Here is a 72,089-nt window from a genome sequence, read left to right as displayed (position 1 = left end):
CAGCATAGTTGCAGACTTTATTGGAGTTATACTGGTGTAAATCATGAATAAGTAGGGAAAGACTCAAAGATATTTGGAACAGAAATTTAAGATCATTTGCCTTTGCCATAAGAATAAAAAAATGCTTTAGCTGCAGCTCTGAATCCCAGTTCTTGAAACAAGAGAATGTTTTCAGTTCCTCTGATGGCAAAAGAAGAGAATGTTGACTAAACCTATTATCTTTTCTGTGTGCTTATTTTCACTTTGATGTACAATAAATAAAAAATGAACTGACAATTCTAAAATATGAAGACACCATGCCGTTGTCACTGTGTTCTTACAAATCTGATCCACTCATGCTGTTTAAGCTGCTGAAGCCTTTGAAGTTGGAAAATACTACCATGAACTTCTAGCACTGGTAATTAAGACATAGTGTGGCAAATCAAAGGAGACGTGCTACCTAGCATCTACAGTTCCTTCCTAAAAAAATGCAAGCTGGGAGTCATGATAATAAATCAATTGGTTCTGCCTTTCAGTAAGAAAAGACCTGTAACTTGTTATATTATAACTCAATCCCATCTTGTATCCAAGATCAATTCCTCTTTCTCTTCATGCTCTCTGATCTTTGAATTTCTTTTTCTTGAGACAAATTTTTCTTATAGAAAGGGAGGGGAATACTGTGGGGTTGGGGGGGGGGGGGGGGATAAAAAGAAAAAAGTCTCTCATCATTTTTCTTCTCAGTGGGGAGAACAAGAACATTTCCTTTCCCCTCTCCCCTTACTACCACATTTTTCTCCTTCAAGCTGTTGTTGTTTTGCCATAAATCTAAGCAGGTTGAGCTTCTGAGGCTGTGCTAAGAGCTGAGCTGGCAAAACATAGTATATAAAGGTTTATTAACACAACTGGGTTAAGTAATGTGTGTGAGCCTCGGGGAGCCTTATGTTCCAGATAGTAGACTCCCCTCACATTTCATAATGTATTAAAAATATAAACTATACAACATTTCCATAAAAATAAATTGATATGTGCCCTAACTGGAAAGCTTACTGCCATATTAATTTGCTTACTACAACAAACCATCTTATGATGTACGGATTTTGGCTGAGGTTAAGTCATGGGTTTCATTAAAACATTTCTTTTTTTCCCACCTCTATTATATTTTATAGTTTAGTTTTTGCTTCAAAATGGGTAGCAGGATAAGGAGTTATTAAAAATACATATATACCTAGAGGGCACTGAGCAGTTTGTTTGATTCTAAGAAGCAAAAAAGAAAACCTTCTGCATAGTGATAACATTATTCAACATTTTCAAATCTGTGGGCTTTTCCTTGGCTTTTCCTGTCTAAGTTTCCATCACTGAACTAAAGCTTTGGATTCTTTCCCAGAACTGTGAGCTTCTCCAGCTACTCTAGATCTGTGCTGGACTTGTGGGTGTCCAGCCCAGCCCACCAATTCAGACAAATTTTACAAACCTAATTGCATATGTGCAGATTAGCACGTGCTGGTCATTTCCCTCCTCTCCATCTATATGTGTTACAGTGGCAAAGCCTCAGAGAGCAGATCTAAAAGGAATTAGACAAACTTTGACCATCTACAGCCATACATGCAAAAGGCAGATCTCATATGCTTACATCCTACCCATTACCTTGGACTCCTTCTCACATTTATTAGCGCATTACTGTATAGCTTGTTAGATTTTTTCCTGCAAAAAACACTCAAGAACGAACTTCAAAGTCCTGCTGGTACTCATGGTTACTATCTGAATAGTGCTGAACGTGACTTTGCTATCATGGCTGTCCTGGTTTCGGCTGGGATAGAGTTAATTTTCCTCCTAGTAGCTGGTATAGTGCAGTGTTTTGGATTTAGTGTGAGAATAACATTGATAACACACTGATGTTTTTAGTTGTTGCTAAGTAGTGTTTATACTAAGTCAAGGGTTTTTCAGCTTCTCATGCCCAACCAGCAAGAAGGCTGGAGGGGCACAAGAAGTTGGGAGGTGACACAGCCAGGACAGCTGACCCAAACTAGCCAAAGGGATATTCCATACCGTATGACATCATGCCAGTATATAAACTGGAGGGAGTTGGCTGGGAGGGGCAGATCACTGCTCAGGAACTGACTGGGCATTGGCTGGTGAGTGGTGAGCAATTACATTGTGCATCACTTGTTTTGTATATTCTAATTCTTTTGTTATTATTATTGTCATTTTTTATTATTATCATTATCATTATTATTATTTTCTTCCTTCCGGTCCTGTTAAACTGTCTTTATCTCAACCCACAAGTTTTACTTTTTTTCGATTCTCTCCTCCATCCCACTGGGTGGGGGGAGTGAGCGAGCAGCTGCGTGGTGCTTAGTTTGCCAGCTGGGGTTAAACCACGACAACGGCTTTGACACTTACTTCCTGCATGATCCTGCATAATCCTGCATAAATTATTTATTCTCCACACCCAGGAAATCTCCTTTATTCAAATCATAAGGCACTCAGGGCAAAGCATGTTTCTCATTATACATTTGTACAGTGTCTTTTGTAATAGGACTTGACTTACAAGTGTTATAAAAATAAGTATTAAACCTCTGTCCCAAAATGCTGTGCATTTTGTCAGTCTTCCCCCACAAAATTTGGCTTGCTTTCAAGTACCATCAACTTCCTTATTTTTAAGTTTTTTTTCCACAACACCTGAATTTAAATGCTTCCAAAATGGCAAAACATCGCCGTTTTCTCTGACATCTGAACTGTGATAATAAGTACACAAGGTTATATAACTTTCAGTGTCCAAATGTTTCCTTATATTTTGTATGGGAAATGCATAGAGGAGCTACTACAGAATTCTGACACTAGAAATCCTGAGGGACAATAATTGTCATCTTCATTTTAAAACATAAACGTAATGTTAGCCACTAATGGTATTTAAAAAAAAAAAAAGAACAAGGAAACTACCTTATGATAAATGACACTACTGGCGTGTATATGTATATAACATATAGATATATGTATAAACAAACAAACCGAACAAAAAAAAAAAACCTCTCTTTTTTTTCCATAAACCTGTTCCATTTTTGGCGAGGCTTTGCTAAGACAGTAAGATACTGTAATGAAATGAAACATACAATTTAATACCATCCAGTGCATGGAAAAAGTCATAGTATTCATCCAAGCGAGTATGCTTATAATAATACAGACTTACTTTCTTGGCCTAGACATCTCTTTCTACCCAATACGTTATTCCTGCTGCTAGCAGAGGGAGACAATGCCCGGGAACTCACTTCTTAGATGTTCCTGAATGAGATACATGATCATCCTCCACAGCTTTTCTTGTGTATGGCCTTTCGGACAAATTTGGAATGATATTTCTGAACATAAACAAGACCACTTTCCCTTTGATTCAACCAGATTTAAAAAAATAAATAAATAAAATCAGATAAACTTGAAAAGACATTTTGAATTGACATTTTTAATTGACAAATTCATCCCTTATGCCTTTCAGGCAGCTTCCCAGCCCAGAATTAAAAACATTTATTTAGCAGTGACCCTTATTCAAATCAAAACAAAACTATGATTTGAGGCTAATCAAGGAAACTCACAAACCAAATGGAAGAATGGATTTAAAATGCAGCAGAGAAACTGTACTAAATGTGAATGTCCCTCATTTCTGATTAAACAACGGTACCAGCAGGCTGGTCAGTTAAGCTTTCTAAGTTACACCCTGTTTTCCTTTAAACCTTAAAATGCCTTAAAATAAACTTGTGATGAAAATGACAGAAATACTTTTCTGTAAATACAGTAAATACAAATTATTTTCAGTTAAAAATCAGAAATAAATCCAATAAGGCCTTGTGACACCCATTCAACTAAACCAGCGTTTAATAAAGAAATAAATAAAAGTTACTAGACATATGTCTTTTGGTTTGAGAATGCCTTATTTCAGGTAGATTTAATCCTGTAAAAAACCCAGACCAAAGGGATTACGTTGTTTCTGAAGGTGCATATATGCACACACACATACACATGTAATTAAGTGCATATCATTGCCATTCATTCAGCCAGTCCTGTGATTTTATGAGATTCACAGATTAAAACCTATAGCTAGTAGTGCTACAATCTCTTAAGTTTGTTTTTCTACAATAATGCCATAAACTAAGGCATATATATGTGGGATACACTTGAATTCAGTTAGGGTAACAGAATCAAAAAACATTTCAGATTTTGAAGGCTGAAATGGGTCATGACTTTCCAAGAGCAAAAGGTTAGAAAGCCATCTTAATCTCAGAGTAGCCAATTGGTATAATCTTATGCCTAATTTAGGTAACAATAAGATAATTTTAGTCACATCTAATTGCCACACATAATTTTCTCTTTGTGATTAAGATATTAAAAAATTGCCCTGTACAGTGGTCCCCCAGCATGGAACTGCCCTCACAGAAAAGTTCCCACTTGCAATGCTCCAAAACCTCCTTGCAAACTTAGTCTTTGAAATTAAGCATTAAAATAAGATTTTCTTTCCTAAATTATTACTTCCTTATTAGTGTTCATCACAGTACCCTTCAGTTTTGGATTTAAATATCTCTTCTTTCTTCTATCAGCTATTTTTATTTTTTTTAGTATCCACTTAATCTCTAACTACATACATTTCGTATCATTATATTCCATGAATTTCCTGTGTTGTGTCTGTACTCCATTATCCTTTAATTACTCACTGGATTGTGTGTTTAAAGATGGTTTTCTTCACTGGTGACTGAGAAAGCCTAGTCTCTTTCTCTGAACTCCTCTGATGCAGAACTTGTGTCGAGGGGGTAAATCAAATAAATTCAATGTTGAATTTAAAGTTTCTCTACATGAGGTGTGTTGATACAGGAATGTGCATGCTACATAATCCTACCATGACTATGAAATGCACATGTCCAAAGGACTTTCAGCATTGCCACTTAAATTTGGTAAAGAGCTTAGATACCACTTAAAAATATTTTATAAGGCCATATTTTTTTCCATACTCCCCAGAAAGGACACATACGTGGATTTCAATACCTTGAAAATGTTTCTTTTTTGTTAAGAGAAATGCTTTCTAATACAAAATATTATTAGGGTCAATTTGTGGTAAAAGGAGAACTTTGGTCAGATCTCTTGCTTTCTGATTTTCAGCCATGGTGGAGTAAATCCAAACCTAAAATCACTATGACATAATTCTATGCCATGTTTGAGTGAATTACTCCAGCTACCAGTCTAATTTACTCATCGCTTGGTTACAGCTGAGTGATTGTTGTTCTTGATACTCACTTGTAAGACTTCCTAAAAAGAAATGCCATTTTCCTGATTTTCAGAAATGCATTTGTAAGGCACAAGCCTTATATACGCAATAAGATATCAAATTGTTGAAAACAGCTGCCTGGTTTTTTCAAGTAATTTATTTCCCTCCCATTTCTAGAAAAGTATTTTTCTTTCCTTTCAAAGATATTGCTACAGAATACACATATAAACAGTATATTTATAATACCTCACAGATAATAGAGCCTCAGCACACTGAAACAGTATTCAGTACAGGAAGAGAAAAATCCATAGAGAAATGACTCACTATAAGAAAAAGCCCAGTGAAAGCCATATAGGTCTCTGGAAGATAATATTCAGTCACAGCATGCCTTGAGAGTTGACAGCACTTATAATAAAAAAAAAAAAAAAAAATCAAGGCTACAAACGAGGAAATAGGAACAAGAAAGGCTAAGTCAGTTTTAAATACATTTTTAAAGTCTCCTAAAAGAGGTAAGGGTCCTTATGAAAATGATGTTTAATACAGAATATGGAAAATATATCTAATTCCTTACAGAAAGATTTTCTGCAACCTCAAACAAAAAAGGAATTTTATCTTTGGGAAAAAAAAACCCCACAAAATCAAAACCAAAAAAATCAAACTAAACAGAAAGTTGAGCTGTTTAATTGCTACCATCAATTTATATCAGGACTTGTGGAAAAAAATCCATTCACAGATTGCACAAAAGGTCTTGCAGGAACATGTGCATGTGCTTAAACTTTATGCTTCCTTCCTTTCTGGTTGTGAGTAGAGTTACATATATGCTGAAGCATTTGCAAAATCAGATTCTAAAATTAGAAACCTTAGCTGCACCTAACTAAATTCCTGCTCTGTGCCTAGTCAGCTAATATCCTCCCAAACAGTCACCATTTCACCTTTACATATGTTGTGGAGCTTATTTTTTACATAAAGAGACTCTCTGTCTAAAATGAAAGAGAAAAGACCATCCTCAAGATTTTCTGATCCCCTGAAGGATTTATACCTCTTCTCTTCCCTTTTTATAAGCAAGGAAATTGCTTTAACAAATATCTGCATTTTACAATTAACCTACCAAAATTACAAGTTAGGATGTGCATCTCTTTCAAGGAAGTGACATGACAGATGTTAAATCTGACAACACTCCTTTTTCCCCACAAGAAAATATTCATAAACGTTTCCTGCCCCAGTGATTCATTTCAATTTCAGTTTCAAGTAGATTTCGCTTCACACCTAAGGCTGTCAGATACATACTATGGTCTTGGTTTAAATTTAAAATGCATCAAGGGAATGAAGGAGATAACACCTCTTTTACTACAGTTCAGGGAAAACAAACAAAAAAATCACTTTCAATATCAAAGCAGGCCACTGACTACCTGTATAGGCTTCACTTTGTGCTTGAAAGGCTGAAAAGACCCACACATCAACTAAATATAGTAAAGGTATGCCACTACTCCCAAAATATCAAGTACATGGATATGTAAAAAAATCCAAGCCTTGACACACACAAAACTGAAAGAAAAGAACCACTGTATGTAAAACATCTCTTCCTCTCTTTCTCTGCAGCTCCACCCTGGATCTCTCTTCCCCCTGCCACTAGGAGCATTGGCAGCTATGCAAACTCTTGAGAGCCGTCTCCAGAGCTATAGAAAGTCCCTAGGTTTTGTCTGTGCCCAGGAGTTCAACAATGCTAAGCTCAGTATCATAAAAATATTTCTATTCTGTTCTATTTTTAAATCATATAATCTTTCTAAAATGCCAGTGGTTTTGTGGAGACAGGCTTTGTCTAAATTCAGAAAGATTCTTACCTATTGAAAAGAGTAGGGCTTAAGTGTGCTGAGCTGCTTTCCTAAATAAGGTTAAATAAGAAAGTGCTTTACATGCCTCCCAAATCTGGAGACTAATCAGAAGCCTGATGTAGGAGGAAATCCTGCTCAACAGAAACAAACAAACAGAACAGATTTTTTAAATCTTCTTTTCCTGCACTGGGTATTGATATGGCCATGTTCAGGATGTAAAAACTTGAGCAAGATCCTTTAAATGGCTTCCTAGACACACAGGAGAAACCAGTAGCCAATGAAATGAAGGAAAGATAGGTAGAATCAGAAAAAAGATAAGGAACAGTGAGGATTTCTTTAAGTCTGTGGAAGATATAAAAGAACTAGGGGGGAGAAAACATAATAAAATAGTCTGTGGGACTTAGGAGGTTTTCAGGTAAGGACAATTCAAAGAGCTTGGGTTTTTTATTTTGGAAAAGGGAGCTTGTTTGTAAGATGAGGCTGTGAAGATCCCACAGCTCTAGTAATTAGAGTTCTGCTAATTAAATTGCCACATTAGCGAGGCAGACATTGCATGTGTTAGCAGGATTAAAAGACACCTATACCAGTGGGCTCTTTTTAACAGTTTGCCAAGGTTGGAGCATCTATTGATTAAATGCTGCAAACATCCCTGGTAAATACTTGACTCTAGTGAACTATCACTTTCTCTCAATGTCACAAAGGCAGTAAGCAGAAGCTGATGTCTGAAAAAATATATGTGGTTTGGTAAGAATCTAATACTGTAAGGTTACATTATGTTACTGAAAATTACTGTCTTCACCCAAAATTAACTATACTGTGTCAGTGCCTTAAGGATGTGTTCTATCCTCCTTGGAAGAAACAGCAACACCCCCACCCCCCCACCCCCACCCCCGATTATGCTTGCAGTAAAATGCCCATATTCCTGATTCAGTCACTTTCAGCCTCAGTTACTAATAAGGACCTCCCTGCTGTAGTTGGAAGGTGCTCCAAGCACTCTCTGACTCCTGGGACCTTTCCTTACATCAATGGATAGATATTAAAATATTAGTGATATCTAAGTAGTACTATGTAAATGTTCAGTTCTTTGGGTTGTCTAAATAAAGCACATATTGTAAAGTCTGACCCTGATCTTCCAAGTCCTCTGTTGATACCAGCCTAGATGACCTCTGAAGTTCACTTTTCTTCCAGTATTAAGGTGGTCTCATGAAGAACAGTCAAAGTTTTTGTGACTACAGTGACATTTTATTAATTTCAGAGATTGAGCATTGATACACAATTCTGTAAGATTATTTTATGGGTTTTGATACTTCTAGAACCAAATGCAAAATTATAATTTTCATCTCTCATTTTCATATGATACAATAAAAATTACACAGTCAGAAATTCAGACAAAGAAAGATAGGAGAAGGGAGAAGGAAAGGGAAGAGAGAAGGGAGGCAAAAGTAAGCAGCAGGGAGAGAGAGAGCAAGAGCATGCGAGAGCAAAAAAGCAAGAGTGTGAGAGCATGTGTGAGAGTGCACAAGCAAGAGAAAGCGAGTGAGGAGAGAAAAGAGGAAAGAGAAAGAGAGGGGGTAGAGAGAGATGGCGGGGGAGAGAGAATGAGAAAACAATTCTCTTTTGGCTGAATCCTGAAATATAGCCAAGTGAAAAAGCTGGTGAAATGGACTTCATGAAACTAACACCTGCTTATAATATATGAAGTAGGACAATTCTTATATATTTTAATTTCTTGTGTCAGAATTGTTAGTAAGAAATTGTAGTTAAGAGCAGACCAAAAGCGAGGGGTGGTGATTTCCTCCATTCTCACTCCAAAAGATTATGTATTTTAAAAAGACTTTAATAGTCCTAAGATAAACATGTCAGAAATACTTAGTTCTAAAGAGGTTTCAGAGCTGCTTCATGTGGTCTATGGCAGGAGGATCTCCACTGAGCGTTGCTGCAGCTGGAGAGCTCTGTACACCCAAACCCTCACTTTCGCACCCAAGATTTGATCTCCCGTACCAGAATTGCTAGCTGAGGTGTGTGCCCATGTGTCAGACTTTTCAGTTATGTGTTCAGGTAATTAGCTCAAAACTAACTTCACTTTGAAAGAGTCACCCACAACTCTCTAGAAATGATATTTTTTTTTCCCCTCATCTCTTTATATAGAACCAAAATCCAAGCTCTGCTAAAACATAGTTTGACACTTTTATAAGAATATGCAACAAGATTTTGTTAAGTCTTTACCCATGGGAAAGCAGGTACTCTGATACACTCCTACCTCTGGCAGGGATCTTAGGCTACTTCAGGTGGAAGGAGGGTTTTAGCCCTCTAAACAACTCCTGGGAGCTCCCATTTCCATAATGAGACTAACACACTGCAACACACTTCAGCAGTTCTTCTGGATCAGATACTTTGCATTTAATATGGTATTTTGGTATACTTTTAGTAGAGCGATTTAATTAGAATTACCCATAGATAGTTTAAAAACTGAATCTGCAGATCATTTATTACTGGCCTGTATTTACTGATGCAGCAACAAACCCATCTGGTTAGGGTTTATTCCTTAATTACTTCATTTAACATTTTCGTCTGAAGTGAAATCGACTACAACTATGTGTACTGCATAGGGCATAAATCAATCTTTATATATTATATAATCGAGTAACTTAATGGGGAGTATTTCTTGTTGAGGCCAATTTTTATATATTTCATTCATTGTGCCAGAATTGTCAGTGTGAAATTGTGACAACAGCTGGCTAAAAGTGAGGGATTATGACCTCCTCACAGTGATTACACGCTAAAAATTAATTGTGTTACCCCCCCAGCACTGTAGCATTGTGATTACTTGAAGCAGAGAGCGTGGGTGGGTGTGGGCGAGATGCATGTAAGAACAAATAGATTACAAAGCACACAAATCAATGCTTGTTATTGCTAAGTCATAAAAAATGGTTTCTAGCTAACAAATACTGAAAGAAAGAAACAAACAAGTTTAATTTAATTACCAGTATATCTATTTTGTACTCTGGAGTAACTGAACTAAGATAAATTGTGAGACTAACATTCATCTGTATGTTATATTAAAATGCTGGTACAGCAATATCTTTCAAAGCCTTGAGTTTACTCCACCAATCATTTAAAAAAATACCTCAGTCCTTTTCTATGCCATAAGTAATATAGTAAATCTTGTTTCTTTTAATGTTACAGCATCTTTCTTCTTGATGCTACTGTTTGCCAGCATTTGCTGTAGGAAATATTGATCTCTGCTTCTTCAAAATGAGTTTTCCTTGTATCCTTTCTTACTCAGCGGACCCTACAGTTTGTATGTTTGATGTTGCACATTCTCTCTCTGGGGAAAGCTCTGTTCTGCCACTTTACAGTTTCTTTCAGCAGAATTCTTTTCACACTTTAAATAGCATTGCGCTGTGCCAATTGTGGAAAAAAACCCAACCAAACAAAAAAACCCCTGTTTGTTTTATTGTATACATTTTATTACACTCAAAAGTATTAACTGGAAGCCTGAAGGCCAGATCAAGCATTAAACTATCTATGACTTAGTCATACCCTTTCCCAGAGGTTTACAGCATGGCAAGCTAACAGAAGAGCTTCAAAGAAGCTTCACATATTTGTGTGATGGTCAAAAGCCTATGAAACATCTTGATTTGCAAACTCATTCACTCATCACAAGGTGGTATAGTTAATATGGGAAAAAACTAACTCTTGGGCCACAATTCAACACGGTATATAAGCACATTCCTAACAAAGTATGTAGATACTGCTCTGTACTTTTTACACATATATTTTTGTATTACTTTAGGCATGTCCTTCAATAACCCTTTATTTTTGGGTTTAGATGTTTAAGAGACATGAGTGGTTTCCATCTACTTATTGACAGATGGTAAAGCTCAGCAATACTGTTACTTCCCATAGGTTGAAACTGTGTCTTTCTGCTCAGTACAGGAACAACAAATAAAAAGTACTGTAAATAATATACAAAACATTTTTTCATCTGACCGCTGATGTTGGTGGTTGGAAATATGGCTGTAAACACTGGTAGGGGTTTGGCTGGGGAGAGAGAAATTTTCTCATGTTGCCATATCCTTTTAAACCATTGTCTTTATTTTCCAATGCCTACGTATTTATTTTCCTTTGCTCTTAGCATTACATGAACCGCTTTCCAATATGTGACTTACTTTTCAAAAATGCTTAGTCAACACATTTTCCATGACATCAGTGAGAACTGCTGGTCTCTGAACTCTTCCATATTTATTTACTTTTCTTTAATCAAATTAACTAAAAATGGCTTTAGAGAGTACCTTTAGGTCCTCATTTTCAGAAAGTTACTAATAGTAATGTCTGTGGGAACTTTTCCCAGCAGAACAAAACAATAACAACTTTCAGTGCTCTCCTTTGAAGAAGTATAGTCTCACTCAAGTGATTCATCCAGCTGTATTTCCACTGGCAGCAGGCGCATGTCAGTATGTCCAAGTAGACCGGAGACAGATACTTTCTTTCTTACCAACACTGAGAACTCTTTATTTTGCATTTTCATGATAATTTAAGTTAAAAGCCCAGTTAGACAAAAAGTTTTTATAAAAGCAATTACTTTTTTTTCCCCAGGCCATTGGGGCAGGGAGTAGGGAGGCTGAGTTTATTCCCTATGATAAAAAAGCCATTTGGTTTACTGTCCTTGAAAATAAAACAGAAAAAAACCCTTTCTTCTCTATGAAATATTGAAACTCACTCACACTGGACTTTTCTTGAATTTTCTATTTGGAAAAATAGCAATTTTAATAGAAAATTTTGATCAGATCAATATTGTAACACGATGCAATACAAAGAGCTTTATTAGCAAGCTATGCAATGACATAAAAGTAGCCACAAGGATAATTTTTTCTGCTTTAAAATGTTGTGTACTTTACACAACCATTCACATCACCTCCAATTTCAAACTAGATTTTTAGCAAAAAGTAATTTCAATTGCCATCTGGCAAGCTAATTTTACATGTGAGATAATAATACCCTATAATGATTATTTAAGGTGGCATATTTGTACTTATCTTTATCTCATTTATTTATTGCATTGGTTACATGCTCTTTCTTTAAAAAAAAGTAATTGGTTGAATGGACATTATCAATTTGAAATCTTGCCAAGTTTTGGTGGTTTTTTTTTCCTTTTTAATAAAATTAGTTTCAGATACTACACCTATACATGTATTTAACGTCTGCTTTTGTAGTTCTATAGTAATTTTATTTTTATCTCTAGTCATTACATTTTGAGATTATTCTATGTTTAATCCTTGCTGGATTTTGCTGAGCTAAGTAGATAAAGGCATATCCTATATTCCATTGTACATTAGGAAGTAAGTCTATTCAGGGCTACATGGAGAAGAAATGAAAATACAAGATTCACAACACAGATATCAAGAAGTCATGTGCTTCAAATAATATACTTCCTGGTCTGTTATTGGGAAGTTAGTGTCCATCTAAAAATTGACTTTTTTCCCACTCCAAGAAAGTAATGAGCTTAAATATTAACCCGGGGGGGCGGAAGAGAGAGAGAAAATATTTCCTCCAAAAAATGACTGTTTTTCATTTATACAGAATTGCAAACAATGCCTTGCAATTACGAAGTCGTCGTAACACACACGCACATAATTGCATATATTTGTGATATATATACAAGAAAATAGGTACATGCCATTTGTTTTTGTAAATGCATGCAGGTATCCGTAAGCATGAGTGATCTTCCCTACAGAGTCAGTAACGAGACTGAGATTCCTCTGGGTTAGGATTTGCGTGCTGCAGGGTATCAAGGTTATCACTTTTCCTGGTAGGACTGTTCCCAGAGCCTGGCTCTGTGGCCGTGGCCCTGGCCAGCTCCTGCAGCCTGATAGCGACTCCCATTGGGGCACGGGGCCGGTCTGCGATCGTCACGTTATGGTGAAGCTGCCAATCATTGCCTGCCTGGAGTGCAGGCTTGTGTCTACTTTATCTACAATCTCTTTGAGTATAAATGGATGTTTGCTGGGCTCTAAGACCACACAAATCACCTCAGGCAGAATAATAATTGTACTTGTAGCAGCAGCCAAGCTATTTCATGGACATGTTGGGTTGGCAGAAAAGTGAATCAATTTATAAAAGAGTGTGCAGCATTAGATAAAGCCCAAGCCCTGACGGCTTTATCTGATGGGTTCAGTTTGTTTTTTAGAAGTGAGTTGCCCTGAGGCATTTTGCTGAGTTCTATCGAATAGTCACTTTATTTTAAGCAACAACAGAGGCTTAATAGGAAGGGGGAACTTGCTGAAAGGTCACCTGTAGCCAGGTATTATCATCTGAGCAAATGCAAACTTTGCATCATGCAAATCTCTCTACAAACTGACAGTAAACATTCAGCTCCTATGAGCTGTTTCATCCCTATGCTCACACTTGAAACACTGTTGAATTTTCTTAGCTATTTAAATATGATTTTCATATAACCGCCACAGACAGAGTAAGAAGATATATTGTAATCAAAAAGAGAGAATAAAAGAGAGTGGAATTTAGTTCATTCAGTAAAGTTCTTTTGTAATGTAATACATTCTAAGATAACTTCCAGAACAGCAAATTAAACAGACACAGAAATAAACTTCTATACATCTTAGAAGTATTATGATCACACAGAGTAATTACCACTAAACGCTAATTTCAGTTACTGCCAGCAAAACGTAATTAAAATATTGGAGATAGTAAAAAAAAGAAATAAGAAAGGGAAGGAAATCGCAGAAGTTTTAGAGACTATTTTCTCCAGGTTTTTTTTTCCACGCAAAAGGTAAAAAGTTCAGAGTTAAAGCAAACGTATTTTGCAATTAATTAATGTAATCACAGAAGCAGAGATGCTCAGTCCATTGAACCAATCCACAAATTACATGAGGAAAGCTTGCAAGACAAACCACTGCAAGAGCATTCAAAAGCTCTTTCATTGCTGTTATTTTCAGTTGCTCATTTCATTACCACAAATATATGTAAGGAAAAATACTACATATAGTATTATGGGGAAGAAACATTTCAAGAACAAGACCGTGATTTTTCCTGAATGCCTTCACAGCACTGCTCGCTCTATTACGTGCACAAATAAGTCAATCAATAATTATAAGATACTCAAAGACAGTATGTTTACAAGCTTTAAGTTAGTAAACCCGTCTCAAGCTAGAAAAAATATCCTAGCACACACCAAAAATGTCCTATAAATTATAGCTGAAGACCAGTATTTTCATACTTTAAACACCGGGGCTTGCATCTCAAATCCATATTCATGAATCAACATGAAAAAGAACTTACATTAAGAGGTCACAAAAATTCTAAGTAAGTAAATGGGAATTTCTAAGTTTTAAGATTGAAGAAAAATAATGATCAGTATTTAGGAAACTAGATTTTTAGGGGTGAGTACCAAGATTGTTAAATTTGTCACATTGTTCTTTAGAAAGTTTGAGGATCCAATGGGCAAATGTTCCAAAGGAATTAATTGCTTCTGTCTAGTTCTGTTTAGATCCCTAGTATCCCCATACATCAGTCAGTGGCAAATCCCTCTAATATGTCTCATTACATATCTTTTTTAAAAACTGTGGTTTTGGTGGAAGAGTCTAGATTTTTATTTGTCCAGGTAGCATCCAGATTTTGTCCATATGAGGACCATATCCCCACTTGAGCAAGTTAATAAAATTCTTATTAGTAAGTATTGGTTCAGACCCTACAAGAACACAGGGACCCTGCCACATAGGTAGTCAATAAACACTTCAGTTTTCTATACAACTTTCATCTAAAGACCTAAAAACTTTTCAAAAACGAAAGTGAGTTTTGTTTCCTACTCCTCCCAAATGGTATTACTGCATTTTACAGATACAGAAACTAAGAAACAGAGCAGATGGGGAGCATGTCAGCAATGCTGGCAGAGCAGACAAAATCCTGGTCTCTTCATTCTAAAGATGCAACCTTTATACCCCCAAATATCAGTAAACTTGAAGTCTGAGCTTTGAGTCCGCCAGGTATTCTTCCCTGTACTGAAGAATTTTGAGCTGTGCTGTCAGCAAAGACATGCAGGATCTGTACCACAGACATGTGCAAGCAGCAGCAGAGTTCTCAGTCAGAGTCACTTCTGTCATTCATAACACAATGAGCTTGGAATATTTTGTTTTGTTTACTTGATATCACTGTGCACTGGATTGTATTTTTTGCAAAGTGACAGATACATTTTTATTTTATTCATAGCCAAGCGTACATTTATTTTCAGGCATCTTAATAGAAATTCAAAGTATGAAGTTCAGGTTGATTGCTATCAAGAACCTAAAGAGGATATAGGAGGGTTGGGGGTTTTTAAATTTTTTTTTTTTTACACACCATTTATTCAGGAGCATTTATTTAAATGTCCATTGAAGCTCTTTATCTTTAAAAAACAAAAGCTCTAGTTATGGGGGTGAGTGGGCGGCAGAATAGTGGGAAACACAACAAATCCTGAAAAGTCAAAACCCAGCTTGGCAATATTTTTTATTTTTCCACAACAAATATGTCAAGTCCCATGAATTATTTAGGATATGCTTTTTGGCCCCCACCTCACACTTTCTCTCGGTTGCATATGTTAGTTATTCATTAGCTGTGAAACACTGCAGCACCTCTCCCTCTCCGAGACCTGCCAGCTACCTCCATCTGGCACCAAGTCCCTGAGAGGAAGGGAATGTATAGCTGCCCTGTCTGAGCCCTGCACTCAAACAATCCCCAGTATGAGCTCTTTCTTGCTGCAATCTTAAGATACTGCTATTTGCCATGACATCATTCTGTGCCTTGACACAACTGATGCACAAACACGATGTTATTGTATGTCCTAACATGTAACTGAAAAAGGCAAGAAGTGCCGGTACTGAGGGGATCCATGAATGTGCGTGTACTTGTGAACCCAGAGAGTGTCACGTGTGTGTGCTTTCTCTAGTGACCGTCTCTCTCTACCAGCTGAAAAGGAGGAAGGGGACTTGACTGTCTGTGTTTATGTTTTGTGTGAGTCCTATATGCAGGTGCTGTTGAACGCAGCACCTTGTCCATGGCACTCTACGTGCCTGGCCCTGTCAGCATCCTCTGTGTGTGTCTCTGGGATACATGCTCAACTTTGCTACTGGTTGAACTGGCAAACGGGAAAGTGGCAGCTGCGTCCCTCAGCCTGGGTAGAGACCCCAGGTCCCCGAGCTGAGCTCCATGCGAGAGCAGCCAGGCAGGAGGGAGTCCTGGGCTGGAGCAGGCAGCCACCCTCTTAACATGAGCCACCATCATGGGCCAGTGATGGCCTTTGAGAAATTCTCTGTTCATTTACAGCCTCAATGGATTCAGTAGAAATGCTGGTGCTATAAAACAAATATCCAGTGTGAATGAGGTCATCAAATTTGTCTCAAAATATGTCTGATCCATTAATTGCCCAGATCTAACTCAGTAAGCTGACTGCATTATATCTGTATTTAGATGACTAAGTGGCCCTGTTCGTTTGCGGTACAGCACTGGATTCTGTGATATGCCAGTGCACTAGAGTGGAAAACCTATGCCATCTTCAACTACTGAATAATTAATTCTTTTACTGAATTAAATATGAAAATGGTACATGTCATATAGAATTTCTTATGGCATTTAATAATAGTCTCTTCAAAACCCATCACATTACTTAACTTCATATCAACATCTATTTTATTTACTCTCCATTTTTAGTATGCAGCACTCTGCAGTATTTTGTACTAACAGCCACATAAAAACATCAGATACTGTCAAGTGGGAAGTGAAGGTTTTGACAGCAGACTACTACGGTGTTGGAGGCAGCTTGGGATTGTGGGTTAGGCTTCTTAGCTCAATTTCCAAAAAAGAAGGCAGTAAAATAGTTAATAAGGATATTTAAGTAGTAAAAGCTGGTTTCCTGGGGAAAAAAATTGTTTAAGCATATGCATCTGTCCATACTTCTCAGCACTAACAACAGCCTCCTGCTGCCTGTATACCGAGGAAGAGGAAATAACATTGCAAGAACCCTCATCACAACCAAGAGAGCTAGAAAAATGTAGAATTAAAAAAAAAAAAAAAAGAGGAGGAAAGTAAGTGTATTTAAGTCTGAGGCTCTTATGCAGATCCTCATTAACTGCATACCACAAAAATCACTTTCCCAGAATAACGAACTCTGACCTGCCCCTTCTCCCTAGGCTTTGCTATGGGAGGAGCTGCTCCATCCATGTATGTGGCAGCCTTACCAGCGGTGGGAAGCCCTGCTTCCGTAAGCACCACAAAATACTGTGAACAGAACTACCAGGACTCACAGAAAGTGATTTGCTACAATGGTTCCTAGCAATCTGGGCCCTGTACCTTCCCCCCCACCCCCCATTTACACCTTTTGCCAATATTTGGAATTTTACAGGATAAATTCAGCACCACACCTCCCCACAGCTGCACCCAACCAGGACCACGGGGGAGTCTGCTGGAGAAGCTTTAGTTAACAGTACTGTTTGCCAGAAAATCTGAGATGAGATAAAAAGTCATCTCTCATCACTGGAAATATTAAGGTGACTAATGCCAAAACATAATAAAAATTCTGAGATTTGATAATACAACATGGACAGCTATAGCAATGCAATTGCCAAATTTAGGATTTGTACAATAGCATGGTTTCATTTGTGAGAAACACTCATGCAACATTTGCATTGGGGCAAAGACGTAAAACATCTGGATAGAATCTATTACAGGCAGGAGGCAAAAAATACCTGCATAGAACTTAAAAACTCCTCTCTATTAAAAATTGAACACTGTATCTTGAAGTTATGAACTTCTAACACTCATTTCTGAACTTGCTGGGTCTGCTCATGGAAGTATTAGAGTAAAACAAACCAGACACAGATAACCATGTTTAAGGGAGAGAACAAAGAGTTTACCCACTGCTAAGTCCACAAAATAACATCACATACCATAGAGCTATACCAATCCCTGCTATAAACTATCTTCAAGCACTTCCTGTTTTCTTCCAATTCATCTACCCATACTTCAACTGTGAGGTTCAAGCTTTTTAACATGATGGACAATTAAACAACTATTATAATATAGTTGTTTATACAAATAATGAGAACAGTATATGTTTGATGGAATCAATATTGTTTCCCCTTCATCCTTAAAAACAAACGAAATATCTGGAAAACAAAACAGATTACGTTCAAGTGATCTTTAAAAGGTGAACGTTATGCTTTAACAAAAAAACAACAATCCAACCACCCCTGCTACAATTTTACAATTAAACTGAAAACAACAAAAATGTTAGCAATAAAATCCAGTCAACTCAGGCTCTCTCTGCTTGAAGTTGAGAATCTGCCAACTCATATAAAAAATTTGCATTTCAAAATGAAACATGAAATCCCTCTCTACCTGTTTGAAATTAAAAGAAATCCCAGTGGAGCTTGCAAAATACATGTCCATTGTTTAATGACCTTCTAATACTAGTGAAAGAACATCCAAGAACATTGCATATAATTCTGGCCTAATCAGGTTAGTGACGGAAGCCAAGGCCAGGACTACAGCAAGCTGTTCGTTAGCATTTGATATTTCTGGCAAATAAACTCACTGCTGTTCATCCATTAAGTTTACATCCAACAAATAGTAACAACTGTTCCTGACATTCAGTACAGAATATTCTGCTCCCATATAGAATCCTGCTGTTGTAAAGAAGTCACCATTGGCTTGAAAGAGGAAGCCGAGCTTCTTTCAATGGCTTCTGTTAAACCAGTACAGCAGTAAAGCTCCAGCTGAACAGGGCAAAAACTTATTATAATTTTTTACTTTTTCTCAGTGTGTAAGGAAGAATCTGAGGATATTTTATTCTTCATTGAGATGCAGGACAGGGAAAAATAAAAAAGAACCACATATTATTAGGTTCTCAGCCTTCATACTGAGATCATGGTTCAGTGATCATGTTCTGAACATGATGTTATTTTTTATAAGTACTGTTCAATCCACCTTGTGCAAGATTCCACATTTCTGCTGGCCTTTAAGTCCCAGTTTTATGTCTCTCTTGCAATCCATATGCACTGGTGAGCTAAATGAACATAATCAAGCTTGCTAGAGCTGATCACTGACCAGCTTGAAAAGGCCCGGAAGAGCTGTTTTCTCCAGCTGGATTGTCGATTAAAGCTATCTCAGCAAACATGGTATATATGAGCACTGAATTTTTAGCCATTCACCTAGAGAGTATAGGGAAATGAAAGATTTGCTGAGGTCAGACTGAGATGTGTATAAAACTGATAGCTTGTTTGGCCAGAAGGCATTATTTCCCTGTTCTCTGAAGGAGTTTCTGCTTTGCAGGCCAGCAGCCCTCATTACAGTTTGGAGTTGTAAAATGCTTCAGATTCCTTCAGAGTCCTAATTCCCTCTGCAGCCAGTAGAGTCCTGGATGACATTCGTCACTGACAGCCTTGAGGAGTTGCTCAGGTAACTCCTGATTCCTCAGGCAGGACTGGGCTCTCCCCCTTGCATGGGGAAGTCAATGCGGAGATGGAACTACTCTCTTAACTCCACTTGAGGACACCACTATGCCAGTGCCTGGAGAAGCTATCTGAAGGACTGCCCTTTCCCCATTGGAATTAATCCCCACCATAGCAGTCATTCTACTGATACGTCCTCACATATTTTTCTGCTGTCCTGAAAAATACACTGGAGATAAGCACATACACACATTCAGAAATTCAGATAAAGGAAAGTTTCTAAGGAGAATCCTAAATATTACTCAAGAGTCTGCTCATTTTTTCAGAAGAACCTGGATTCCTATGTCCAACCCAGATGCAGGCTGGACATGGAGTTCAGCTAAGCATGTCAAGTAATATCTGGAGTTCAGTGGAAGTCAACAAGACTTAGGCAAAAGATCAAGACTTTCAGTTCATCTAGATTATAAGCAAAACTATAAAAACATACAAAAGACAAAGACAATAGCCAGCCAACAGTAGATATCAAAAAGCAACCGTTCCTGTGGTAGGAAAGGAATCAATTTCCTCACAGTCAGTTTCTCAGCATTTCCCTTTGGTCCTCCCCAAAGATACAGGATCTCTATCTGGAAGCCTCAATGTTCCTAGGGATGATCAATGACTAGAGGGTGGGGTACAATCTTCTCATTCTGCTAATCTAATCTATTGACAATTCAATGAAATGTTCCATCTGCCTCTTGCAATTGCCTTGCAAACTGGTTGACAATTATTAACTCAAGCTAGTCTACCAAAGCAGGTGCTGAACTTTTTGCTCTTCAGTTTCAGTGATCCATATAAAGTTCGCATATGACTGTGCAGGGAAGCACTTTGCAGAGAGATCCATTAGGTTCCCCTAGAAGGCTACACTGAAATTGCTTTGGGATCCAAGCTACTAACCTCTCTGGCACTAAACTCTACCTTGGTATCACTGCTACATTCATTCCTTCTGTTGCCACTTAGTTAAGGGAAACAAAGCGTAGTCCTTTACAAAGCACAAGTAGAGTACATCTAATGGCTCAGAACTCAGAAGAAAAATGAAAACAAGAGGTATCCTTATAATAATTTTGGAATTTTATTTTTCATAATTTTGGAATTGTCAATACTACATAAATATATTCCCTTTACACACTTCTTCCAGCATTGCCACTGTATTCAATGGACACACAGAACTCAAGTCTCTTTGATAGGAAGCAAACCAAAGGGTTTGCCAGCTGAATCAGAAGTAGTGAAAGGCTAGGGATAAATACTCTGATAAGGTTTTATAGTCTATTTATGCAACTGCACTATATAATTTTAACTAGCTAAAAAGACACCTTCACTTTTCTTACTGACAGTTACCCACCTGTACAGTCTTACAGTTTCCTTTGAGGACTCCTGAATAGTTTTTACTATACACTTTAAATGGTTACAAATATCAACTCTCCAAAACTGTGATGATTATGCAGCCAACACACCATAGGTGCGTAACACAAGCAGTTGAAAATGTGGTAGTGAGGGCTGACCTGATGGTTAAGTACGTTCAGTACATTCATTACGCTCATTCTAGGTACAGTGGTTTGTTACATATTTTAATAGGGGGTGGATTGTCATCTCGTTAACAAACTGAATAAAACTTGAGTGAAACTAAACTCATATAGATGCCACTAAAAAAAAAAAAAAAAAATTGAACAGCCAGCAATACACAACACTGACTGATTATCTAACAGAAGATAAAACACCATAGCAGCGCTGACTTTCTCTGTGACAGTTGGAAAAAGATTAGGAAGTATCTCACAGCTACTTATACCATGCTTAGAGATGCACACTTAGATATACTGCAAAGGTCAGCTGATAGTTACAGGTCCAGCTCTCAGCCAGGTAAGATCAACCTCCAGGCTGCTCTAAATTCAACAGTTTGGCTTTGATCTTCAGCAAAATATGGTCTAGCCATCTCCCACTTCCACTCCAAAATGACTGATGTACTTCAGTAATTGCTGAAGGAGTGATATGAAAAAAACTTATGAAAAAATCTATCCAGAAGAGCCCATCAAGGAGTCTTTTATGTGTAAACATTTCCTGATTTAAAGACAACTAAAAGAATAAATAATTTGTCTCACTATGTTTTTAATTACTCAGTCTAGACAAGCTTAACTGCAATTTATTTCAGCTGAGGTGAGCAAGAGTACCAACAGTATACAGCTCTCCTATTGAGAGAAGTCTATATTCCCCTTGTCTTCTCTCCAAACACAATGGAGATAACTTGTCTTGAATGGAGATAAATTGTCTTCCGCTCAAGGTGCTCCTTGCTTACAACTACAGAGCTTATCATCCCCCAATAACATCTTCTAACTGAGTCCCAGCAGGTTTCTAGAACGCCTAAGAGCTCAGTCCCTGTGGGGCTCTGTTTCCAACTTTTCCAGGTTTGCCACCGCATCTGCACTTTGATGAAGGAGGCACCTCAGAATTTGAAGATGAGAAACAGCCTGTAGCTCTGAAAGACTGCTACGCTTACCTGTGCCAAACTACTAACAGTGCAGGTGGAAAGGGAGCAGCACAGAAAGCGAAGTGTAGCAAGGCAGAGAGAGGAAACTGATGGAGCTGGTGATGAAATCAGGCGAGAGTAGCAAGGCACAAGATCATGAACCATTGCCATTTTAGAATGAGAGGAAGGCATCGTGACTGGATTGTAGATTAACTGGTAGCAGTAAATAAAATAAGGTAGAAAAAGCAGATGGAAGTAGCAACATACTTTGGTATATTATAAGACATTCGTTACAAGATTGCCTGCAGCAGAGGCTGAAACCTCATTACTCATATGTACTTCTCTGCACCAAATATGTGATATTTACAGTCATGATTAGTTTATAGACTAGCTGAAGCTTGGACCAACGCCTGTTTTTGTTCTTTCAGAAGCACTTGAACCATCTTCAGGGTAAACAGATACGACTAAAATAAAATGTATAATGTAGAGTGGCTAAGTAGCTCAAAGAGCAAAGCCAGCAAGAATGGGATCTAAAGATAGAAAAATATTAAGAAAATAAGAGATGAAAGCAGACTGATGGCAAACACTGCAGGTGTATGGTACATATTCATATCCAGTGGGGCAGTTAATGAAATAACGTATACAAAAGAGACTGCCTTTTAAAAACAAAAATTACTGCCTGATACCAGTTGAATCATTCCTCCTCCCGTTTGCTGGAGGTTTAAGCAGTACCGCAGCCTACACAGATAAGAAGTTTCTTTCTCTTACTGTGGATATTATGCAGTAGCCGTGAAGAAAATGGGAAATAGCAGGCCACACTGAACCCTAATCAGAAATTTAGTATTAGGGAAAAAAGCCATAATTTTGTTAATAACATTTTCTTAATGTAGTTCAATGCACTTGCTCAGTGAAGGCTGGTTCTGAATCAGGGCAGAATCTTAGTTGCTAGTAGCATTTTAGGATGCTTCTCACACCAAACAATATATACATGAGCTGGCTGAGGGCTTCTCAGTTGCAAAGGAAAAAAATCAAAGTTGTAACTGTGGCAGGGAGTGTGTGTAAAGGAAGGGGAGATGGAAAGGTAGCCAAGTAGAATAGAAGGACCAAAAGGGATCAGCTGGCTCGTCATGGGAGGAGTGAGACAAACCTAAAAAGACCGAAGAGTGATGAGTTTTGAGCAGGATGAATACCAGTCTCTCTCCCTCTCTCCCCTTCCCTGCCTGTGCCAGCTTGTCTCCTATTTTGGGATCTCTTGGCTACCTAGGGGACAAACCTGCATTTCAAAACTGCTAAATCAGGCCTCCTGCTTACTTCTTTCCTTCAGCCTTCTCTACTTATCTGTACCCTACTGTGCAAGAAGAAACTGAGTGGATAGTCAGTCTCGGCCTTAACAATGCAAAAGCGAGATACACCAAAAACAGTGACAGGGATTAGCAACTGAAGACGATTTCTGTTCTTCTTTCAAAGGAAGTGGAAACAGACTGTTGCTGCTGGAAGAACCTAACCCTTGTAGTACAGTTAATAATTTTTTTTTTCTGCTGATTTAGTGGATTGAAGCAACTCACTGTAAGTGCCAGAGCTGGCACTGTGAGTGGGACCATATTAAAATCACGAATGAGCCTAACGATCCCTCTCAGCAGCAGTGAGTTGTTGGATCAGCTCATATTAGATCAAATGCTGTCTAGCTGCACCTTAGACTTCCCTGTCATTGCATGCTTCTCCCTCTCCAAAGCTGGTAAAAATGCAGATCTGATCATAGAAGGCCAATACTACTTTGGTAAGAGCTGTCTGTGTTGAAAATGAGCTCTCTTTTGACTCTCAGATTCAATGCATTCAGCTCTTTGATTGACTACTTTTAGGAGCAATTGTCCCGATGATTATTAACTAGAACTTCCCCTAAGTCTCAGTGAGGAGTTAATTATTTTGTCTAAAAAAATTAGTGTCATGCTATGTTAGAATCTTACCAACCCAATGCAGAGCCCAGTGTGTCATGTGAGAACAGGCATCGATTCAGCTAGTTTTGAAAAAGACACTCACTGAATGACCCCAGGTTATCTGAGTTCACATTTTATTTTTCCAGATTTATGGCTGACCAGTATTCCCACGCTTTGTTTTATATCAGCAAGTGGCAAAAATTGATAGTCTTTTACTTTCTTTCTCTTCTTGTATTTTCCTTGGAATGCTTCATAGAGCAAATCTAGTATGGTGTTTAGAAAGTCAAATGATGTATAAAGACCTTAACAATCTGAGGATTATCAAATTGCTCGGAGACTGGAGAGCAAAACAAAAAGAGGAAAATTACTTGGGAAGAGATGAGGACAGAGGAAAATATATAATTTGCAGAGGTCTACATCAAATGACTTTAGCACACGTGTGCACATTTACGCTACTTCCCACAGAAAACGCCAAAGGACTTTTCCACAGCTCTGCTAAATGAAGACAGACTTTTCTACAGGTGAATACTCGTTAAGAATTAGGGAGTTTTAAACAATTATCTACGTTATTAAAACAGATAACACATGCTTCATGCAATCCTGGCAGCCCTTAAGAAAACCATTTAAAAGTTTATGTTATCTTTTTAGGTTGGACTTGGTTTGTTTGTCAGATACATTCTGCATTTAGTATCTTTTCTTTAACAGTGAAGATAAAGGGGGTCTGCATGATACAGTAAAAGAACAAATAATCCAAAAATGTTTGAGCAGAAGTAAATCAGTGTTTTCTGTGTGTATAACAACAAAAGGACACCTGAAAGAATTGACAAAATGGGCTACTACAGGAAACTACTACAGACAAAACATATTCATAACAGTTTCGAATCTTATGTGGATAGCAGACTTACCTAGAGTTGCTATAATTAATGACAATCTATATATTTTGGAAGGAAGATTGAAACTTGATTAAACCCTGAAGCACAATCTCTAGCAAGATCAGGATTAGACATGTGTGAAGATGTGCCATAGTACATCTGCCTGCTATAGGCCTTTCTAAAGAATCTGGTTTTGGCCACTTCTAGAGACAGGGTATTGGACTGCCTGATTTTATCCAGGATGAAATGTCTGTGTTCCTATCAATTTCTTAACTAAATCAGAGTGTTTCCAACTTTTGGTTGAGGGCAACTCTTTATGAAATTATTTACTTACTTTTCCCCCCCTGAGGTTTAAACATTATTTAAACAACAATAGGTACATGTTTATTTTTACCAGGAAGCCATTTATAAACTCAAGTAAATGTGATTCATGCCAAATATTTCTTATTTTATTCGTTGAAGTCAATGGGTTTGAACTGCACAAGTGCCTCAAGCAGGATTTTAACTTGCAATTCTTCAGGAGTTTCTGATGGTCATTAATGCAAATAAAAAATGGTTATACTTTCCTTATATTATATGGTTGCTATATTCAATCTCTAAGTTTTCAGAAATAAAGGAACAAAAAAACCCAAAACATACTGGAATAAGTAAAGGTATGACATCTCTGTAGAAAATGTTGTTACCATATTGAAGAATGTTCCCAGTATTGAGCACTGGCCTTTGCACAGAACATGTCTTAGCCATATCTAGAGTTACTCATTTTTGTTCAGCCTATTCAGTTTAATCCCCAGAATAATTAACCAAGCCAGTTAGATCAGCCGATCCATTATCTCTAAAGATAAAGAGACAGAGCTTTAGAAGGAGAATTTGTTAAAGCCTGTAAATGGAGTCACTGAGTGTCACTGACTCAGCCCTGAAGAACGAAAGAAACACTGAGGTTTGCCACTTTGCCTCTTCTGCTTTAAACTTCAAAATTCTAATTTTTCCTTTGCAAGTATTGGTGTACCTGAATAGCCCCAGTATTTGTGAATATATTGATGAAGAAATTACACTGCTTTCATGGCTCAGAATAATGATGCATCTCAAATGTGGTAAATATTTTGCACAGCGTCAAGAATTTCTACCTCTTTAGCCTGTTTCCTGCATTTTCCTGCATTTTCCTCTTCTAGTTTTCTTTACGCACCCAGTTTCAGCAACTGCAAAGTCCCGCAGATCATGTTGTTTCTGACTTTTACAATTTTACTTAGTCTTGTATTTTTTCTCCTGAAATTCGTATGTAAATAAACTACATCAGGTTCTATGTCTTCTTTAAAGACAGATAAGCAAACAAGCCTTGTGATCTAAAAGATGCACCTTAAAATGCATACCCTATGTATTAAAAAAAACCCAGAAAACAAAGGAAAAAGCAACTAACCCAAAAACTAATCTTGCTGTTTTTAGGACAGTCTATTATTTTTCAAAATCTTGGTCTTGAGCAACTTGAGCAACACAGGCTGTAATACTATGAATGCCAACCTGATCTTTCCACTTCCTTATATTTGATTATTTCCCAAACCCTCAGTTTCAGTCATTCGCAGCAGATGTTTACCAGAAAAATAAAGACAGCTTAATAGCTTCTAGCATGAATCTGTGTCAACCTATGCTACCTGTGCTCTGCTGCACATGCTCTCTTCCAGTGTAATTATTCCATCCCAGTTCACAAGTGAACAATGCCTCTCACTGTGGAGCACAGATTTTAAAATCAGTTTGGGAAGTTCTTACATAGAGCTTTTCTTTGCCTACATGTTATTTAAAATTAAAATCATTACATTGCCACAATTAGAAGGAAGAACAGTTTGATTGACACTACACTCAAGTTGGGTTTTTTTGAGCGAGACTAAAACAAGTAGGCCAGAACAATACTACACTGATATCATAACATTCCACTGTCATACAAAACCTGACAATTTGCAGGCTTTGAAGGAAAAAAACCCCACCACTCTATGGAAAGTTCACTATTCCATTAATATTTTCTCATAGTCATATTATGATAGCTGTAATTATCATAATGCAAGAATACTACAGATTTACTAAGTACATTTTGTATTATTCTAGTGCCCAGACACATTTCTAAGTGATCTACAAGCTCAGAACAAAAATGAGTCCTTACTTCCAAAAATATTACAATCCTGATTTAATGTTAGTGGATTAGTGAATACAGAATCATCTGCTATCTAGCGCTAGGCTCTAGGACTAAAGAGGAAAACATTCAGATTAACATGAGACAACAGTCTCAGTTTACTGGCAGTTTAATGTTTGCTAAATATTTCTGAGGGCAGATGGAAGTTTAAAGAATGGTTTGCAGAACTTTTTGGAGAGTGCCTCCCGGGTATGGAGTCCCTGCGAGACAAAGACCAAAACCACTTAAGTTTTCAATCAAGTTGGCAAAGAAGGGATTATCAGATTCAAGAATAAAATTCTCTGGTGTGAACAAATGAGAATAAGTTGGGCAGGGTGACAGTCTCACAGAAAGTGAGGACAAGTGCTTTCTCTTTGATACAATGGAAAATCAGTGGATAGATGCAAAAACTGAATGATGAGCTAGAAAAATGATTCTCTCTGCAATCTTCTGTATGGATATGTAGGGAGCAAGATCACGTTTCTACAGGCAAGAGAAAAGGAATATGTAGTAACCAAGACGTCAACTGATGAATCTAGACAGCAATTTTAGCTGTGCGAACTGACTGAAAAGGTACTGACTTAGAGCTGCAGGGCAGAATGAGACAGCATAATCAAGACATAGGGAGGATGTGAGGTTCTGCAGAGATACTTAAAGACAGTAACTGGTTTTTTTTAACTACAGAGACTGAGAATCCTGCTTTAAACTGAATGAGTCTTTAAAAGAACAAAACATATTAAGGAGGAAACCAAAACAGGATACTAGGTCATAAAACATATTAGATATCAAATGGGATTGTTTGGTTCTGTCTTGGCATTGATGATGCTGACTTGACATTCATTCATATATTCATTCATCAGCATTTGAAATTATTTATGAGTACAGATAGGAACTTCTCTCTTCCTCCTCGAAAAAGATCCAAGAAGATTTAATATAAACATAAACTATTTTTTGAAACAACAAATACTATTTAGTATATGCTGATGACTTGCTGCTTTTTTTATACATATGTTTTTGCTATGACAAGACCATGGTTTTTAATTAATTTGACAGTGTGATTCAATGTAATCCAATCCAGGTATATAAAGAGAACTCTGTATAATGCAGAAAAGTGCTAAAACAGAACTCTTCTGAAAAGGCATTTGGTGTGATGGTGAAACTTCAGGAAACTGAATCAGAAATCTGAAGCAGGAAACAGAAATCTAAAACAGTGCTACAAATCCCAGTGGGACAGCCATTTGTAGATGTGAAGTATTCCCACCACAAATCTTGGTATTCATGCATTATATAAAACTAAGTGTTCTTCTGGGAACAAATAGAGGAGAAAAAAGAATCTTAGATTGTCCTGAAACATTAGAGCATTATTGCTCATTCTCATGCAGTTTAAATTCTCAGAGAATTCCTATTTTGAACCTCTATTTTTAGGGATACTACCATCAGGCTTTACTATGCACATCTAGTTGCAATTTGGCATGCAAGGTATAAGCCCAGAAGTGAAATTATTTTAGTTAATTGAAGGGGAGAATGTAATCAGTCAGATTCTTTTTCTAATTAAAAACTGAAAAAAAATAATTAATTCCAAATGCTTTCTTGCACAAAATAGCTCCAAATCAGATAGGGATTTAGGATGCATAATTCAAGCTTGAATACAGGGTTGAAATCCTCTCCAGAAAATGCCAGGGTATTTGCATCCAGATTTTGGGCTGGGAACAGTTTCTGTTCAGTCATTTAAAAAGATGCAAAACAAGACTGTTATACATACTATAAATATGTTTTGAGGCCTTTAGGGAATCTGAAATTACAGTATGAGTGAAAGACCAGGGGTTTGGTTTGGTTTTGAAAGACCCAAAAAAACTATGAACATGTCAATGTATAACTACTTCATCCACGTAACAGAAATACAGACTGTAGGTATAAGCAGCGCTTTGAGAGGTAAAATAATTTAATCAAATGCTTCATGACGTTTTTCACTAGGAAGTTTTCCTTTGTCTAATTTAAATCTTCCTTACTATATTTTAAGATCATGTTTGCTTCTTTTACCCATCCTAGACAGGGAGAATAACTTCCCTACCTCTTTACGTACTAGAAAACATTTTCACATCACCCCCTTGATGCTAAACATTCCCATTTCCTTTCTTCCTTCTCTTCCTGAAGGTTATGCTGATTTCCTTTTCAGTTTGTCCAGCCAATTTATATTTCCCTACAGTGCAGTGCCCGGACCTGGACACAATAGGCAGTCTTTCCCAATGCTAAGTACAGCAGAGAACAATTTCATGAATTTTGCAGGCTGCAAAATATATCATGGGTCTGGGCACTGCATATATAACATTATTGTGATATATTGTGTGGGTACTTACTCTCTTGTGACAATGTGATATTTCTCACTTATGATTTATATGTGATTTCCTATAATCACCAGGTCCTTTTCCGAAGGATTTCCAATTTTACCTCATTTTGTGAATGAGCAGCTTATTCTTATCAAAATGTAGTAGGTTGTTTTTCAATGAGGACAAATGAAATATATTTTTAAGAAAGATCTTGAATTTGTCATTTTGAATTCTTCTACTGTTTTTTAGGCATATTCTCAGCTCCTTTCCCATTGCTGTCATCTGCAACTTTAATAGGCATTAATAAAAATATTGAATATCACCAAAATTCATGATAGAACATTTTAGAGCCCTGTCAAAGCAGGAGAATGAACTGAGCAATGAGTAACTAAAAAATTTTAAAACATTGCCTCACCCACTTGAGAGCTAGACCTTGTACCCCAAGGTTATGACAATGTTGCAAGAGTGCCAGGATTAAAGTCAAGCTGGAAACCTTCTGCTGTTACTTTATCCAAAGAGCCTGCTATACCATCAGACAAAATTAGATTAGTTGTACATGATTTGCTCTTTACAGATCTATGCTGGCTGTTACTCATCTCTGTTGTTTTCTAAAGAGCTTAAAAACAGACTGATACTTTCAGTACTTTTACAGAAATTGAAGTTAAGCTGGCTGGTCTATAGTTTTCCTCTCCCCATTTTTTTTTTTTTTTTTTTTTTTTTTAAAACTTACAAATCTTTCCTAACCTTCCCACGTATAATCTATGTTCTACACATTCTGAAAGATTAGGTGTTCATCTACGAAGTTTAATTGGTCCAACTGATTAAAAAAAACCCAAACAACAAACAAAACCAAATAAAAATGGTGAATATTCTGCAGAGATATTTTGTTAATGCTATTACAGGATTAGCTTGTTCTTCTGAATCTGCTCATAGCAATGGATTATGATGTCTTAAACCAATTTCCTTTCAGCTTATTGTTGGTCAAGAAGTGACTTTACAGGCACAAAGTCAGAGGTACTGCAATAACCAAATCAGGAGCAGAGCTTCTGTCATTGTTTGGTTTTACTTAACAGCATGGTGGATGTGAGCAGATCAGTATGAGGACATCCTCCCAGAAGTTTCCTGGTTGGCTATCCCTGAAGAAAGCAGGATATTGTTTGCTATTACTTGCTTTGTGGCAGATTTTGAACATCCCTAATACTAATAGAAGTGCTTGGTGCTGTATTACCATACATCTGAGGCAAGATACAGCAGACATTCTTTGTAGTTTTTTTGATTTATTTGTTTTAAAAGATGAAGGTTAATACCAGTTTGGTTTGACAAAATGATAGTCTGACACGTTCTTTACAAGACTTTCAACAGATGTTTCCTTTCTTCCAATCTTTCCACCATTATTTTCAACTTTACTATTTTCTGGACATGCCTACAAGGCTTCCATAAGCAGGTAGGCTAAGGTTTTTATTTTCATTACTCCAGTACTTTTAAAGGTTACCATTTCAGAGTTAGGTAGCATCTGTCACCTGAAGATCTGTCCAAGTGGCAATGTTTCTATATAACTAAAGCACTGCTCAGAGCTCTGCTTTTGAGGCAGTGCCATGGTTTAACCCCAGCCAGCAACTAAGCACCACGCAGCTGCTCCCTCACTCCCCTCCCCTCTCCCAGTGGGATGGGGAGGAGAATCAGGAAAGAAGGCAGAACTCGTGGATTGAGATAAGAACAGTTTAATAACTAAAGTAAAATATAATACTAACAATAGTAATAATGAAATATAATAATAATAATAATAGTGATGAAAAGGAACATAACAAAAAAAAGAAGAGGGAAAATAAAAAGAAAAAAAACGGTGATGCACAATGCAATTGCTCACCACTGCTGACTGATGCCTGAGCAGCGATCTGCCCCTCCCGGCCAACTCCCCCCAGTTTATATACTGGGCATGACGTTCCATGGTATGGAATATCCCTTTGGCTAGTTCAGGTCAGCTGCCCCGGCTCTGCTCCCTCCCAGCTCCTTGCACACCTGCTTGCTGGCAGAGCATGGGAAACTGAAAAATCCTTGACTTAAGATAAGCGCTACTTAGCAACAACTAAAACCTCAGCGTGTTATCAACATTATTCTCACACTAAATCCAAAACACCGCACTGTACCAGCTACGGTGAAGAAAATTACCTCTACCCCAGCCAAAACCAGGACAGGCAGGCAAAACTATTCTGGCCATGAAATAGTATTCCTAAGCAAGCCAAGGTAACAACCTTAAGTCAATGCACTGGGTCATCTGCTTATGTACCTATGGCGCTCTTCAATTGCTTTACTACTTCACTCCAGACTAGATTTGGTGGTATCATATTGGCAATCTTTCCCTAGGTGATCCAGAATCTGTACGAAGAATGTTGACTCAAAATATGACCTAGCAATGCTTGAAAGGAATAGTAACTAAAAGCCCAGCTTGTTATTCACACTTTTACCTCAGAGATGGCAGCACTGAGTAGGGGCTATCCTGTGAAGCCTATTAATTAAATAATGAACTAGATACAGTTCTCCAGCAAGATACAAATCTGACAATCCCAGCGTACAAGAAACATTGAATGGAAAGCATTCAATGTTGAATGTCCAAACGTTGAATATTTGAATTCTGAACAAAGTCCAGCAAAGGGATCTGCAAATGACCAGTTACTGTTTGAATCACAACCTTTGGAAGCTTCTGCTGAGCTTAAGGAATCTCTTTGTTTTGAACACTCAGCTGAATAAAGAATGTGCACTTCAGGGTTATAGGACCCCTTCAATACAGCCCTGAACAATGGTGTTCCAAGGGAATGTGCACCTCCCCGGAAAATTACCTCTGTACCTGAAACAAGTGCATGCTAGGGAAGAATAGCAGCTAGAGATCAATTTCTGAATTAGTGTGATATGTTTGAGCGTGGAGTTTCTTTCTGCTTTGCAAAGTAAAATTTTATCTGATGCTTTGCCTTTAAAGCTATTTGGAGTTTGAAGTCTTAAGCAGTTTGTGACTAAGGAAGTGTATCATCTTGATAGAATAAATTGTTTTCTTGCTGTTGAAAATGAATTCTAGAGTTATCACAGACTGAGAAATTTGATCATTTGAGATTGGGGAGCAGGAGAAGGATATGGTTTGAGTCGGCTTTCAATTAAATCATACATTGATTCATTAAGTAAATTCAATCTTTGTTAACTTAAAAAAACCTCCAGGTCTTTCCTAAAGCTCTGATTTACTTCTAAGTGAGGTAGAGGATTTTATTCTATTTTCAAATCCAGAAGACTCGGGCACATTTTCCATTTGCTCAAGATTTTACAGATAAATAATAAAACATCCCTGACAGGTTATAATTAATGGCTGTGGAAGGTACATACACACTATGAGGTGATAACACTGTAGTGTCTGAAGTGTAAAGCAGGATGTCTTTTAAACAGATAGATCATGAATGAGTATTAGCATAGGATATTTTTTCCAGGACAGGCAACAATCCTGTAGGCTTTAAAATCAGAGTAAGTCTTTTGTTCTATAGCCCTTTGTCCCTCCTCAGAAGGTCCCTTCCAGGTTTGTGTGTCAACTTGACCTTTAGAAGAAAAAATTAAAAATAATTAGTTCTGCAACTGGTATGAAAATCTTATGTCCTCCCACAGTTACCATATTAAGTTTGTAATAAGATTAAAATACTGTTCAGGACTTGTAAATTTACTTCTTTAGGGGTTGCAGAGAAAAAAATATAGGAACCATCATAGTGACTGTGAGGCCAGCAGTTGGTTCAGTCCCATATCAAGAGGAACCCGGAGCCAGGCAGATGCAAAATAATTTTCCCCCAACGTAAGTAGTCTTCTGCTCTCTAGCCCTGAAGCATAAAGTTTAATCTCCCGTTCCACAATACATACTGTCATTGATTCCAATGACACACAATTTAGAGGGGATGAATTCATAGGCCTAATCTAGAATTCTCAAATTAAAGAGAATCTCCCCAGTGGGCTTTCAGTCAAATTCTGCAGATGCATAATAGAAAAGTTAGTTTGAATAAAACTGTCAAGATTATGTAGTACGTAGCTTGCTGTCTTCAGAAAACACAGGCTGTCCCCTGATGTGTTCTGAGGAGTTGGAAGAGACTCTTCACTTCTGCACTGAGTCGCCATTCCACAAAGCCTTGTTTGGGCAATGAAGTACAGCCACAAGTCTTTTTGAAGTGGGACGTCAGCAGCTCCTGTGAACATGATGAGTGCAACTCTGGCCCTCCCTTTATTTGACCTTCCTCAACTATGTTCTTACATTCCTTGAAAGGAGGAGCTTATTAGAACAGATTCATTCACCACATGGGATAATGCAAAGCGAGGTTTTTTTTCTTTTTTGTCGTGTCCCCCCCGCCTTTTCTTTTTTTCTCCAAAGGGAGACATTATTTAGCTCTATAACTAACAACCACTTTGATAATAAGCATATCAAATATATTGCCTAATTATATTGTAGGTTGTTTTTTTTTTAAGAATTCTGTTCTGTTGTTCAGTCTTATCTTTTTTCCTCTCTTGTCCATGAAGTATATTTATGAATTATGCATGCAAACATAACTAAGAGTAAAAATTGGTGAATTTTACTCTAGTGACATTGCTCTTTCAGTATCTTGCACAATTGAACTGTACCGAGTTTATGCAAGTGGCAAAGGTTCTCTTATAAAATCATAACTACTCTGTTTAAAGTTTCTTAGTATGCCAACTGCACTGTATGTGGGAGACTAGTTTTGTTATCTGATTCCTGATTATTTCTGAGTGATTAACAGACTATCTTCTGAACTGCAGAAATATTGACCAGGCATATAATTGAGTTAGATTCTAGTGGTGGTGGTGGAAGCGGGTGTTAGAAAAAAGTGCTGCTTAGATTTTAAATATTTGATCAATATATCACAAATTGTTAGCCTGGATTATGAACTCTCCTAACATAAGTTGTATTATTCACAGTACTTCTATTTGATAGAGTTAGAAGATAGTTGCATTTTAAATATTCTGATTACATTGTAGTTGTCTTTTGTCCTCTTTTGAAAGGAATTTCTTTACTCACACAGAGCCCAAGAAAATAGTTTTACCCACAGCTGATCTGCGATCAGCCAGCCAAAGATTATCAGCAATTATTCTGAAAATGTCAGATCTGAATTAGTCTTCCAAGCACTTCTACAGTTCAACTGTAATCAGATCTATGTTTTTGTTCAAGTCTTTTTATTATGAGAAGATTGAGATCTTTCAAAGGAATCACTCCAAGAAAAGGCACAAAAACTGTGAACACTTTCTGTCAGCAAGCATGCATCATTCACTAATAAAAGAGTTGCCACCTATGCAAGATAGGCCACTAAGATAAACAGCTCATTTTTCCACTCTATGTATGAATGAGTTCTAATATCTTGCCCTTATTTCCTCTTATTTTTAACATAAACTGGTGTTTTATACTATATAAAATATGAAGTGTTATTTTAGGCACTTTATAAAATAAATTTATTTGCTTGTAATGAATATGATTCACAAAACTGGAAAATATGTTTTAATCTGGTGCATGAAAGGGTTGCTAACACAGCGTATAAAATGCAGACTTTACTTCTGAAAAAGGGTCTGCATATGTGCCCTACTTAGGTCTATGGGAGCAACAACTCAGGGCAGAACTGGAACCTTATTTTGGACATAACAGGAAACACTGACCCAAACAAGGTTGGGTTGAGACATCTATACTGAAATACAGTCTTGGAAATAATCCAAGACATCAAAACACACTGTCTTTGATGATGTGATACAAGGAGACCTGTACTTATCAGATCTGTATAAATCACAAGTCACCTTAAATCAATGCAGAAATTGCAAATTGTCAGAATTTAATGGCTAAGTGATGTTTTGTTTCATCATTGCATTAACCCAGCACTTCATTACCTGTGTTTTTTTACCTTACTCATTCAAGCTTGACTTTTATGATTCTAGGTTTGACTCATAAGACCTCAAATAGAAATACAGAATCTCTACCACACCCCACAAAATATATACATTCTTTATAGTATATTGCCATCACTCTGATCAATAGTGGTTCAATAGTGAAACTGAAGATAAAACGCTATTAATTAAGAGTCTAGATCATACTTCCTTCCCTAGTTCCTTTATGGTCTTCATAGTTTCAGGATGCGTCACAGATTTGTTTTCCTCAGCCAGTTCCACTTTCTGTTAAGATTCTGCTTTAAAAGATGGTTTAAGAACTCACAGAAGCATAGGAGAAAGGTAAATAGTGTGAATTATGGGTGTAAATGCACAGCTAGAATATATTAGATAGTTCTGTGCTGTGTTGTAAACAGTCTATTGACTCCAACTACAAAGCAATCTATTCAAATTGATGAAACATTTATGAAAACATCTCCTAATTTATTAACCTTTTGAAAGAGTTTCTAAAGAAAACCTTAGCATAAGGTTTGGAAGGAGATCACTTCAGAAGAGTCCTGGATGGAAAGAGTCTCTGATGAAATAATTGTTAATGTAGTTTATTCTGTTATGTCTACTTTACTAGATAACAACTCTTATTTTATTAGATATATGTCTCTTTTTTGTTTATTTCCTTTATTTCCTGCTTTTCACATTCATTTTGTGCCACTACTCAATAGTGAGAATAAGACAAGCAACTTTGAACCTGAATCCCCTTGAATCCTTTCACCACTGCTTAACTTGTACGGGTTAATTGATTTTTCCTTCCAACACAGTGCTGATGCCAGATTTACATTTCCTCACTTTCCATCTCCTGCTACACCTAACATCATTCTTGTATCATTCTGCTTTGCTTGTAAGAATTCCCTATCTAGAAATGTTTAAGGAAGGAAGAAAGCCTGTCTTTCTATCTCTCCCTCCAATTTCAACACAGGTTGTTTTACAGTACTTCAGTGCCTTTTATATAAAATGTACTAAAAAAAATGAAAATGACATTATGTAACTTTAGGGTTACTGGAAAACTAGATCAAAAGTGAAGACAGTTACTTGTAAATGATCTTCATATAAACGTATACAAACACACACATATATAAAAAAATAATCTAGAATTAACAATTTATACCATCTCCACATTAAGGAGAATACTATATAACTATGCTTCAGAGGCATTAACTACTGTCTTACAGACCAAGAAGGAAGGTAAGGAAAGAAGGGAGAAGAGAGATTATTGCATATCTGGGTTTGAGTTTTTGTTTGGTTTGTTTGTTTTGTACAGGAAATGCTAGAGCATCAAGAATTCTGGGCATCAAGAATTCTTAACTGGGAATGAAAATGGTTTTCAATCTCCCCTTTCATGGTTTGAAAAATAACATTTTTAAGAGACTTTAGACTGGGTGGCTCCACCAACTTGCCCTCTGTCTTCCCCCTGCTTGGCCCTACTTCTTTCTCTCTATTAAAAATAGGAAACTTTTTTTTTTTTTTTTAAAGTGAAATGTAGAGAACTTTCATCTGATTGATAGATTCCTGTTCTTATTAAGGAGTGGTACTATATTATCAGAAAGAATTTTCTGAAAATGTAGTGCTATTCTGTCATAAGCCAACAGCAGGAAGCTATCACTCACAGAATTGTAAGATTTATTTTGAAGAATTTACATCTGTTAATTGACACACAGAATTAATACGAGAAAGCAGAAATCAGGCAATACTTAAGGTTTTCATATCACTGAATGATTGCATTGAGTTGGGAATCACGAAATTTTGGGAAAGGGAAGGCAAGAGGACTTCGAGGCAAGCTGTAGTTACAGCACAGCTCTCAGACAAATGAATATTCTAGAAGTAAATACATTACATAATAAAAATGCACATACCAAATGGTGAAAGATGAATCTAGACCCCTTAATAAATCCATTCTGCCCCAATTTATGTCAATGATTTGCATATAATAAAATTTTCCTTGAGCAAATAACTGATAAAGTAATAAACCTGTCAACTGCATAAATTGACTGCTTGCTAAGGCTATCTGGCAGTTTGTTCATACAGAGGCAGATGCTCTCATATAACACACTAGCTGCAGGAAACATTTGTCTGTTATGTGATAAGAAGGGAAAACAGAGCAAAGATTAGCTTTGATTTTACAGCAGGCTAAATATTCATCGCAGAAGAAGGGAAAATGCTCTTTAAATAATTGATGTATTTGACACAAACAAAATCTGTGTATGTTAAGTTACTTGAATTAGACTACTTTTTCAATTGGTCTAAAAAGGTTAAAGGTTGTTTTCTGAATATGGGAGGAGATTAATAAACTGAATATTTGTACTAAGCACTTTGTACAGAACGTTTCATGTTGGTCATATTACTTAATGAACAATTAGCAAGCAGCAAAGAGCAGAATAAGAATCTACACAGACAATAAGTTAGACTATAAAAATCTGAATCTAAAACGTTAGTCATCATAGGTCGTAAAATACTCATGTTCTCAGTACACCCATTTTATAGATGATTAAACTGACACATTTACCCCAAATCTCATGTTAAAACCCTGTTGCTGTAAGATGTTCAGCGGTCCTTTCCCTCAGCCAACAGCATATGTACATGAAGAATTTCTTGCTCTGAGGCAAGCCTTGAAAATTAGTATTACGTGAGACCTACTTTTTAAGGAAAAATGGAAAACTACTGAGGAAACACAAGTGTCAGTTGCAAACTACTGTTCCTGCCACTTTCCTTCCCATCCCCTGCGACCACACAGAAGCTTGGAAGACTGTTCATACAAAGATGATAAGGTATGAGCATTTACGGGATTAAATTATTCAGACAAAAATGGTATTTGTTTTGATATTTAGTTTCCAGTGATGATATTCTCCTTGAAATATGCTCTCTATTAAATCACGTGGAGTGAAACTGATTTGGGGGATGATAGTAAAAATGCAGTGTTTCTGAGATTTGATCAAATAAGAAGAGCTGTAAAATTGTGGATGTTCTTGCCTTCTTTTCTGCTCCCTCCTTTAAAAAAACCAAACAGATGAACAAACAAAAAACCCAAATCAAAACAAACCACACACACAAAAAAACCCACCCTAACCTTTTCTTTAAGCTACTGTTGAAATACAGACAAAATTCCTGAAAGCATATGGATTTCTTGCAGTTAAATACAGAGCACATTAGGAGAACGGCAGACCTTCGCTTTTCAAACTCCTGGGAAATGAGATTTTTTTCAAGGAGTTTGAAGTGATAATTGCCATGGATGATGCCAGCTATTTATATGGTTGTGTCCAGTTGGAAAAGCCAATTTTCAGCATGCCTGCTCCTGATGTACTATGGGAAAATATGCCTCACAAGCAGAAAAATCAAAGCTATATGAGAATCTGCTCCTAGTGGAAGTGAGGACGGGGTGCTTATATATAAGGAGCTGTCAGAGTCAACTGAAAAAAGTTGCCTTATCAGCAACAAAATGACAGAATCAAAACTGATCCTCTCCCAGGTATATTACAAGCCTCAAATTCTCCCACTCAGAGCTTAAGGAAGCATTTATATGTATACATAAGTACATACATTTTTAAAAAAACAAACCCAAAACCTAAAACAAACTGCACTTTGCAAGAAATAATTATTGCAGAAGAAAGCTGCTAGTTATGTATATTGACCTCATGGTTATAGCAGGATGTATAATCTTTCATATTACCTGTACTGTATAATATTTGTATTATTGAAAGTTAAACCCAAAGCAATCGAGTTCATGTGTGTTACTGTAATTTATCAGTTCTGGTTATAATGAAAAAATTGCTCTCTGTTCTCCAGAGCTTCTCAACTTGTGCTGTTGTACATCATTGGAGAGTTTAAACAGCCCTGTTTCAACACAGCCCCAAGAAATAACGAGATTGTTGATACTGTCTCTTTTCTTCTAGTCATTTTGCTCTGAATGGGTACTATACTTTCAAAGCAGCCATGCTAAAGCTCTTTCCCCAAGTGACAGAGATCAAGAAACTTGGGGGAAGAAACAAGTACCAAGCTCCAGCACATCGGGGCACACATTAACATTCTCTTCTCACAACAGCACCAGCTCAGACATTGCCAGCGAACAGAAAACACAAAGGCTCAAGCAGGCCCCTGCAGAAGACATTGTCAGCATGTTTAGGCTTTATTCGGAAAACATCTTTCTTTGCATCACGCTCTATGATCACCCTCCACCGGTGTTGGAATAGTGAATTTCTATTCAATATTGTATGTGCTGCCTTTTTAAAAAAAAAAAAAAAAAAAAAAAAAAAAAAAAAAGACTTAAAAGCACACAGCATGGAGCTCAACATAAAGGTATTTGAGCATCCATTTCACATAGCACTTACATATCTTTGAGGATCTGGCCTTCATATTATGCTTATGCTAGTTATTGAGACTGGATACCCCATAGGAGACTGGTTACTGCTCCTTAATTCCTTGCCAGACCCAAGAGGCAAATTACAAGTCTGCTTGAATCTGCAACAGCTGGCTGCAGTGCCTCTGGAGTTGTGCAGAAAATAGATACTGCAGCATCTATTTCATTTTCCCTGCTTAACCATTCTGTTTCCCACTATCCCCCAAGGGATCCTTGTGTCTCAAAAGTCAGCATAGTAACTGGGGGTTTTTGTTTGTTTGTTTGTTTAATTAATTTTTCCCCCTGCAGAATCTATATATGCTCAGCACATTCTTTCACTGTGATTCCCACTATCCTCAGGCAGAGTTTCAGATTGCAATTTTACTCTCTCTGTGCTGTCAGGGGAAGTGGGTGAAACAAGAAGCCCACCTGAAATTCCTAAGGTATGTTTGAACAAATCTGCACTGTAGTGAGCTTGACTTACATAGCAGCAACAAGGATTTAGTCAAATAAAAGGGGACTGGGTCATTTTAAAAATCTTGCTAATAAAGGTGCACCTAGATGCAATTTATCTAATAAAAACAATATATGATATAGCTAGAGACTTCAAGGCATTTTCTGAACAGAATGACAGAGAGTAGTTTCTCATCCTCCACTAGTACAAGAAAGTAAGAATTTTATTCAATTTAATGGAATTACATAGGTATGTGAAAAATTAGATCACAGTCTAATTTCCTGAGGTGCTTAAAACCCAACACTGAAAATCCTCCTTATGTGATAATGTAGCTCCTATGTGAGCAAGTCTATATTTGCGAGTGATTCCCTAGGTGTTGCAGTAGCTGCAAGTGAGCAGCTTATACAAAGATTGGCTATTAGAGTACATATGTGAGGGGAGACTCAAAAGCACATATGAGAAAAATCAGAGATAGGTGGGAGTGGGGGATGCCTAAGACTTATACCATTGTGCTTAGGCTATATTCATCTTTGTAATAAATTACTTAGAAGAAAAAATGAATTACTTAGATCGAGTTCCTGTTTAATAGAAATGTCACACTTTCAAAGATCTGTCATAACGCTTAAGCTGACAAATAAAATTCCCTCTACCCTCCGGTACAGAGTATCTCTACCTCAAAACTTAGGAGTTCCGTATATGCTTGCAATACTGCAATAGACAACCACAAGTGATTAACTGTAAGTGCTAACCAATCTTATTCATCTGTCTCAAAAAAATAACAAAGCAAACACCTGACCATTATAAGTCTCCTTTCATGTATTGCCTTATTTAAGTGAAGTCATTCCATCTCTGACAATTAAGTCAAAATTCAGCATCAGATTATGAAGTAGAAGCTTCTTCAGAAAATGCAAAGAATTCTGAATTAGCTTTCTCTCAGAGTTTTCACATTTTCTCACTTATTGTTCTGTCATCTGACATACAATGGTCAGCTGCACTCATCAACACAGAAATCCTTGTATGTCGTGTCTCCCTGGGCTGCTAGAACACACTGGAGGAGGACAAAGGGCAGGGGAAGCAGCCTCCAGGTGTCTTCCACCTCCATGATGTTTGGCAGGGGAGTTTCGTCCTACTGGGTTTTAACATTCCCAAGCTCTCTGTCATGGCAAGTATAAGTTTGTAGATAAGTAATTACAGTGCCTAAAACTAAAACTCCTTTTCCTTCAGAAAAGATTTTAGACTAAGCAACCATTTACTTAATCTTCAATGAACATAAAGGGAAGAGCTGTTCTTCGCAGATTGTTCTATGGATTTGGAGCTCAGAAGGGTCAAGTCCTGATCTTTAAATACCTAGTCTAGCAGATCACAATATGTCTCCTGACTACATTGAAACTACTCATATGAATTAGCTTAAGTGAAGTGTTCATAGCAGCTGCCAATCCTGACAACATGTTGAAAAGGCAGGAGAGGCAAAAGAATTAACACCGTTATGGGAATGTTTTATACACACGATAATATTGTGTGGCCCTTTATTAGAAACCATTCAAATTGCTGGTAGTGAGAGCATAATAAAGTGGGGATGTTCACAGGGCCCAAAGAATAAGAAGCATAAAGCATAAGTCACTCAGACTTTTAGCAATTATAGTTCCTTTTGCTAAAGGTATGAATTATGATTCCAGCTTCATAGTGGATTCATATGATTCCAGCTGCTCAGTGGAAGTTTTGCACTTATTACGGAGTCCCAGTTTATACATTCTCAAAAGGAAAGGAAAGACAGAATGAATCCGTCCTTCCTGTCCACAGCCCCTCAACTGCAGCCATTACATTTGAGAAAAGGAAGTTGGGGGGGAAAGGTATGTGGCACGCAAACTGCATATATTCCAGCTCCTTAAAAGGCAAACTTTACTGGACTCTGGGCCGGTCAAAAGGTTTCGGTATCACAAGGTTTGTAACCCTGAAGCGAGAACAAGGATTCACATTGCTAAACTCTCACTGATCTCCTACTGTCTCTTTCATGTGCCTAGGAACATTGTACTTTAACCTCTGGCATTTCAGCAATGCTTCTCCACAGGATCTTTCAAGAAACAAGCAGAAGTCACATGGACTACGACTGAGAGAACAGCACTTGATTTACTTCCATGTTTCAATTGCTTTCTGAATCAGGGGTATCTACTTCAGTTTTTAAGTTAAGCTGTCCTACATATCAGCTGGCTCTGCACAGGCCCCTACTCAGCACCATACGTAGGCCCTCTGGACTAGGCCTTTACAGAGGCCGAATGTTAGCCTTGGCCTAGGTGGGAGGTTTAAGCTATCTGAGTATGCTAGCAGCTGGTGATCATTTGATGCTTTCAGAAAGGTTTACCATATGAGACTAGAGAGAAAAAAACCCACCCAGAACAACAACAACAAAAAACCCAACCAATCCATGATCAGAAAATCCTTGAACTGCAAACTATTAGTGGCTGGTAGACCACTGCTGGCAAATGCCAGTCTCTGCCCTGTTCCTATGTCTTCCCTCATGCACCCTCCACCAGCCACTGTGAATGACAGGGCAGAGGGTTGGGATGTTTAGTCTGACCTGATACAGCTGTTGCTGTGCTGTGATGGAAACAAACGGTGAGTTAGTCAAAATTTTATGGCTGAACAATAAAAAATAAAGCACATAGAAGAGATCCTCAGCTGGGGGAAAAATGAAGCTGCAGTGATTTACACCACTCAAGTCTCACTCTCGCATGTTAATGGCTTTTAATCAGTTCATCAAAATAGATGGCTTAATGTAAAAATAGGGTTCATCAATAGAAAAAGCAGCTTTGGAAACAATGAGGACTTTTTCCTAATCAACATTCTGCATCTTCTGTCAGCTCTCACAAAGAATCAGTATTATATTTCTTTGTTCTTTATAACCCCTCAAGTACCCTGAGATATAATTCTTAAGAATGCTGGAATTGAGTGTGGACAGAACTGTGTCTACAGACTGTAGTCCAGCATCCCTCAGATCTGCAGGATGTATTACTCTGGATAGAATCTTGTTTTAAATAAGTTTAGTAATCACTGTTTTAATGCTTATTCTGGTATCTATACATATACATAATGATGTCAGTCATAAATAACTGTATAAATAGTGTTGTGTCAATACATTTCCTCATGCACTATTTTTAAGGATGATTGAACTAATAGTGGGGGGAGTTTCTGTAAAGGAAATAGAATATATGGGGAATATATTCTCCCATAACCTCTTTGACTCTAAATTTAATACACAGATGTAAGCACACCTGGTTTCTGCTGGGAATAAAACCATGACCATCTCACAAAGAGGCACGGGGCCAGGTCCAATAAAGGACTTCACTGCCTACAATTTAGGCACTGCGAAGTCTATACTTAAGGAAGTTGGCCCCAAAGTGAAATCCAAAACTGTAAGAGGCTTCTAGGCTTTCTACACATTTGGTAAAGCATCTAAATCTCCCCACGCTGGTGCTGGTTAGAACTATCCAGTCTGAAATGCAGAGCACAGAGGTACCTCTGGATTACAGACCATGATTGCAGGATTATTTCCCATTTTTCTCCAAGAACTGTCTAATGTAAAATGCAGAAATCAGTCTTGCTGGCAGGGCTTGCCTGCAAGGACTTGCTGCTTTCACTTGGGTACCTCAAACCCAACAACGTCCCTGCTGGTTGTTCCCCTTTTAAATATTGCATTGCTTTTGTTGCATAGTGACCTAGATTCAACAAGATAGAAGCAGAATTGTTTTGAATGCCAGAAGTGCCTTAAAAGAATGCCCTACTTGGGCCCAAATAGCTGTTAACTCTAAGTCAGGGCTCTCCCCTGAGAGATAACAGTGTGAATTTAAATGGCTCCAGCCTGAGGGCAACAGTGAACTGTACTGTTCAGCTTCTTGGGCAACCAATTTTAGCTACCAGACGATGCCTAAAAGAAGGCGACTGCTTTCTCTTCAATTTAAAGAAAGCAGTTATAACTGGGTGAGACGTATGTTTCTGTCAGTGGCTCTGCTGAGCTCAGAACCTCCTGTTAGATCAGACTTTGAACTAGAAAGCCAGTGGGGTTTAAGCAGGAGCCAGATATTTGGTCTGAGGCAGTTTTGGGCACATGAACAACATATTAACATGGGCATCTGCTAATTTTCGTATCAAATGAGGCACAGGGGAGAGCTGTCTTCTGGATAGTGGTGCTTTGACTTCCAGTTTTGGTCATGGACACTTGAAGCCTGAATAAAAGCCATGGTTTAAACACAGTGGAGGGGAATGGGATGGGGTGTGGGAGGTGGTTTGTTTTGGTTTTTTTCTCCTTTTTCCATATGCAGTCCTTTCCATATTAATAATAAATAATACTGAAACAAAATTTCCTCCTCTGCAGCTGTTTGTAGGCAGAGCCCATTGTCAGTATCTTAGTCAGGAGTTCATCTCTTAGAATTCTGTCTCTTCATCTCTCTGAATGCTTTGATCAGGGATTTTATTGTGTCATGGTTATACCCCAGCTGGCAACTAAGGACCACACAGTCGCTCGCTCACTCCACCCCCCCCGGTGGGATGGGGGAGACAATCAAAAGAGTGAAAGTGAGAAAACTCGTGGGCTGAGATAAAGACAGTTTAATAGGTAAAGCAAAAGCCACACATGCAAGCAAAGCCAAACAAGGAATTCATTCACCACTTCCCATCGGCAGGCAGGTGTTCAGCCATCTCCAGGAAAGCAGGGCTCCATCATGCGTAACGGTTACTTGGGAAGACAAACGCCATCACTCCGAACGTCCCCCCCTTCCTCCTTCTTCCCCCAGCTTTATATGCTGAGCATGACGTCCTATGGTCTGGAATATCCCTTTGGTCAGTTGGGGTCAGCTGTCCCGGCTGTGTCCCCTCCCAACTCCTTGTGCACCCCCAGCCTCCTCGCTGGTGGGGTGGGGTGAGAAGCAGAAAAGGCCTTGACTCTGTGTAAGCACTGCTCAGCAATAACGAAAACATCCCTGTATTATCAACACTGTTTCCAGCACAAATCCAAACCATAGCCCCATACTAGCTACTATGAAGAAAATTAACTCTACCCCAGCCAAAACCAGCACATATTGTTTGAGAAAAAAATTAACTGCCAATCTTCCAAGTCAGCTGCTCTATTTTATGTTCATCATCCATCATTAATTAACAGCATGTGTGATCTTAATATGTACAAATGCGAGGCCCTTCACATTTTAAGATTAGTTGTAGACCTAGGCAAACAGTGAAAAAACATGATATGCCTACCTACTTCTCAGTCAATCAATAGCTGTGATAGAATTCTGCCTAGCTAAGAACACAGAACAGATGCAGGACTAACATTATTGATCTGATGTATTTTATTATAGGATCGTGACTCAAAATTTGCGCATTCTTCCAATAACCTGATAGGACTGTTTTATTTGTCTATTTAATTGTTTGACTGAAATACATAGTTTTCCAGACTAAATTGGAATGAGAAATCACATTAAGAATGGGTCTTTTAGAAACTTTCAATTTATGGCACCAGAAAGTGCTATAATATGATACTATGTATCACCAGACATTAATGTCAAATACATTTTCAAAAATTATAGAGGATTTTGGTCACTTGATTACAAAAAGGTAAATACTAAGCACCCTGGTAACCACAGCCTTCTCTGGGTATCAAGATTCATATAGCCTAAATTACAATATTTCCCTTCAAGAATGTACATTTTGGTCCATTTTTCCATTACAGTGACTATGATTCTGCTCTTCTAATGCATGCTGGAGGAGAATAATAGTGGGATCCTGTAGGGACAAGAATCTATTCAGATCTTATTCATGGATTGGAATATTTTGTAAAAAAAGATCCTCAAACAGCTATAAAATGTATTGCTCTTAATGATTTATCTGAAGTAGTGCATGACTTTTTGTATCTTTCAAATGAATACCACCAACTATGTAAACACAAGCTTTTGCAAAATACATAGAAACACCAAGAGCTTATGGGTCATAACAAAAAATATTCAAGAAACTCAAAGACCAATATCAGGCATAACAGAACTGGCTTGATTAGATAGATCAGACACAGGTTGTATATGTCTGTTTAAAACCAGGTGCTTATGATTGTACTATAGACAACTTTAGTTAATTACACACCTCAAATTCGGTATTGTTTTAATTTTAATTCCAGTTGTTTCAATTCTATCTTGTGATAGCCTTTGACTAAGGCCACCTTCAGATTAGGAACCTGAGACAGAGCTGAAAATGCTTGTTCTAATGGTCAGCTTTGCCACCCTTTAAATTACTGCCTTCAGGGAAACAGCCTTGAGACATTGGATGCTCATGGATATCAAAAAGGGTGAAAGCCCTCTCAATCTCTTCAGCCCTGCACCATTCTGTAGTTCTTCATCTTTGTTAATGGTAACGATGTGTGTAGTCTGATGGGCAGAGCTCAGCCAGAATGGCTAGATGTTAGAGTTTTATTTACCAGCTGAGCAACTTCAATACGGACATCAGTGAGGCACAGTGCCTAAGGAATCCCTGCAGTGCAAGTTTTTTCCAAGTCATTTTTTTAGGTGTATTCATGAGGGTATTTTGTGCATAGATATATCTAGATTATTAACTCCATGGTGTCTGATAAAAGGGCATAGCAATTAATCTGCAAAGGAGTCCATCCTATGTTTTATAACTCAGCTGTCTGTGGTTGCCATAGTTACTAAACATACGATAAACATTGTTTGCTATTTGCAATATGCTGCCCTTTAAGAGAAACAGAGCAATAGATGTAGCTGTGCTACACAGAAAACCCACACAATGTTTGCAGTTGGAATTGATAGTGTTGGCAACCTACATTGCCAACTTGCCTTTCCAGATGAGGGGACGGTGCTTCTTGCTGTCGAAGCAGTGCTTAAATACTTAAGGGGAAAGAGGCAAGCAGGCCCACACATGTCAAAAGGTGTTGTGACATGAACTAAACAGGGAGCGTTCCAACAAAACCAGTCAGGGCAGGACATTAATAAAGCAGCATTACATAAGTAAACGAATCAAATTGGTACAAAGGACTCAGATGTTCCCTGTTCTTTATCATTGAAAGACTGAATATCTCTGTATACCTAAGCATTCGTTGGTACTCAACCACCAAAGTGGCCCGGCATCTTGATTGATCAGATGAGTAATTCTATTCTCCAGTCTTATGAATTTGAACTGAAGGCAGGTATATCAGTTTGGTAAATGTGGAAGACTCATATTCACAACTGAGGACTGCACACAGATTGCAGCCAGCATGTTAGGCTTGCAACCATCATTATGTGAAAGTGTTATTATACAGTAGCTAGAAATAGGTTTGTCAGGGTTCTTTCCCATTCTTTCAAAATCCCAATTCTCACGTCTCTCAACCAGTCAGAGTCTACAGATGAAATTATTCCTCCCATAATTCTTCACTAGTCCCACCACATAACATTTTGCCATGCTGATGATCATGCAAGCTGATGTGGTCAGCCTTTGAAATCTTTTTGGCTGATGACACAAGCGACAATTGCACTAACTCAGTTAAGCTGTTGGAAACCAGAGGAGTTCACTGAGCTGGCAGATAGAAGGAAGACAAAATATCTGTTCATTTGCAAGCCACAGTTAGAAATGAGTGCCTCAACAGATTAAAAAAATACCCAACCCAATTTTAGTCAAGCTTCCTGTGCAATACTACTGTCTGCTCCTATTCAGTTCTTCACTGATACAATAGTTATAGCATGAGTTTACCCCTTAACAGATATAGGATGATCCACACAGAAAAGAACTGTTATGAATATCACAGCTATGGGAAATGATTCAGAGCCTGACCCTTAACAGAAATCAAAGAACAACTAAAAGGGCAAAAAGGATAGACTTTCCATTGGTTTCAGTCCTCTTAAACCTGTTTCTTGACAAAGTCATTATTCAGGATAGAATCATCCTTGATAAGCCCCCTTTAAATATTGAAAGGCCTATAGGAAAGATGGGGACAGACTTTTTAGTAGGGCCTGTTGCAATAGGACACGGGGTAATGGATTTAAACTAAAAGAGGGTAGATTCACACTAGATATGAGGAAGAAATTTTTTATGATGAGGGTCATGAAACACTGGAACAGGTTGCCCCAGAGAGGTGGTAGATGCCCCATCCCTGGAAACATTCAAGGTCAGGTTGGACAGGGCTCTGAGCAACCTGATCTATTTGAAGATGTCCCTGCTCATTGCAGGGGGATTGGACTAGATGACCTTTAAAGGTCCCTTCCAACTGAAACTATTCTATGATTCAAGACATTTTCTGGAAGTATATTTTATTTGAAAGAGAATTTATAGCTACTCAGATATACTGTTCACCTTTGGCCTTGTGGAAGCATGTGAAAAAAACACTTTGGGCAAAGCTGACATATTTCAGACTCTCCCAGCAAGGAGAGCCTGCTCCATGGCTATAAGCCAACATATCCACAGCACCATTCTGAGAGCAAGGCCTTGCAGAAGAAAAAACACCTCTCTCTGAAGACTGTGATACCAGGGAAGATGTAACCTGAGAATTAACTCCTCCTTGGAGTCTTAAAATAATTAAAAAAGTAGAACAAACCTGTGCAACCTCTGAATTCAAATGAAACAGTTTCTTTTTTTAGCACTCAAGACACCAGTAAAGGTGCTGCTTCTGTGATGCATTTGTGTTATGATTCTGCAAAAAAAGTGTGGAATAGAAATATTGAGTCTCATTTTCCACTCTATTAATGCTAGTGCCTTCATGCTGCATAAAGGGCAACATGGTGACAGACAGGGCCATTTGAGACACATTACTTTTTCCATGTGTTGCCTGATTACTTCAGCTGAGCGTGCAACAGGCTAAAGCTATACTGTAACATCCACAGGAAGTTGGAAGTATCCCTGCTCCTTCTACAGCAGTCAACCTTGAATGAATGAATGTATTCTGTGGAGGGCTTTGCAAGATCATTTAGAAGAGCTTGTTTCTTTAACATACTTTTTAATCACTGTCAAAATCGTGTTCTCCCCATGAGAACCATTCTGTCTAACCCTTGTCAAGTAGGGGCAGCACATACAGGTGACATAGGCAAGCTCTTCAGAACTCAACCTGTACCAAAAGAAAAGTACAAAGAAGCCAGGCTTATACTGCCAAGATGTGTCCAGGGCAATATTGCTTGTCAAAGGCCAGTCACTTGGTACATCAGGGCCAGTGCTTATTACATGGCATCAGACCAATCCATTAAGACTAGAAATTAGAGGAACATTTCTCATCTGGGGGAGCATACTGCTGGAACTGTCTTTAATGGGAGAAAAATCAGGCCAAAACCTGTGTTCTTTTCTTTCCAAAATTCTTTTTAGGTAGAACTGTCTAAATTTCTGAATGGGGACTATACAGTATAGTTGTCTGTCCTAACAGGAAAAAGAACACCATGACTTAGCAAGTTACTTTCAAAAGTACACCTTGTGTTCTATTTTCACTCACGCATTTCTCTGTTTCCGTCCACTATGTTTGCTTGGTGCCTTCCTATGGCTAGGATTAGTTCTTTGGGCCAAGGAGTCCCTTGTAAGCTAAGGGCTGTGTAGGTACAACAGGGTCCCAGACCTCTGATGGAACTCACTTGACACTACTGCTACACAAAGACACCAAAATGAGAACAACAGATTTTTAATGATCATTACTGCCACTCTAATGCTGGGCATTTCTCATTTCAGAGTGAGGATTTTGACTGTATGACAAATGGAATACAGAAATCACCTGGACTAAGAGAAGACTAAGAGAAGATTTGACACATTTCACTAGAAATATACTTTTTCTAGATAGTAGTAAGCTCTTCTATTTTTACTCATGGTTATTTTGATATCATTAATGTAACTATACTAATTAAACTGAGACAATAAAACATTCAACAAATTCTGTTGCTATTCAAAATTAGTATTTGACCAGCCCTACTCATAAATAAATACTTGTCTTCAAAAGATTTAAGAATCAAAAAAAAAAAAAAAAAAGAGCACAGATATGTCATGTGAAAGTCTTCTGATTACAGGGGAACAGTTTTATCTGTCATTTTGGACTACATAATCTTAGCAAGCACAGACTAGACAAACTCAGTCCTGGCACAGAGGATTTAACAAAAATTATTTTATGTGTTAAAGACTAGAGTGTGAAAGCTGAAATCCAAAGTCATCATAGCATATTGCAGTCCCCTGGCATTTGAAACTAAACTATTGGTATTGAATATTTGAAGTGCCATGTTTCAATGAAACACAAATTTAACATCTCACAAAGAGCTGAGGCTAAGAACCACTGTATTACTGTGGAGTAGAATAAAGATATTGACTCTGGTGTCTGGGCCAAACTGCGATATGGATGCTATCTCCTCCCTGTAAAAATAACCCTGAAATTTCTGGTGGGAAAAATTATTTACTGAATTAAATTGCTAGGGATAGTTCATCCCTGAAGCAGTTTTCTGATATGTAAATGAAAGGACTGCCTACCAGGGGATTCAGACAGATTTTGATCATCAAATAAAGCCCATTGTAGTTCAGATTATCTACCATAAACTTTAGAAGTCAAAAAGAAATTTTTGAGTAGGTATGAGAAATTAAACAGCAGCCAGAGCAACCTCTGAAGCATAACAACATATTTCCTTTGTTTTTTCTGTATCCAAGTAAAATAGAAGTGAAACAACCATTAATAAAACGAGTAAGTAAGCTAGTAATGCAAGCAGTCTCCTGAAGCAAAACTGCTTTCTGAAGTTTATACTACCTGAGATTTCAGAGTGTAATCTGTATCAGATTTATTCGACAATAATCCAACCGGGAGGTGGGGGAACAGGGGAAGAGCAGTATTTTAAAAGCTTCAAACAATAAAATTAAAAATTCAAGTTCAAATCCACTGCAGGAAAATTATTGTAAGTGTAAATAACCAAAATCAGTAGCAACTACCAAAACAGTTTTGTGAAAAGTTCTAATCAAGAGTTTGGCAAGTGCAATACTTTCAAGTTAACCACTTGCATTTTTGAAATTATCAGCTCTTCATACTATTTGCTTTTTTATATGACTAGTCAGACTAAAATATGTCAAAATCTGTCTTCGCTTCTGACAGTGCTGGGCTAATTTAACCCCCAATAGACTTTCACTAATTTAACCCAGTGGCTGACAAGTTTCTATGCATGCAACATAAAAGGAAGGTGGCTGAAGAGGGAATAGAGTCAATTTCGGTCACTGGCTCCTGAGGAGAGGGAATAATAGAAGCTGAAAGATCAATTAAATTATTTCTTGAATGAGTGTTTAAAAATATTTCACCTCTAGAGAGGAGCAGCTTCAAAAATTGGTGTGGGATATGGAGCTTTTTGTTGCCTGGTTATTGGCTAGAATCCCAAGCAGGTCAATACTAAATGCAAGTCACTTCCACTTAGCACTGTAATATATGTGAAATGAGCAGGTAATCTGGCCAGCTCCTAGAAAACAAGTATACATTTCAAAAAACACATGAGGCTTAATGAATGTATTGGCATCCTTCTGGTAACAGGACTGAGTAATTGTGGAAACTGAACAGATACCATATAAATGGCCTAGCTCCATCAGAGCACATTAAATCACAATATGGGAATAATACCATTTTGGACTTAGAAGTTTTATTCTCCAGTTCTGCCAGTATGGCACCTTTTCAAAAGCCCTTTATGGTGCAAATCTATAAAGAAATTATAAAGGCATCAAAATCTCTAGAAGATCCAATTCTTTATGCTTTTATTTCATATGTTTGATGAAACATAATCAATTTCTTGCTTCCCTAATACATTTTCAGTTACTTGTCTTGTAAAACAAAATGCTTTGAAGGCAGGAACTTCTGCACAGAGAATCTCTTTATCTGTCACAAGTTTCATGTGTCAGTACATTACAATGAAGAAACAAGATTCTTTTCTCATGCAAGAGTATAACGTCAGTCATCTGAAATAGGGTTACGTCCCTTGGCATTTATTAATTACACTGAAAATTCCCTTGACTATTTGAGCACACCACAATCTCTGTTTCTTATGACATTCAGATAATTGAGGCTGCGCTGTATTTTATATTGGAAAAATTGGATTTTTAAAAAATATTTATTTTAAACTACCTAAAAACTGTTTCTCTCTGGCTAAATAATTACTTTAGGCCAGATTATACTGTTTCAGGGCAGAACCCATCTAAGATTTTGATAAATACACTCAATCTCAGGCAAAGAACAATGGAACTAGAGAAAGCTAGAGAATATATTTAGGAAAAATATCTTCTCTAGAATGCTAGTGCGGCACTGCAGCAAGTTACCTAGATTGACCAGGGAATCTCCATCCTTGGAAGTCTTCCAAACTTAGGTAGGCAAAGCTATAACTGACCTCATCTAGTGTTGGAAACTCTCTTGCTTTGAGTGGGAGTCTGGACTAGATGACCTCTCCAAAGGTGTCTTATGAACAGTATTTCTGTCATGTTTCCTTCAGTGAGCTATTGCTATGATTTTTTTGATTCAGTTAGTGCACAGAAACTCCAATTCAAGGAATCACTTAAACAGACGAAGGGACATGAGCATTAATTGGATGGATTAAAACACTTGCTTAAGTGATCTCCTGAAATAGGGCCCCTGTACCCAGACAGTAACAGCTTTGGTATCACCTGTGGGCAAAAAACAAAAACCAGAAGAGTAGAAGTGGGAGACCAAATATTGAAATAGAAGGTCATAACCTAAAGTAAAGTGAAAAGAGGATTAAAGATTTAAATGATCTGAATAAAGCCCCTGTTAAGGGCCAGGGCGGGAGGATGGAGATGGACGGACGATAGACACAGGATGGGACACCAGCCCAAGCTGTAAAGCATAAACTACAAATATGAGGAGAAGAGGGAGACAGGAATCTGTAGGAGGGGATATAGAAATAACCTCCATCAACAACAGATACCCTCACTAGAGGCAAAAACAATTCTAGAAAAGTTTATAATATATATGTTTGAACTACAACTGTAGGCAGCAAAGGCAGAATTCGTGGAGGAGAATTTTTCACTGCTATGGCTACATTGGTAGTAGTGTCCTACCTAAGTAGTTTAAGACTAATTCAGATAAGTCTACACAAAGCTGCTATGAAAAAAAAAAACGCCAAACTGTCAGAGAGTTGGAAACAGTAAGTGAACTGAAGCTACCATTTACTTCTTGACTGCACAGTAAATAAAACACAAAAGAACAAAAGGAAAGACAAAAAGGGGAAGGCTGTTTCATTTATGACTAAAATAGTCCGGTTTTCCATTTCTAACAGAAAGGCTCTAAGGGGAAAATTCTGGTCTGCCACTTTTCTACCCATGGGTGGATGCCTCCCAAAAGGCAACAACTTCAGGTGCAAACATTTTAGCTCTTTTCTCATTCTCTATTATTCTCAGCTGTAGATGTAATACCCAATTTTTGCCTACCAGGAGCTTTGCTACTAGACAGCTCAGAAGGCTTCTGCTTGCTTTTCCTGAGTAAGGCCTTTTTTGGCAATACTCCACTGCTAGATTTCAACCTCCATATGCTGTTACCCTTTCATAGCAGGGAAAGACACTTAATTCTGAGTTCGGTGAACCAAGGCCAGATTTACAGCTACACATTTGTAGCTAGGAAGCAAAGACTTGGTTCTCTTTCAAAGCTTCTGTGCAGTCCACACTGGAATCTGTACAGTGCATTGTTTCCAAGTTCTCCTCTTTAGGTGCCAGTCACAAAGCAATCCTATTCAATTTTTTGAGGATGGTATACAGAGAACAAAACATAAAGAGCAGAGAATTCTCTTAGGATAAAGAGCCATAAACTGACTGCTGTTCTCAGGCTTCCAAAGCAGACTTCAGCCAGGTGGCGTCAAATTTTTATGTTTTAGTCAGTAGGAAACTCTGTTTAGTATATACTGTTAAGTATTACAGAGTTACCAGGTGTGGCTCACTGAACTTAGCCAATGATGTTCTTTTGTTTGGACCCTTTTCTCAATAATTGTCCCATGTTGCCTGGATGCATGCCCACTGTTTTTTTGTTGCTCTCTTCTATAGGCATAATGCTGCACATTTTAAAAAAGAGAGAAAAGCTGCTAAAATAATTACTGTTCCACTGAAACTACCCAAGGATCACTTTTTGGATGGAGAAATATAGACATTCTAAGTCCCGACTGCTTTGACCCTTGCTTGATTGAAAGCAACATCTGTTTTCCAGGTTTCCAGCTGTGCTTGGCTAGCCAGAGGTAGCCAATTGCAGACATGTGTGACATTTCCTCAGCACATTATGTTGACATCACTGACATGCACCTTATTAGAACAATGGGCAGCAAAACTTCTCAACACCTTTTAAGTCTCAAGTAGCTCCAGCCCAGGAAAGTCAAGTACATGTCAGTGGCCTTTTTTTTTTTTTTTTTTTTTGTCCCCCTCCCTTTGGGGATGTTCTGAGCTCCTAAAAAGCAATCCTTCGCTATTTCAGAGCTGTAGATCCAGAGACCTACATTCAATAAAGCTGGTATAAATTAACCCCCCCACACCATTAGAATGAGGGAAGCCCCATATGAATGGGCTTAGTGGAGAATGATGCATTATCAATCCACTGCAATCAGATTTTGTTTTGGTTTTCCCTCTGCAGACTGAGATGATATCCAGTACAACAGGAAGCCAGGAGCACACAAGATAGAATGTTCATTCTGTAGCTACAGAGAAACTACACAAAAAAAGCAGTTTAAGATTTCAAACCTGTAATTCTGTGGAATTTGAAGGTAAATCAAGAAAATAAAAATTAAAATATCAATACAATACAGCCAGTTCTGAGGCTCCTAATAATAAGTAATTTTAAGATCAATACACTGCTTTGTTTAACAGGCTGCTGAAAGAGGTGTCTGAATAGAACAAATGTGTAAACAGCATCCTTTTCAGGAGCAGCCATTTGATAACCCCATCTGGGACATAAGATACTATTAGGCAACTCACAGAATGTGTAGTGACAATAGCTTAATTCGGTAGTGAAAGAAAAATAAATGTATGACTATTTTAAGATTAATGACAGATGAGACCCAATTCCCCTTACCCTGTCTCTCCATAGCTGCAGCTCTTGAGAAGGTAGGAGGAGGTAGCAGCCTCCTATGGCTGTGACAGTTGGATACTCAGATCCATTGCCGAGAATGCAATTCTGATTTAGCTTACCCTGGAGTCAGTAGTGTCACTTCAGTTTATGCTGCCTGAAATTCATTGTCAGACACAAAGCCCAATTACTTTAGTTTTGCACCAGGAACTGCTCTGCTCTTTATCCTGGAATACCAGTTTCTGCTACTATTTATCCTCTGTCTTTGGTGGTAAATCTGGTGGCCCTTTTCCCTGTTTTAATCCTGTCTGCCTCAATAATCTGATTCCCCTAGCTAACATTATCCTGAACAACCTACTCCTTCCAGCATACGTAAACTGAAAGGCAAAACAGTTAGTTTCATGACCAACTTTCACATACGGCCAGACCAAGAAAGGACCTATGTGCTTTGTACCTCAAATCGCATGCCTACATCACAAAACACATTGGCAGAATTTGAAGACTTTCTCTTTTCTTGACAGTACAACTAAAGGAAGAATGAAAAACGAAGTAAAATCATCAGTTGCACTAATTCAAGGAAAAATTGCCAATACAGACAACTGACTTCTGCTTATTTAGATAATATCTGTTCTACTTTGTCTCATTGTAGTGACTGACTGATGTGGATACTTCTTTTAAGCATTCACTGGTACCCAAGCACAAGATAATATCTAAAATAGAACTGGATAGAAATAATTCTTGTAACTATACTGTATGCAGATCTAGCTGGGTCAGTTAAAGACAACCCTGAAGTTAACAAGCAGACAAAGAAAGGCTTAGGCAGACTTCGTAAAGTTTGGGCCTGGAACTAAACCAGTATTCTAAGCATTATCGACACATATAGCATCACTAAATACTCATTGTAATTACTGTGGTGATTAAGACAGAAGAGATTGAATTTTTCTTGTAATTCTCAAAACTAAACACATTCAGGTATGTAGCATTTCCAAGTTTTGGATATCCATAAACTTCATGTCACAGGAAATACGCCAGGTTTCAAAATCATACCAAGACAAAAAAAAAAAATAAATCTGTCCTTGCTTGTATTACATACATCACCTTTGATTACTGAACTTAAAAAAAAGTTTTAAATTGACCTTCCATTTGACCAATAATTCTGCTTGCTTACTTTTCCCATTTACTTCAGAAGTGAAAATAAACTAGCCATATATACGTTTAGACTTTCGAATGAGTTTCATTTTCTGGTTCTAATGCAGTGTTTGGGTTATATGCACCACAAGGGAATGCTTGTTTAAAAATTCTTTTCAATTGGAAATTTTATATTCTGGAAGTTGCATAGGAAAATCTGTATTGGTCTTCAATTAAACAAAACTGCAAGTCTAGCCTGATGTTGTCCATTTAAATTCCACTTTCTAAACTTTGTCTTATTGTTTATAAAGCATTATGTAGCTAATAAACAAAAGAACCTGCTCAATTTGTCTTCATTACTGAGCACATCAGCAGTGGGCCCAATGGACATCACCCAGTGGACTGGGGAGGTGGGAACAATTGTCTTACATTTTTGTGCTCATCAGCATTCAGAAAACCCTACACTATTCATGAGTGGAGCTGGCTCATGTTGTAAAACTTTCCCTCTTTGCAGCAGTGTTCAAAAATAAACAAATAAACCTAGGGGGTAAAGGCACAGGATATGAGTAAAGATATTTGTGACCCAGTCATGGACTTCTTATGTGACCCTTAGGCCAAATCATTAATGTCCTTTAATTATTTATTTGCATAAGTGAGTAGCAATACCATGCATGTGTTCAAATATGTTATTGAGGTATGCTCTAGTTAGAGATGAGATTTGCATTTCATTCTGAAAGAGAAGTTTGTTTAATAACATTTTCTTTCTGCTAATACAGTAATGCACAGGGGCTTTAGTCTCAAAACAGTACCACTTAAAGATAGGCATCATGTTGCTTCAAAATGAGAAAAAAGCTAATGCCCTGTGCTAAGGTGAAGTAAATGAGCACTGCCGACAGCGCAATGAACAATCCAAGGGAAGAGTAATAATTGCAACAGGCAGTGATCTTAGCATGTTAGGCCCCTAACCATTGCAAAGTTATTTATGAGCATCAATTCATTTACAGACAGCTGTGGGAGAGGCAGCCTAGGATAAAGCTGTAAGTTTTGAAAACAGTACATGGGTGATAAAGCCTAGCAGGATGCAGGCAGAAGAACATTACATCATCAGAATCTGAAATATGACCAAACCTTACTCATGTTTAGTATAAAATAGTGAGGCTATGGATTGGGCAGGATGTTCAACTGCACCAAGATTTAAAGCTGGGCAAATACTGTGGGGTCTTTTTCACAAGTATTCCCACAAGGTTTTCCTACTAATATGTTCTCTTCAGGCCTATTATTTCTATTGCAATTTAAAAAAAAAACAAAAAAACAAAAAACAAAAACAAACAAAAACAAACAACTGAAGCAAGTTTCAAAAATGTAAGTGTAAACAGAAAGCACATTTCAAAGTTGTGATCTGTGGTCTCTACAAATTACTTTACTTTCATATAGACACATCTGTACTTATAGCAAAATAGTCACTATACAGCTGGCACACAGCAAACAATCTCCAGGACTAAAAGCATGAGTTAGAGTTATTGTTTGCTGCCCCTTGTTGTAAAAGGCCCTTATATTAACGTGAACATGCACAGAAAAGACCTTCTGAGACACATTGATCAGATGTTGTCATCATTCAAGTAGGAACCAGAAACAGCACCACACAGTTCCTCTGAACAATAATTATTCCCCAAACTGTTCAAATTATGACTATAAAGTACTCAAAACTGCTTTCAGTCAGTCAAAGGAATTTATGAGATTCTTGAAATACTTACAATCTGAACACAGTTCAAGTTAAAGGAACAAGGATAAAAATCATTGAGCTATCTGCTGAGTAATAACACGGTTGAAGGCTTGCATCTATTTTGTGAGGTGAGAAACAAACGCCATTTGCCAGTCAAAGCTTGGCAGTGTTTGTTGGATTAACCAATCTTTCTCTCAAAATGCTGCATATTTCCTGCCTCCATCAAACATTTTGTTGTTGTTCTGACACCTTTGCACCCTGGGTCATGGAATAGGTATTTTTCCAGACTACACATCAATTTCAATTCTTAATGCATTATCTGAACAAATTACTCGCATCTAAGAGCTGAAAGTGCTGAAAACAAGTGTCAAAATGAGAGTGGAAATGCTGTAACACATTTGAAAAAATCAAAAGATCATGTGATCTAATTATGGTAATTCAAACACTAAAAATTTATTAAAACAATTTAACAAGTGGCTAAAATTTTTAGACTGCTAAACAAGAGTTCTGTCTAAAAATCAATCTGCAGGGTAGAATTTATTAGAGAAATGCTTAACAGAGGCAGTTCTTTCCATAAAGTCCTTTTAAAATCTCAGTCTAAACACAGAATTTTTATCACTTTAATATATTGCCCAAGTGTAAAGTCACTGAAGTTATACTGTATTAAAACTGTGAGAACAGAAATGACCCCACAATAGCCCATTAACATCGACATTTTACCTGAAAATTTAAACCAGGAAACATTTCCCAAAAACATCAAGTTGGTACTGCACAGTTAAGACTTTGACACCTGCCCAAGAGACTAACCCTTCAGTTCCAAATTTCCCAATTTCAAATATGTTTAAAGGGAATTCTATCTTCCACTAATCTATTCAGTACAAATTCTATAGCAATTTGCAGAGTCTACAGCCATCTGGAGACTGGTGGGTTCTCTCAATTATTGAGCCACAATGACTTGCATCACTCTTAAGAATGACACCTTCAGTCCATAGTCACTTCTTTCCTGATACATGCCTGTGTGAACCCCAATATTCTGAAACGTCCAAGTTAAAGTGGGACAAAAGGAATAGCATCTATAGAAATCCACACCCTTTGATACTCTGCAAAATAAGGCAAAATTTGATCACCAAGATCAAGTAAATGCAGAGGGTTCTGTATCAAAAGTATTTGTCGATCCACAAATCTTTAACACCTTTTTGTCATATAAAACGATTGTTCAAGAAATGGTCTTATGATTTATTTTGCATAATAAGCAAGGAATAACAATTTCCTGTGACAAGGCAAAGCCATAGCCCCTATTCACAAAATTTTTAGCCAGGACCAGTGCCCTAAAGAAGTAGGTTCTAAAGATGAAGAATGTTTTCTGAAATCAACCCATCCAGTGGATGGAAAAGGGGAAGAAAATTAAGAAAAAAACCCCCCTTCTTAATCTTGGAGTACAAATTCTCCTCAAACTAAATATCAGTTAGAGTCACTGCTATCTCCCCAAAACACTCACAGTATACAGCAAGTTACACCTGAGCATTCATACACTATACTGACTGCTCACCTCTTTGAAGGTTCTGCTGCAAGAATTAGGTAGCTGCTCCAGGAAAACAGCTAGCTGCTCTTATATGGTTTACTCCAAGGAGTCATCATCCTACAGCAGCCTCTCATGTTCTTCATTGCTGAAATAATTGGCCAGAAATCCTGAAGTATCACAGTTTCCAACAGTAACCATTCCAATCCTTTACTTCCTTGATAACAATTATAACATAGAAAGACATTTCCGTGCAGCTCAATTGTTTCTGGTGAGCAGTTCCAGAGACATCTGGCATAAACAGGATCCTACACGTCATAACACGTCAAGTCTATGTAAATGCTTTAGTATGCAAAAGCAGACAAAAACCTGAGCAGTACCCTGAACAGTCTGAGAGATAACATTGCTGTGGCACTTTATAGCCGCTGGTCTATTCAAAGGTCAGCTAGAACTGAAGAACCTTTCCAGATCAAAAAATAAGTAAATATTACTTACAGAGAACATGCCCTTTTAGAGTGCATGAATACACCAAACTTACCTAAACTCATACTCAGCAGATAAGGGAAAAGAATAAGCTAAGTTTAATGTAACCCTGCAAACATCCTACACTAGATTAGAGTTCCATGAAATGGTTTGGTTAAAAGCCAGCTCACTGATATTTTCCAAAAAGACCTTATCACAAAACTCATATACAAAAGTCAAATTCATCTTCCTCAATAAAACACATTTTTCTGACCTATTCCATATCAGGATTGACATATACACAACTTATTCTATTGTTAATCACTATAATAAAGAACCAGCTTCAGCCATTACTGCTAATAGGGGTTTGGCCATTCATATTATTGTTGATAATATGTCTCAGTATTATAGTTGCATACACTCTATGGACAAAATTTCAGTCAGACTTGGGTTCACTGAGCTGATAAAAACAGAAATATTTTTCAAGCAGTAGAGTTAAATCATAAACTAAGTATCATGCTACAAGTCAGTAACAGTCATTTGGAGCTGAAAACACTGTGAAGAGCATTTCTATTTATGTATGTATAGAAAAAACATAGTAGGACTGTAAGAAATACTGAGCAATCATACATATATTGAATATTATTTGGTGGGATCATGTTAGGTAGAAGGCTAATTATAAGAGTTGCTGAAATGGAAATCAGAATTTGCCCCTCCTTTTGAAGGAAAGGAAAAGTGAATCTTTTTGGACCATACAAATTTAAGGAAGATGTTTGCATCACAACATTGCTCCATTCCATCTGGCAAGGGGGAAGCTGCAACCACTTTAATTCTGTGATTTTGTTCAAGTGCCAAAGTATTTGGATATAGCTAGTCTAGAAATGAATAAGCAAGCTGTAGGATCAACTTTCCAAATTATTCCACAACCTCTGATAGAAAAAAGAAGGAAAACAAGACTCTATATTTTCTTGGAATAGAAGTTCTCAAAATATTTTATTTCAGAGAAAAATCACTGTTATCCAAATTCTAACTACCTAAACCAGTGGGCTGATGTGCTATGTCAGTACCAGCCTTTTTACATGCTGAAGGCCAGTTTACCTTGACAGCAGGAAAGCTGTCTGCAGAACTGGACAGACACATAAGATGTAAACACTGTTAAGGAGCCAGGAGATCAAACCCATGTGAATCCCTGCAAACAAAACAGGGATTTTTGTCATCTTCAGTATTGGACTGGATCTTGAAACATTAGTTTGAATATTTGGTAGCTATGAGAACAGAAGAAAAGAAATGGCACAAGAAAAAAATAAAAACACCAACATTTTGATCAAACTGCTGAATAAACACTACAGAAGATATTTGCATTTATTATGACAATTTAACTGTTCCTACCGCCTAAGAGGCACAATATTTATGCGAAGACTGACGTATTCACATTTTATGTTGAACAAATACATACCTTTTTATCAGTTCAGGTTTTCCTCAGGTGCAAATATACGTATAAATAATAATTGCCTCCTTTACAAAGACTGTCAGCTGATTGAACAACATTGTTACTGGCCATGTTCCCATTTCAGAGGATTCATTTAATACCCCAGCACACAGTTTACATTAATTTCATTTTTTCTTTTCCTACCCCTTTATACTTTTATGGAATTCTCACAGGAGACATTCCAGCCCTATTGTGTGCTGCTGCACTCCAGCTGCAAAAGGGCTGGGATTGGGGCCAGCGTATGTGAATACTTGAAGGGTCACAGGGTCAGGAGAAATTGGCTGCTTCTGCTCTTTCACTCTCCTCCGAGAAACTGCTCCACACCTCATCACTGAGAAGTACACCTCCCATGACTGCTTTTGCCTAATGCAACCAAAACACACCAGGAGAGAGCGTGAGGTACTGGAAGGCTGAGGTCACATTCCAATCAAGCAGATGTTGAAAAGGAAAAAAGTACCTTTAGCAAGACCTTGGGAAAGTAAAAGCATTTCTATTCACATTGTTTGTAAAGATGCGCTGTATTAGCCAGTGGAGCAAAGCCAGGGCAGAAAAGCTATCTGACTGTACTCACACATGACAAAGTATTTTCTGTGTGTTAATGCCTAATGGTGATAGTTTTTCCTGTTTGTTTTACTTTTAACAGTTTGGAAATAATGACCCCAGAAACTGAGTTCCATGACTCGATCATACAAGATGCACAACAGTGAAAGCAATGGATGTTTACTCACATTCTCCTGTCTCTTCCTCCATTTCAATCCTCTGCCTTCACTGTGGATATTTCCTTAGATGTGACCCACTAGTATTTACGCTGGTAGTTTCTCCCTTGGGTAGTAGAACAGGATCCCCATGTTTATACATGTAATTTCATAAAAACAGTACCAATTACGCTCAGCAGTAATCTGAGCAGATTTATATCCAGTGATCGAGTGCATGTGGGTCTATTTATTCTTCTTTTTAATGAAAGATAAATGAATCTGCACCAGATTAAGGAATGTGGCACCTTTCATCCGGAACACTTGGAGGAATATTTACATTATTTCCACTGGCGGCTCCTGCTGGCTTTTGCCTACAGCATTTAACTGGATGCATTTTAATCATACTGCCATATCCAAAATACATTTTTCTTATGTATTGGATCTCAAAAACGTTGGAGCACACATAATCCTCTTAGGTGATTTCACTGGCTTTTTAATTCTAGAAACTTCTCTATATAAACTCTTTGGAAACTTTCTTCCCTATTTTTGTGTAGATACTTCATTAATACTTAATAGTCATATAAAACCTATGTTTTCCTGGACTTCCATCCAGGAGGCACAAAATAACTTTCACAAAAGTTTAGTAGTATTTTTTTTTAGCTTTTTTTTTTTTCTCTCCAATTTGATTTCTGTTTTTCAACCAATTTGGCTTATTGAAGACTGAAGTTGCTAGGTTTGGGTGCATGTTTCTTAATACAGCGTCAAATGCAGTTGGCTGCTAAATTTATTTTTTTAAATGGATGGAGTGAAATATTTAACACTCTTTAACCAAATGCCTGCACATACTTGCAACCATAGACAGAAAGAGATAGTTCCTTAGTGGGAAAGCATGGCTATCTGGTAGACTAAATGCTCACAAATGGTCAAAACTGAGTAGAAATTCCCTTGCTCACAGCTTCCAGAAGGAAAGGAGTTGGATACAACAACATAATTGTATGTGTGAGTGCAGAGACAGCAAGGCGGGATTTGTTCTTAAAACAGTACAACAAAAGATAGACCTTTTCCCCCAGATTGTGCACTTACTTAATTATGAGGATGCCACAGGAAAACATGCGTATAGAAATTACAAGAATACTACAGTAATGAAAATACATGCATTAGTTTGTTAACGGTGTAATCCACAAGCAAGGCAACGTGCCAAATCCATTTCCATGGCTCAAAGGGCAAATGCTCTTGGAGGGTTGGTTACCTCCTCAACCTGCTTCCAGGTTAATTCTGCTACTTCTGAGCCACCTGGCTCCAGCCACTATCTGTGCTCATTCTCACAATTACTGCAGAAACATCTGCATTGACTTCAGACTGTACCATTTCTCAGCTGGTCATCCCAGTTTTCCACTAGAAGTCACCAATGCCCAGATGCACCAATGGCAATCCTTACGCATTTTAGCACAAAGTCACCCTTTTTACTTTAACTGGGGCTGAAGCTTATTTGTACTTCACAGCCGATTTTGCAGTGTCATAGATTAAGGAATACTCATGACATTAACTATGCCAGTTCAGACATCGGCACAATAATTTCTAGTTGTGAAACAGTGACAAAGTTCATTGGAAAGTAGCACCTTAAAACTGTAATAGCTGTTTTCCATCTGCACATGTGATCTCACTGTTGGTGACAGGATAGTGTCCCTAGTGAGACCATTAGACTTTTTCTAGTATGGTAATGCCAAATTTTAATCCCTAAAAGATAGATCAAGAAAGGAATTTGAGGCAGTTTCTGCTGGTTTGAGGATATTCTTTTGAAAATGTATTACAGAAATAGCATACAAATCCAGATCCAAGTACATCATTTGAAATTAAAGCCCATTTAAATAAATCATGAAAAATAAAGCATTCTATCCTACACTGCCTAGTAAAAGTATATTAGCAACTGCTTGATAGTAGATAATTTAAGTTTACTCAAATCAGGTCTCTATACAGGAGTTTCAGAACTTCATAATTACCTTTTTCCTCCTATCAGCTTTTAAAGGTATCTTCTGAAAAGACATATAATTTCCACTGTAGTTTACCTCTTCCCTATCATTTTGAAATAATTCAGCAAAGCAATGATATAAAACCCAGCGTAAAATATACATTTTTTGAGCAGCTTAATTTTTTGTCACTTAAAAAGAGGGTTATATAAGTTACTGTATGAAAAAAGGTAATTAGAAAAGCAGACACATTCTGTTCTTCTCCCTATTTTTCTGGCAGGTTGGCAACTGCTCAAGAGTGATCAGAGACTAGCCTATTTCTCAAGGACCTCAGGAGATTATAAAACTTTAAATCATAATCGTAGGAAAATGCCTAAAGGAATTTTTAAAATGATCTAGTAAAAAAAAAAAAAAAGTTTCTACTCTCCAAACTGGCAGAGACACTATAAACAATGGTTTGAGGAAAGCTTGAGACACCCTACAGTCATGGACTCAGGCAAGTCTGAACTTCTGCCAGGATAAACATACTTTATCTGGGAGAGAAAAAGAAATTTGAAACATTGTTGTTCGTGAGCAAAAGTAAAGCAGTTCAATTGGTCAATGGTTCAAACCAGTCCTGGTCAGTAAGAATGGGCTGGAAATGAGGTGTTGAGCGGGAGAACAACTTAATAGCTTTCCAAATTTCACATAACTGTATGAACACTAGAGAAAGCCCTTAACAAGACTGAAGAGATAACTTCATAGTGTTGTCCATACTACGATCATAATTTCTTCTTCACGGGCAGAAGCTAAGGCAGTGGGCAGGCTGAGCAAGTTGACTCCAGATGATTCAACTGATTAGGGAATGGCCCTAAATTTAAGCATTGCCTTTAAGGATCTACCCTTTCTAATTCAGCCCCTGCACTCAGTAGGAAGTATAAGAGCTGAACTTTGTTTACAACTCTGTAGCAAAAAGGTTTTCTATCCTATCATGCAGTTTCATGCCAAATAGCGTCCCTTAACATTGTTTGCAGGACCTGCACTACTACAGTGTTTGGGAACCAAGTATTTTGTGAAATCTGGATCTTAATTCCTCTATGTGTTAATGCCCGCTCTGAAAAAAACTCTTGAAACCATTTGTCCTCACAATAGCTTTGTGAGGTTAAATAAATTAAGGAACATTCTTGGTCACCATATAAGGCTCTAACATGGAGTCTTAAAATGTTCTTCTTTTGGGACATTTTACATTAATTTCCTTTGGTTTTGTTGTTACTAATTCTTTCAGCTCACAAGTTCTCAGCATGAGACACCGACATAATCCGTGGAATGTTAAAACAATTTATTTTAACAGCTAGAAAGAGCTAGTTTGGCCTTTCACGTCAATGTCTAACACTAAGTAGTTTTAATTAGAACAGGACTGATAAACATGACTATTCATTACTAGTTCTGTTAATGTTAAAATCATAACATATATACTTCTTGGTATGAGATATAAATACACAGATTCTCTCCTTATCTAATTTCCACTATGTGTGGCAGTCAAGTATTTTGGAGTAGACAAATACAATTTTGGTATCTCTTCTTGCCTTCAGTGTAGATTTACATAGTAGAAACAGACACAAACAAGTAGGAGGGGAGGAGTAAACTTCTCTATAGTGTTACCTTTCAACAGTCTTTACTGATGCTAATATATTTCAGATTATCCATTGGGTTAAACGTACAAAAAGAAAACAGGCACATGTATCCTTACATTATTTCAAAATTACTTTGTCTGTTCAAGTCACTGCATACACTCAGGAAACTTCAGATTTCTCAGGGGGCGGGGGGGGAGTGCAATATTGAAGGGAGAATGTACCTATATTATAGTAAACACTATAGTGTCTGTACTGAAAGGAGGGAAAGAAAGATAAATTTTACTCTTATTAACACCACTCATAAACAACTTGTTTTACAACTTTAGTTCAAAATAGAGTTATCAAAGGACCCAAGGTAGCCTGCAAAATAGCTGGTTATATTTCTACACAGTTGCTCAATTATACGTCATTTTAGTCTCTGAATATTTTTTAAAGCAGTAAAATAACATCATCCTATCAGTTTGTAAGAGCTCATAAAAATAAACTGACTGATGCAGCATTAGACTAAGAGTATTATTTTCCAGGGCAGACTTCTTATATGATTGGATGAGATGCTGGAAATAAAATAGCCAAGATATTTCCCTTCTTTTGCAATTAGTGTCACTGATATGTAAAGTTCTTTGGAAACAGTAATAATAAATAAAAAAAAAAAACTTGCAGAGGAGTTTATTTTAGCCCTTTCTTTGTTGAAACAAAGAAAGTTTATTATCTTTATTTCTGACTGTTATTGTCCAAGCTGATAAACGAAGTGAGTGATGTTTTTCCTTCTAAGCCCTTATTTATTTTATGTTCACATTTAATAGATTAGTATCAGTATCGGTTAAGTAATAACAATCAGAATTTATGATAATAAATATTTTGCCAAGCAGTTCAAGATGAAGGTCTGAGAAGGTTAAAAATCCAGAAAAAAACCCAAACAAACTTCTTCACAAAGATTCTGCCCTCCCCACCCTCGCTTCACAGATCACCACTAGATCTGACTGAGGTTAATAGTTTCAATACTATTTTGTGTTAACATCCACATGTGCTTTTCGCTATCCCTGTGACATTAAACACCACAACTTCCTACACATCTGTGCACATAGTTCAATTAAGCAAGACTGTTCAGTCCTCCTGCAAAGAAGGGAAATGATGTACCTCTCACAGAATATTGTGAAGCCTCATTCAAATACTTTAAACTGTTGATGACCAATGACAACCCTGTTGATTTCAGTCAGACACAGGTCTTTATAAGCTTTTGAAGAACTATCTCAAGTTCATTTTATGTCCCTAGTTCTGATAGTTCTGGCCATGAGTGATATGGTGTAATAAGAAGCCACAAAGACAGTTACATAGAGTATATTTCCCTTGGTCAGTCTCCCACATATAACATCTCAGCTCAGCCACTGACGAACAATTGCTTTCATTCCACTTTCAAGGAAAGACTGAACATATTCTTTAACCAAAACATTAGTACATGTCTGAGTATTCTATGTAATCTCAAACCTCTTCTTGTCAAAACTGTTTTATGTTTTGGAGCATTAAAACATGACAAAAGTGGAAAAGTAATCAGAGAGGCACTGATTATAACCAACTCTAGTTTCTTTGTCAGATAGAATTCTGGTTAAATTAACTATACAAAAAACGTATTTATTGTATCTGGCAGACTGAGGTCTAATACAACAGGTTTGTATTATAAATGTGCATTACTTGAAAAAATTGCAGAAATTTATTAAAAACCTCTGCATCACTTTCTTTGGGACAAATCTATAGGTGTCCGAATATATAGGTTTCTTCAATGACTTAGAGAACACTTGAACTTAAGTTTGGCTTGTTCTTCTGCAAGCATCTTATTCATCACTGCTGTTTCAGACAAACTACAAGAAAAGTGGTATTTATATTTACTTCTCAAATACATTGCATATATGCAACCATGGCTTTCTCTCAAATACACCTTCCTTTACAACCTCACAGAACTGGAGTTGGATGCAACTGTTCTACATTGCCACTAGTTCTTCAAAAAATAAATAGAATCATAGAACATCTCAAGTTGGAAGGGAGCCATAAAGATCATCAAGTCCAACTCCTTGCTTCTCACAGGACCACCTAAAACTAAACCATATGACTAAAAGCGTCATCCAGACACTCCTTGAACTGACAGGCTTGGTGCCATGACCACTTCCCTAGGGAGCCTGTTCCAGTGACCAACCACCCTCTCAGTGAAGAGCCTTTTCCTAATGTCCAATCTGAACTTCCCCTGACACAGCTTCATTCCTTTTCCTCATGTCCTATCGCTGGTCACCAGAGAGAGAAGATCAGTACCTCCCCCTCCACTGCCCCCCACGAGGAAGTTGTAGACTGTGATGAAGCCACCCCTCAGCCTTCTCTTCTCCAAGCTGAACAAATCAAGTGACCTCAGCCACTCCTTGTAAGTCTTGCCCTTGAGACGTTTCACCATCTTGGTCGCCTTCTTCTGGACACACTTTAATAGTTTAATGTCCTTCTTATATTGAGGCGCCCAAAACTGCACACAATACTCGAGGTGAGGCCACATCAGGGCAGCGTAGAGTGGGACAATCATCTCCCTCAACTGCCTAGCTATGCTGTGCTTCATGCACCCCAGGACATAGTTGGCCGTTTTGGCTGCCAGGGCACGTTGTTGACTCATATTCAACTTGCCATCAACCCAAACCCCCAGATCTCTTTCTGCGGGGTTGTTCTCCAGCCTGTCGTCCCCCAGTTTGTATGTATAACCAGGATTGCCCCGTCCCAGGTGGAGAATCTGGCACTTGCTCTTGTTAAATTGCATACAGCTGGTGATTGCCCAGCTCTCTAGTCTATCCAAATCTCTCTGTAAGGCCTCTCTACCCTCAAGAGCTCCTCCTAGTTTAATATCATCAGCAAACTTACTTAATGTACATTCAATTCTTGTGTCCAGATCATTTATAAAAACACTAAAGAGCACTGGCCCTAAAATTGAGCCTTGGGGAACCCCACTGGTGAGTGGCCACCAGCTTGACGTAACTTCATTTACTGTAACTCTCTAAGACCAAGCCATCAGCCAATTGCTCACCCAACATCTTATGGACTTGTCTAGCTGTGTGCTGGACTTTTTATGCAGAAGGATACTGTGAGAGACAGTATCAAAAGCTTTGCTAAAATCCAAAGCCACCACATCTACTAGCTTCCCTTGATCAACTAGATGGGCGACCTTGTCATAAAAGGAAATTAAGTGTGTTAAGCAGGGCTTTCCCCTCGTGAACCCATGTTAGCTGTGACCAATGACTGCATTGTCTCTCAAGTGTTTTTCAATAACTCCCAGAATAATCTTCTCCATAATTTTACCAAGCACTGAAGTGAGACTGACAGGCCTGTAATTACCAGGGTCTTCCTTCTTTCCCTTCTTGAAAATTGGGACAACGTTTGCCAGCTTCCAGTCAACTGGGACCTCTCCAGACTCCCAAGACTATTGAAAAAACAGTGGAGAGAGGTCCCATGATGACATTGGCCAGCTCTTTCAGTACCCTGGGATGAATCCCATTGCGCCCCACAGATTTATGCGCATCCAGCTGGAGCAGTAAGTCTCATCTGTTCGTTTGCATTTGTAAAAATAGAAGGGAAGATCTCCCATTCCAGAGTAAGGGCTACTACTCTTTCTCCTCTATTTATCATTATGTTGGAACCCATCACAAGACAGAAAATGTATATAAACTCCAGGGGCTTTATTTTTTTAATTATAATAATAAATTCAAACTTTGAGTGACAAATACAACATCTCATATTGAGCTACATGAATAGCAGGACTTGTCAACGCCCAAAAGATATCCAATGTCAAATCCTTTGAAAGCATCATATGAAATAGTTTCCAACCTTTTTGACTCCCCCAGTTGCTAAGAGTTTTGATCCATGCATCTAATGGGCCCTTAGCAAGATCCACAGCAGCTTCATTACTGCGTCTTGAAATATATATAAGCCAACTATATCAGATAGCAAGGTAGATGGTATCATACTGCTAGCTGCCACATGACAAAGCAGCCTTCATCACTAACTACAGCTGATAAAATAATCCACTGCAAACTACTTATTTGATCTAGCATGAGGTATCTATGAACAAATAACAATTTGATTGAAGTGCTGACACCATAGTAAGAGTGGATTTATCGGTTCTTAGCTGATTCATTCAAGCAGTAGAATGCCCAGCCAGTTTGGATGATGAAGTCAGGCAGGGCTTCAGAGGCTTTTCAGTTGTGTGTTTGTGTGCAGCTGGGGTACCATGCTATGTGCACCGTCTATTAATGCTCTCCAATATTAACCCTGATACTGTGCCTTGATTTCAATATATAGAGGCAGCACCTGAATACAAACAAGGAGAGGAGAATTCAAATAAGAACATAATTTATGTAGTCTCTTCTACAAAGTGTAAAAGAAAGGCAAAGTGTCCTAAAGTTTGTTCAATTATTTACAAATCTTTCTCGGGAGAAAAAAAAAGGAGAATTCTATGTGAATGAAAATCACTGAGCTAAAGTATCAGTAAGCGGCCAGCTCAAGACCTGGCTAAGCCTAACATGCCACAGTAAGCCATTAATCCCCCGTATCTTTATCTCTGCTTCCAATTAGACAAACATACCCCTGGGAGACTCTGGCCCAACACATAAGATGTTGACATAAACTTATTATTTATAATTCAGGTACTTTGAGATTCTTATTTGCTGACACATGAAGCATAGCTTCTTGAATACAGTAGGCTTAAGGAAATAACATGTGCCCTCAACCTTTAATTTGGCTAGATTCTGTATGCAGTACAGACTATAGATAAACACACAGAATGCACAGATAAACATACATGTTTTTAAAAGTATGATTTAGTCTTCTTTCAAATATAAGAAAAAATATAACAAATGGGGGGAGGGAAGTAGCAGCCATGGTACAGTGATTTTTTTCAACCATAATAGCATTAAAAACTATATGCATAAAAGAACATATAGTACTTTTCATTACTTCAGTTGCCATCCATCAGCAGATCAGAGAGCCAAACACCAGTTATTGTGATACTAAATATATGATCCCGTAATCATATGGAAGTACTAGTTAAATGGTTACCCACACTTAGTAAATGGTAACTCTACTAAGGGTTGAATTGGCTCACTTAGTATGGACACTGCCTGAAACGCTTGTATTTGTGCCATGTCCCTAGTGCCACAGGGGTTTAATCAATAATCAAGTATCTACTTTATTGTGGAAATATAGCTCATCTCAGCTTCTATCTGAAAAGCTCTCATGACTGAATCCTGAAGTAAGTCAGTGAAACAACCACTGAGGAAATGGGACACCTTAGGAGAAACTCAGTTATGCACTTCATCAGTAAAGATGCACAGAACACCACCATAGTGCTGGCACTCCACACAATTTAAAAGGATGCATCTGTTCCTGTCTGATTTCTTGATTGTAGCAAAACCACCTCAAAATAAAATCCCGCTGATTAACACAATTTAAATCTTGGAAATTAATAAACACTGGTAAAAAATAGACCACATTCACCCTCAATGAGACCTGAGGTCAGTAGTACTATGCTGAGAACGTGATTTGAGGGTTCAAGTTAAGCATTCACAGTCCTTTACAAAGAACAAACTTCACAAATTATTTGACATCAGCTTTAATCTAGAGGCAGTGACTGACAATCATTGCCTTGCACATCTATTGTATATCCCAAGTGTTTTTCTCAAGGCATAAATTCACAGAAGTACTTGTCCTTGAAAATTTGCTTATTAATTTTAGAACTTAAAAAAAATTAGAAAGCAATTGATAGTGAAAATTTTTTTTAAGGTTTTTCCAATTTTGCCATCTTGAAAGAAAGGAAACACAGGTGGATAGTTCTATTTGGATGCTGCATGTGCTAATTTGTTGATGAAACTGAAGCTATATCCTTTACAAAATGAACAGTATTTTCTCTTGAAATAATAGAAATATATACTGTACTGTCATACATAATCAATATCATTTGTTAAAAAGATTGATAACACACCACGCAGAAATAGACCAGTCTTACAGTCAAATCAAATGAGGAATAAATATAAAGTGCTTAAATAGTAGACTAAATGTACTATAGATCTTATTCAAGAACCATGACATTAAATTGAAAAATAATCCATATTAATTTTAATAATTTTTCTGTTTTTCCATCTTTTTATAACAGAAGTAAACTGCAGAAAGGGGAACTGTTGAAGGACAGGGACATGATGTCTTTTCCTCAGTATTCTTGCAAATATTTTATCCTTTCATTCTGAAGTACAATTTATAAAATTGCTTATAATGAAGAATAGCAAAAAAGAAAAAATAGAAATTGCTCTTTGTCAGGCTAAGCATGGTTCTTTTTTGTGCTCCAAAAGCTTTCATTACATCTCTTTTCTGATTTTAGCTAGCATTAAAAATGACACAATAGAGAATAGCTAAAGAAGGCCACCTCACCCACTCCCAGGGA

This window comes from Gymnogyps californianus, chromosome 10 (assembly GCF_018139145.2).
Source record: "Gymnogyps californianus isolate 813 chromosome 10, ASM1813914v2, whole genome shotgun sequence".
Classification (NCBI taxonomy): Eukaryota; Metazoa; Chordata; class Aves; order Accipitriformes; family Cathartidae; genus Gymnogyps; species Gymnogyps californianus.
The sequence above is the reverse complement of the archived record's forward strand: the minus strand, read 5'-3'. Positions refer to the sequence as shown.